This window comes from Scleropages formosus, chromosome 5 (genome assembly GCF_900964775.1).
Source record: "Scleropages formosus chromosome 5, fSclFor1.1, whole genome shotgun sequence".
Lineage (NCBI taxonomy): Eukaryota > Metazoa > Chordata > Actinopteri > Osteoglossiformes > Osteoglossidae > Scleropages > Scleropages formosus.
In genome coordinates this window covers 21,656,028-21,718,171 of record NC_041810.1, presented here as the reverse complement: position 1 = coordinate 21,718,171, position 62,144 = coordinate 21,656,028, and the positions used below count along the sequence as shown (strand labels likewise).

At 43.2% G+C, this 62,144-nt stretch overlaps 3 protein-coding genes and 1 pseudogene across 6 annotated transcripts in view; 2 read left to right on the top strand and 2 right to left on the bottom strand.

Moving 5' to 3' along the window:
• Positions 1–4,069: 4,069 nt before the first annotated feature.
• On the bottom strand, positions 4,070–30,700 carry LOC108942294 (serine/threonine-protein phosphatase 6 regulatory subunit 2-like; annotated as a pseudogene).
• A 197-nt stretch (positions 30,701–30,897) lies between these two features.
• dennd6b (DENN/MADD domain containing 6B) lies at positions 30,898–45,143 on the top strand. Its single transcript, XM_018765518.2, has 21 exons — positions 30,898–30,987; positions 31,789–32,168; positions 32,913–32,951; positions 33,143–33,185; positions 33,749–33,861; positions 34,002–34,082; positions 34,980–35,085; positions 37,019–37,098; positions 37,208–37,270; positions 37,448–37,503; positions 37,881–38,003; positions 39,175–39,270; positions 39,425–39,519; positions 39,787–39,852; positions 40,390–40,454; positions 41,754–41,843; positions 43,134–43,187; positions 43,297–43,406; positions 43,790–43,892; positions 44,809–44,883; positions 44,983–45,143. Exons 2-21 carry the CDS (start codon positions 32,007–32,009, stop codon positions 45,103–45,105), a joined length of 1,743 nt encoding a protein of 580 aa, XP_018621034.1. The 5' UTR covers positions 30,898–30,987; positions 31,789–32,006; the 3' UTR covers positions 45,106–45,143.
• A 2,870-nt stretch (positions 45,144–48,013) lies between these two features.
• LOC108942199 (uncharacterized) lies at positions 48,014–50,254 on the bottom strand. The gene is made up of 8 exons (XM_029252459.1): positions 50,153–50,254; positions 49,933–49,961; positions 49,711–49,839; positions 48,989–49,034; positions 48,830–48,901; positions 48,582–48,735; positions 48,317–48,390; positions 48,014–48,214 (listed from the first exon to the last, which is right to left on the bottom strand). The coding sequence occupies exons 1-8, from the start codon at positions 50,252–50,254 to the stop codon at positions 48,062–48,064; spliced, it is 759 nt and encodes a 252-aa protein (XP_029108292.1). The 3' UTR covers positions 48,014–48,061.
• Positions 50,255–57,549: 7,295 nt separating this feature from the next.
• LOC108942100 (ADP-ribosylation factor 4-like) overlaps positions 57,550–62,144 on the top strand; it is a 5,768-nt gene continuing 1,173 nt past the window's right edge. Inside the window, exons 1-7 of one of the 4 annotated variants that reach the window (XM_018765191.2) lie at positions 57,550–57,801; positions 59,288–59,381; positions 59,488–59,631; positions 59,796–59,876; positions 60,212–60,321; positions 61,196–61,267; positions 61,782–61,907. In XM_018765191.2, coding sequence (XP_018620707.1) covers positions 57,610–57,801; positions 59,288–59,381; positions 59,488–59,631; positions 59,796–59,876; positions 60,212–60,321; positions 61,196–61,267; positions 61,782–61,907 — 819 coding nt within the window. In that variant the 5' untranslated portion in view covers positions 57,550–57,609. Of the gene's footprint in view, positions 59,382–59,487; positions 59,632–59,795; positions 59,877–60,211; positions 60,322–61,195; positions 61,268–61,781; positions 61,908–62,144 lie in introns of all 4 variants that reach the window. The other 3 variants (XM_018765192.2, XM_018765190.2, XM_018765193.2) reach the window with 3 other exon arrangements.

Here is a 62,144-nt window from a genome sequence, read left to right as displayed (position 1 = left end):
GCAAGTGGTGCAGCGCCAACTCGGAGCACCCTCGACCCGGTCCACACGAGATCTGAGGAGACAACTGGCTGCCGATGCCTTTCGAATACATTCATTTTGAGAGGAGAGGAGAGGTAGGAGGAGACAGGAAAAATGACAATGAACACACTGCTTTGATTCACACCCCACGCTAAAGAGACTTCAGGACGAATGTTGTTTGTCTGCGGTGGAGCGATGCCGGAAAAATGTTTGGGAGCCACGGGGGCCCCTGATGTGAACGCGGTTCCGGTGTTGCGGAGCGAGGAACCAACTTGTGAGCGATCTGAATCCCACACAATGGGACCCTGAGAAGTGCTTTGGCATAAGGCTTCAGTTCAAGACAATTATGCAGGAAAACGGGGTAAATACACTCAAACGCTCTGGAGGAACTAAGGAAGACTTTGGCTTTGCACCACAGAGCTGCACTCAAATGACAAAAACAAAAAAGGTCCCAACGGAAAAACGTGTGGCCATTTGAAAAGTGTCCAAATGACGGGGTACCAAGAGTTTTGAAACTATGAGGTCTCCATCAGAGTGCCTACGACGAACAAATTTATGGAGAAGAATAATATTAAAGGAGACACCAGCACTGCAGTTACCGCCCAAGACAGTGGACAGCAGTAGCATGAATGTGCACCAAATGCAAACCGCCACAACCAAACAGTTCCAGCTCCTGCATCCAAATACGGTCCAGCAGTCACATCAATTTTAGACGGCACATCTTTCAACCCATTTCCTCAACATCTGACACCAAACAACCATAAGATATTCACCTTTGGATGGTTTAAAACAACGCAATCGCTACGATTAAAAACACATTATTTGTGTGGCCGAGAGTCCTGACAGAGGTTGCGTGTCTATTTCAGCCCACGTCTGCATACCAGTTTCGTCTCCTTCAATGAACAAGGCATCATTGCTGAAGGAACTTGTTTCACAGGTGACTGATGCTGGGGTAAACAAAAACAGTATTATTGCCTTTCACTGAACATTACATTGCAACCTGCAAAAAAGGGTCCTCTTTTGCCCATAAATCTGGTTTTCATCAAAATATTATTACATTTTAATTTTTACCTATAGTGGAAAGCCACAGCCAAATACAGCTTTCAGTCTCCAAAGATACAGCATGAAGAATGTGCGTGTGTGCGCATGCATGGGTGCAAGACTGTAAAGTACACAGTTCCACAATGCAATACTTTGTATGGGTGTATTGTGTTACCATGGTTGGACGGGGAAGCGATCCCAGTTACTGCTAATGTTGGACATTAGTCCACCACTAAGAGTGCAGTGCCAAACAAAGTATATATGAAGGGTTGGGTCTAAACCCAACCCAACATGTGGGCTCACACTGCAGAGCAGGAAGGTGTTCCAACCATACGGATCCAGTGCCCCGGGTCACTTCTAGCCAACCTTTTCTTTTTAAAGTGTACTCTTGTCAAAGTACGATGCTCCAGTATCTGACTGACTGCAAACAAAATCCAACATTTCGTATTGACCGACAGGGTCTGTGACTTTTCATTCTAACCTCAAGCCCTGTTAAATACATACAAACAGTGTCACCACTTATTGGTAAACAAACCCCTTACTGCTATGTCCACTAGACAGGCAGCACTTCCCCTTGTCATTCCCAAATCTAAGTGCTTTTCACTCCATGAGGAGGCCTGAAACAAAAGCCCTGCAGCTTCTGCCACTTATGTTCATGGAGCTGTAGATTTGTTATAAGCACTTAATGTCAATGTTACATGTAGAATGTGTGACTTTGAAATCCAGTGACAGAAGAGGAAGGCAGCACATCTGAAAAAGACATGGAGGCTCTCAGCATTCCACGACTGTCACAGAGAGTTTTTTTTTTTTTTTTTTTTTTAAAAAAAAACATCCAATTAATTCTTTACTTAGTCACTGGAGGGAAAGAACGCAACACCACCTGCCTTACTGAAGTAAGGGTCAGCAGCTGACTGGAGAACAGGGCAATCACTCAATTGTTCACACCTGCAAAAGCCAGGTGACATTACCTTTACCTATTTTTTTATTTATTTATTTATTAAATTTAACTTGGCGAGTGCCGGGACACAAAAAACACAGACCGTACTGTGCTGTTAAGACACGTTTGCACATCCTTGGAGCACAGTGACAGGAGGGCATCCACTGTTAAGAGCAGTGGTCAACAGAACAGTCCTGCCACTGACGACCAGGTCTCCACATAGCACTTCCGTCACAGTGCTCTGGACCCGGAAACAGCGGTTACACACACACACACACACACACACACACACACACACACACACACACACACACACACACACACACACACACACACACGTGTATATATACAGATCTGCAAAGCAGCAAGAGAAAAACAAACAAGGCCACTCAAGTGCAGAAGACCTAGTGGTGATCGGGACTTCCAGACTGCTCTTCAGGAAATCCTCTTTTCACTGCATTTACATTTTCAATGTCTCACTTTCTGCATGTGGGAAGAAAATACATATTTTAAAAAAAAGACTGAAAATAATTTTTACATTTGGTACTGAATGAAGGAAAAGCTGTACTTTAAAAAAGGAGGGGAATAACGTTTCAACTGTCTCTCACGCAACTCACACACAGGTTAAGACAACATACTCTAAAGGTTTCCTTAAGACCCAAACTCCAAATTGCTCACTCCTGCAAATCAATCTTATGACGAGATGCTTTCAATATAACAATAATAAGTTATATAACAATAATATTATACAATATTAAGTTCTTTGCTATTGAAGCTGCCGTTGAGGCATTAGCCATGTCTGAACAAGCAGAATGCGAAACTGATTAACAGGTTCTAGTGCAGATTGAGGTGGTGCTGATACCGGAAATAAATAGAACCCTTAAAGCAGTTTGACCCAAGAACATACAGACAGACACTGGACTGACATTCAGAAACACTCAACTGACGTATGTTTGTATGTATAATAAATAAATCACATTATGCATCAGTGCCCTGACCCAATATGTTGCAGTAAACCATTTCCTCAAGTCCACAGGGACAAAGGGACTTCATTGTGGGGGTAAATCAGGGTAGTTTAACACATTCTTATAAGGACCACCAACCAGTCTCTGATCCAGTCTATTTCCATTCAAACACCAGTACCGCCAAAACCACACTGACCACCCTGGAAAAAACAAACTGTGGATATTTAAAAAAAAAAAAAAAAGGTTGATATAATCAACCAGGAAACACAGAAAGAATGCAGTGTGTACACACAAAATATTACATACAGTTTTCACACACTCAAACATCACGTGATTCTGAGGTTATTTCAAGAAGTCCAACAACACATATCTGCTCACAGCTCCAGAGGTTCAGACTGCAGTGCTGGGACAAGGTGGAGGGGGGACGGGACACCACAAGGGTAAACTCTGTTGGATGCCCCAGCATTACCGCACACAGATCACCGTTCAACTAGAGGCCATCTTCCCAGGGCCTCCCATGTTGTGGTAAACAGTGATCCATGACGGCACCCTACCAGTACCGCATTGGCTCACGCTCCAATTTCAGGGAAAAAGGGGTGGAGAGAGGTGAGAGGGGGAAAAAAGAAAAAAAAACACACACAACAACTGCAACTGCAGTCAGTTCATGTTCCTGGAATGATGCACATTCCCGGGATCAGTCCACTCGTCGGGGGTAGGGGGGGGACTCATCTCATCTCATCTCAGAGCCCGACAGCAAAGGCAATTTTCTGGGCTGACTGACAGCAGGAGTCAGCAAAGCGGGAGTCTTTCTGGGTCTGTTGCACGGTTTTGTTTGAAAAACTATTCCATGTTTTCGTGTGCTACTTGTCTCTCACACACAGTACTGTTGACCAGGGACGCAAGAACCAAAAGAAACGTACGTGTGTGAGAATGGAGAGAACTGGAGTCAAATCTTCCAGGAAATGAAGAAGACGTTGAATCCTTTGAAACTAATTCCAAGTTCACTGCTACATTAAAACAGTACAATTTCAACATTACCTAAAAAGACATTTCCGATGTATTTATTACTAGTTTTATTTCTTTTCATCCTCACCCATCATCCCACACACACACACACACCACACACACACACACACACAACACCTGACACCCCCCTTAATGGTCCTGATTGGCAGGGTGCAATAGCATCGCAGCATTGTTTAACAAACACAAGAAGTTGCATCGAGGTTTTTGGAGTGAAATGGAAGCGGTACAGAGCAAGTCCGACCTGTCCGACAGCCATCAAGCCGGGCCATTGAGAGTGGCCTCTGGCGAAAAGGGCACCTCCTCGCTGGTTGGGAAGAGCAAAACATTTCATTTACCAAAAGGGGTTGTTAAAGTGTACCTTTATGTGCAAAGTGCAAGCATTGCCGTGAAGACAAACGGAGAGACTCACTTTCTGTCCATCACAGTGCTGTCTGTCACCATGGCGTTGTGTGACTTGCTTGTACCCTCTGTCCTGGGCAAGGAGTCTGAGGCCCTCTGAGGCCCGTCTGTCACAGCCAGCTTGCCTACAGGCAGGGAGTCTGCTTCATTGCTGAGTGGGGGGGTAGAGACACGGGTGTTAGGCCACTCCTCATACAGACTATGAAAACGAGAGCCATTAATCGTTAGCCACATCTCACACGCACAGGAAGGCACGTCTTTCCCAGCCAGCTGTAGTTAGACACTCCGTTAGTGGGACTCGTCCTCTCACCATTGCTGACCGTATTTCAGCTGTTTTGGAAAGTCTAAACTTTCAGTGTTGGTGCACCGGTATGTGAAATGCACAATAAAATACTTTTGACCAAGGAGAGAGTGCACTCATCCCCCATTGTATCCATACCTTGCATCGGCTGGAGCCCGAGCGTTTGGCCTGACACGGCCACACGCACACGCTGACAGGCTGCACTAAGCTGGATGTCCTTGGTGTCGAGTTCCCCAACGTTGTAAATGCAGTGTTTACCTGGACCGACTCAATCCAACCCTGGCACTTCCATCAGCATTGGCAATTGGACATTTTCTTTTCTTTTTTCCCTTTTTTTTTTTAGTAGGTTAACACCTGATATTTTAGTAGGTTAAGAGTTCACTGCCATTCAGTGAGTCTTGTGACTCTGGCACAGCAAGCATACCAGCAGATCCTGAACTACATACCCTGCACCTGCAGGCTTAAACACTCTGAGATCCACAGCGGGAGTGGTGGGCGGCAAGGGGGTCAGATGGGAGAGAGAAACAGCACTGTAAGAACAGCTGAAGAGGGACGTGCCCCACCACTCTGACCGATGAAGAGCACAGTCCATTCCCTCTCCACACGGGACAGTATGGACAGAGACAAGGCAACTGAAACCTCTTAGGGGAATGCGAGCTCTTTCTATTCCAAAAGCGAGTCACGTGGCCATTCGTCACTCACGTCACCATGAGCCACTCTGCTCTCGACTTCCTTTGAGAAAGGTCCGTAAGAGTTAATAAGGTTTAAAAAGAGGGATAGATCAACTCTCTTGTGTTCTACCATACCTTGTGAAGACTTGCTTTCTCGTGTTTGGTGTCCACGGTGAGCTTGACAGTCTCTTTGCCTGTGCCAGTGGTGATGGTCTCTGTGACAACATCACCCTTGTCCTCATCCTCCTCACTGTCAGAGCCCCCTGAGGAGCTACTATCCGAGGCCACAAGGGGGGCCTTCCTGGCTACACACACGTTCCATGCACAAGGAGATGAGCCCTTGGCTATGGGGAGGAGAACAGGACAGAACACACAGGCGCGCACTTAAAATAGGGACATCTGCTTTGTTTCAAGATCAACCAGGTGTAAGCTGGACAACCTTGCAGGCGGCAGGGGCCACAGTCAGCCTCCCTCACAGCTCTTGTCCTGGTTTCTGCTTTGAGCGCTCATCCTGGTCGTTCTCCAAGTCTACAGGGGAGCTACACCTGGGCCCGGACTCTGAGCTGCACAGAAAGGTCACCAATAAAACACCCAAACAGGGAACATAGGCACACAGATGACTCATTTTGAATACCTTTCCACCAAAGGAGGACATTTGGCCTTTCTTTTCTCATTTAACAAGTGTTTAACTGCTAAGGATTTAATAATATTACTAAGTGCTTTACCTTCTGTTTATCATAATATGTACATTTAATACACTGAAAATATTGCAACCAGTGAGAACCAAAGCATTCATATAAAACTATCAAGTAAAACAACTATCAAAACAACTAGTTTTGCACAATTAGGGGCAACATAGCACAGTGGTTTGAGCCACTGCCCTGAAAGTCAAGGACGTCGAGGATCCCTGCTTGCGCCACAGTTCCCTTGAGCAAAGTCCTTACCATGAATTAGTTCAATAAAAACAACTCTTCTGTATTAATGGATAAATTACTGTAAGTAGCTCAGTACATGAACCTATCATTCTAAGATGGGAATAAGAGTCATTCCACTTCCATTTTTTTTGGAGAAATCAGTTAATGTTCCATGGCACCAATCTGAAAGCCCGACCTGTGACTCACCAGCAGAACGGCTGGAAGTCCGTGAACTTGGCCCACCCTTTGTCCTCGGCTCCGGCCAAGTTGTGCTGGGGGGCCGCTGTGTCCCACACGCTAGAGCCAACGTCAATTGCGACATGGGGTGCCTGGGCCCTGGGGTCCACCGGGTCCTCGAAGTTAGCTGTCCAACCTGGGCCTGAGGAATCATGCGCTGCAGTGTTCAGAGGACGACAGTGTATGACCACAACATGCTTTACATACAGGCCAGAGCGACAGTTTAGAAACCGTAAAGCCAAGAGCAACAACTCACTGACTCACTCAACACTAAGAAGCTTGAAACTTTTTAATGGTTCAGGAAGAAGTTCGTATAAGACAAAAGTAGCTTGTCATTATGTGAATGTGTGGGGTCCCTAGCCCAGTATGTCACAAAGTACACCTGTCCCTCACCCTCTGGTGATGGTGTCTCCTGCCCTTCTCCTTGACTCCTGACCCGGCCGTTACCCGCCATGGCAGCAGCCTTCTGGTCCTGCAGTTCCTCCTTGTCAGAAGACAGGCTCCTCTCCTGTGTCCTGTTGTCAACCTCAATCTTGGAGGAGGCTTCAGAAGCACGGGAGACCCCAAACCTGGGCATATTGAGCAAGGGAAAAGAGTAGAGGCAGATGTCAGAACCGTAAAATAGTATGAGGAAAATCTGTGCAGCTGGAAAAAAAAATTGAAAGCATGCAATGGGTGCTGGGAAATGCATTTAACATCAGATCTCTAAGCATGTAAAATAATTACTAACTACATTTCTACTTATGGAGTGACAATGCAGAAATATTTACATTTACTCATTTAGCTGACACTTTTCTCTAAAGTGACTTACAATGTTAAGCCCCTTACACTATTCACTTTTTCATATAGCTAGCTTATTTTACTGTAGAAATTTAGGGTAATTTACTTTCTCAAGGGTAATACAACAGAAGGTGAGGTTCCAATCAGCAATCAAAGGCAGCAGCTCTAAGTACTACATTTCCAGCTGCCCCCCCACTTATCCATTCATCCATCCATCATCAGTAATCACTTGTCCAGATGAGTCCACAGAATATCTCAGAAGCACAGAGTAAACCCCATGGGAGATCGCACTGGAGAAAAATCACACACACACACACACACACACACACACACACACACACACACACACACACACACACACACACACACACACACACGGGGCAGTTTAGAGTCAGCAAAGAACATGAAACAAATCTTTGGACCGTGGGAGAAAATGACACACTCCCAAAGAGAGAGAAACATGCAAACTCAGCCCAAGCTGAGCTGCATTCAACCCACGTCTAAACCCACAGCCCAGAAGCAGTGATGTACCAGAACCAACCACTGTGCCTCCTCAAAAAACCTACAAGTCTACTCAGCTATTTGCTATACTACTGCCTTGTGTGACAAATCGTTTCCTGTACTTAATCACACTCCAGTTTCTGACATTAGAAACCTGCACAGAGCAGTGAAAGACTTCCATAAACTGTGACAGATTTTAGGCTCAGAGACTCTCTGTACAGCGTACCTTGTGCGTGACTTCACTTGTTTTGCATAGTTTATCTCTTTTTCTTCCCAAATATCCTCCTCCTCGTTGTCATCAAATTGCTGTATTCTCTCTTTGCAGCAGGCCTCGAACATGGCTGTGTTGGCCTGCATCCCCACAAATGAGCAAAAATATATATTACATATTGCTGTCAGCTGGAAAACCACTAAGAAATTTTTTCATAGGACAACTTACACTCTCATCGTCGGCATCTAGATTGAAGTTTATCTCTGCAATCCTATCAAATGTGGCACTGTGAAGAAAATCCAAATGTAAGCTCAAAAAAATTCTACTTTCCAGCACTTAGGCACTAGTGCTCAAAGAATATTGCTCCCATGTGACTGTCGAGAAACAACAAATGGTTACTGCATGATGGTAATAATAAATGTAATGGAAAGCCTTTTGCAAAGTAAATACATAAGTTCAGATCTTACTTGATATTGTCATCATGGTCTGAAAACTCTTCATCATTAAATCCAAACTGATCAACAAAATTTGCTGTCATCTGCTGTATCTGATAGTCTGAGAATGCCTGTCAATTAAAAAAAAAAAGGGCGGGGTGGGTGGAGGGTCAGGTTAACAGAAAATAGTTGAATATCAAGTGTACACCGAAGACTCTTTCTTTCTATTAAGCTTGTCCTACCTGCTGGAGTGACAGCTCATTGGGGAAAGGGCTCTCCATGTCATCGTCCTCACTTGAGGAGTGTAGATTGTGCGTGCTCACCTGAAGCAAGTGGTGAGTAGTCAGCCATGGAAGAAGTTGTGTGTATGTGCATGCATGTATATATGGATCGCTCCAGCCCTCTCACCAGGTCCACTGTATTCCTTCGGTTAGTCTCCATCAGGGTCTCATCCACAAAACTCTCCAAACGGCCTCGACAGTCTTCTGGGCAGCTGCTGGAATGCACAGATGAGGGAACATCAGTTCTGAAGGCTCACATCACACTAAAAAAAAGCATCTGTGCTTGTTCCCATCACAGTAATGTTTACATATAACATGGACAACACCCGCCACTTAGTGTCTCAGAGAGGATATAAGGAAAGGGGACACAGCAGGAGGACCTCGGTGGTGCCACAGTTATCCCTTTAATTGTAAGCGCTAACCTGCCGGAAGGGCCACAATTTTCCTGTTGCCACAAGGGAGCTTTCAGAGAGTGACAACCCACCAAATTTGCTCACAAGTCAAAATATGTAATTGCAGTATCAGTAGTTTCCAAGGGGAATAAAAGCAGCACTGGTCTCTTGGACACACACTTGAACTTTGTCAAAATACCTTTTATGAGGTCTATGATCTGTGTCTGTACCGGCCCTTTCTCCATGTTCTGTACAACAACATTGGCGATTCGAGTGAGGTGGCCCATGTAGCCTCTTCTTCATTCCGCCCTCGGGCCCTGTGATGCAGAGAGTGCACGCTGTTAAACGAGTTCTTGGCAATGCAGAAAGAGAAGAGAATACATTTACTAAAATTTATCCATTTGTTTGACGCATTTCTCCAAGCCACTACCCTACCAGCTCCCCCACATATATGTACATGCATACACATTCAGTGGGCCAATGGGGCTTAGAGTCACGATGTTTCCTATAACTGTTTACAAAGTTGCTTACTGTATTTTGTCATTTTCCTCCCAGGCATCCAGTATCCTCTGCACCAGCCGACACTTTTGGAAGAGCTGTGGATGGTGCAGTTTTGAACATGGAACATCTCAGTTAGGGGGGGAGGGCACAAAAAAAAAAAAAAGAAAAAGAAATGGAGACACATAGAAGTGAATAGTCTGCTGCCTACGTGAGTAACCAGGAGGCTGCGGCCAGAGGCATCTGACGGATCCAAGCTGGCCTGCTGGTTTGATGCTCCGCCCCCCCCCTCCTTTTCTGGACTGCTAATGGCCTTCTCTTCCTGACCCGGATGGTTCAAGATGGCCGCCACACACATCTCTACTTGTAAGTGCAAGAAGTTATTCCAGGTGTATTTAAAAAACAAATCCTGCAGGAGTAACAGAGAAAACAAACACATGTGAATAGTAATCAATACATTTAACCACCCAGAATTTTTTTTTTTTTAATTGACATCCCATACTCACAGCTACAAAGACACTTTGAGTCACATGCACACTGACACACACCTAACAGTATAACTGCATTTCTTCATTCTAAATTTGAACAGGAACCCAATCGCACAAGCATAGTGCAACCTATGTCCTGCGACCAAACGCACGCACACGGACTCACAAGCAGCAGGTCGATCGTGTTGAGCTGACACAGCTCCTGACTTATGCTAAGAGTGCAGTTTTGCAGCAGGGATGCGACCAGCCGGGCGATATGGAGGCGGGCATTCCCTAGTGGCTCCTCCAGTACGCCGATCGTTGTCAATATTGCACTTTTCTGTTAAGGAGACAAAAATGCCCAGAAAGTGTACAATCCTTTCATATCCCTGGAGAATACAAGGCCAGTCTGTTAATATGTAAAAGAGAATTAGGGGCGGCACTGTAGCACAGCAAGTAACGCTGCTGTCTCAAAGCACCTGGGTGGTGCGAGAAGATACGGGTTTGATCCCCACTCAGTCTGTGTGAGGTTGCCATGTTCTCTCTGTGTCTGTGTGGGTTAGGGTTAGAGTGTTCCACTGATGTATGATGAGTGACACAGTGTAAGTAGTGTACTAGCAGTGTAAGTCACCTTGGTGAATAAGGTGTGTGGACTGATAACACTACATAGAGTTCATTGGAAGTTGCTTTGGAGAAAAGTGTCTGCTAAATAAATAATGTAATGTAAATGTAACTGTCTAGCCTAACGGAATTTAAAAAATTGGCACAGTGCAGAATATAAACACATCCCACATCCCCCCAGCAGAATACACACTCAGAGACAAGATGTAGACCATAAAGCGATACACGGACAACTACCTTGGGAGGGTCCAAAAGGAGCTGATGGAAGTGCTTCAGGGTGAGCTCAATGCGTGTTAAAAATACTGCTACTAACAGTGCAAGACCTTTCATATCCCTGAGAGCACAGGTCCAACAGCCCCTCAACCCTGTAGGAAGGGGCAGAACAAAGCAAGGGGAATCTGTCAGTTTGACCTTTCAGCATAGTGTTTTTTTTTTTTTTTTTTTAAAAAAGAAAAAAAAAAAAAAAAAAACCCACCTCTTGATCACTAACACGTCTGTGACAAAAATGTAAATTTAAAAAAACATTACCAATCATATATTCTGAACTTGTACCCAATTAAAAACCCAAAGGAATTATTCAAGGCGTTTGAGTTTGAAAATTTCAAAGAGCACTTTCTTCATTCTAGTGCTCCTAGTGTTCAAACAGGATTGCTGACGGTTTTACTGTCACACAGACAAAGATGGCTGGATATTTCTTTTAGAGGGTAATCTCCAGGGAGAAGCTCAAGAGGACACAGCCACTCACCCGGGCCTCCTGGTTTCTAGCAGTGTGAGAAGCACTTGAGTTCCATTGACGATGCAAGCCTCACTTTTTTCACCCTCAAACATATTCCTCAGCAGCTCCTCCAGGCTCTGCTGCCTGCCAGAGATTCAAGAAGCAAATGATGAACAGAGCCAACGGCACTCGATACAATGACCACTGTGGTGATAATGAGATGAGAGCCAAGGCCACTCACGACTCCAGCGTGGTGAGCAAGGGGTCTGGTTCTGGCGTCTCCTGCAGTTGTGTGGCCTGGTCCCGGCCCAGACGTATGACATCACACAAAGTCTGTGATGCGTTGGATTGTCTCTGGAAAGCACAGAGCACGGGCAAACTGCCTTTAGGATCCGTTCATTCAACAAAGCAGTGTACGATGGCACATTTTTACACTTGATTTGTCAACTCAATATACTACAGTAGAAAAAACAAAACGATTTGCTCACTGATAGGATGGAAAATGGGGAAGTTCCAAAGAAGAGCTCAACAGTTTGTATAACACTAACTTACCTCTTCATCTTCTCCTGAGCGAATGAGCTGCACCAGCCTCTGAATGAGCTTCTCCTCATTGAGCCACTGAAGGCAAATGCAAACAAAGTATGTTTTCACTGAATCGCACATTTGCAAAGAAAAACACACATTATCAGATTCATTAAACACCAGACACTATAACAGCTGGAAGCAACCCACTACACATAAAGGTACATAGCAGGCAGTCTGTAGACCATGATGTGCAACCATAAAAACTCACAAGACTCTACTCTTAATATCCATAACAACATTCGAGAGATATTCTACTTCCAGATCAAAAAACTGCTAAAACGGTTCACAAATAGAACACGCTACAAAATCACTGAACCGAACATACTGCACCGAACACGTGTTATCCAGCAAAACATCAAAGGGTGACTAGTTAGACTAACATCCCTCTGACTTTGTTATGAGGAACAGGCAGCAAAGTTATATTTGCAAAATGCAAAAACATTGAGATCATGGAAAAGATCACGTCAGCAGAAAGATGCACTGATACTCCACCACTGCGATATGCATGCAATGCACCACCTCTAAAAAGAGAAGCCTTTAAAGCAATAAAAGGGGAGCTGAAGAGGAACTGAGTGACACCGTGCCGGTAACAAGTCGCTCCTTCCAGGTTACCAGATGCATCAAGCCAGAATGTGAAAACAGAAATACTTCCTCTTACGTCACTACACTCACTGTTTCCTCTTAATGAGGTTCAAGTGACCCATGGATTTGACATTTTGACAAGCCATTTCATGACCGTAGCATGATAATGTTGGTTTACAGACCTCTTTGTTTCTAAGAATTCAATAAGTATATAAACATGCAAATAGGCTGTATATCAGAAGACAGTGCATAATTCAAGGACATGATCTTGTAGTAAACCAGACTGTCAGTTGAGGTCCTAAGAGAAGTCTTGCTGCAGTAACCGAGGTGATTAATCCCAGGTGCTCCGGTAAATAGATATACCTGTAAAAACGGGTGCAGTTTAACACTAAACTGTGCAAATCTTTGTGGATGGAAGGGTGGGCAAACCACTTAAAGTAAATAAAAGCAACACTATAAATACACATTTAAACAGCACTTGGTCAGGACGTACGTTGAGAACCTCCTGCCTCAAGGGGCAGGCTCCACACAGCTGATGAGGCGCAGCAAGAGGTCCATCATAGCCGAGGTGCCGATGTGCTTCAGCACTAGGCTAATAAACTCATCCTTCTTCCTCAGAAAGGCGATGACCTGAAGAAGATGCAAAAAGCTTTGCCTTCAGCGACAGCCAAAAGTACAAAAGAATGAGTATAAATGTTTAATGATCATTGTTATTGACGGATACGCGACAGGCACCCTTGCAAGTGCAGGACTTTTCAATCCATCATCAGTACGGTAAAGCACATTAACTTTTTAGAAAAATCTGACTGTACATATATGTTCACAAACAAGGACAATGGCATTAACATGTTAGAATTTGCATGGGCAAAAAATAATATCCATTTACTATAAGTAGCTGGAGACCACACCTGAGGTAGGGGGGCTTAGCTGATGCATTTGGGTTCACTTATTACATTTACTCATGAAGCCGATATTTTTCTCCAAAGCAACTAGCAATGTTAAGCTTTTACAATTATTTGCCCATTTATACAGCTGGTTAGTTTTTCCTAGAGTAATTTACAGGGGAATCAAACCAGCAACCTTTGAGTCCAAAGTCAGCAGCTACCAGCTGCAGCAAACACATAAACAAATAAATGTAATAAAGTGTACAGTATAACAGGTGCTTTTCCAAAGTAACATACTCCAAACTTAACTATTAACAGACTATTAGCTGGCACCTTTGTCCAAGAAACCACCTTCACACACTTGTGCCATGAATATATCCCAGTTCAGAGTCGTATTATCCTAAAGCCTTTAGAACCCTTAACCCTGAATGTGATGAAATTCAGGGAGTCACTGATAAGGTCAATACTCACAATCACTTCCCGGTCTCCCTCACTGCTGGACTCATACCTGCTCTGTCTTGCGGGCGATGAGGTTGCCGACGGTCTTGCTGAAGAAGCTGGCCAGCAGGGGGTTGAGGGGGGGTTCCTGGTCCAGGAAGTGGTAGAGGGTCTCCAGCAGGGACCCGTCCCCCCCAAGTTTGTCATTAATGTGGCTCACATCTGACGTAAGGAGCTCGCAGGCAATGTTTGGGTACCTGTGTGGGACATGACACATTGGGGTAAAGGCTGTAATCTTTTTAAAACTTGGATTTCTAGCATTTTGGCATTTCTTTTTGAATTGCAAATCTTCACTGGGTTTTAGAAATAAAACCTTTGCGCATCAAATAACACTAGGGCCATCAAACAGATGCTACTGGCAAGCAGTGGAGATGATCTGCCTCTGCACCCCACTCACATGATACTACAGTCACACTCCAAGTCTTTGTTAAACTGCGAGAGAAGGAAAATGGATAAATGTGAAAGAAAGATGCTCTGGGAATTAGGAGGAAACAGCTGAAGAGGGATGTTTTGAAAATGTATTTCGCATTAGACTGCTGAAATTTGTGTTACCAAACTGATATCTCCGGCAAGATTCACAGTTAATTATACCAACACAATATTTCTTAGCTGAGAACTGGTGATGAAGATACCACATTAGCAACCACACTACTATATTCAAGGACTGTGAAAGTATTGAGCTTTGCTGTCAAGGAAATCACTGCACAGGACAGAGAAAACTAGTGATGGAAATCCACATAAGGGTATCACCATAGTGAACAGGAAGGACTGCGGGTTAATACAGAAAACTGCCAGCATCTATTCTTTTTGAGTCATTAGGGGAGAAAATGCATCTGTGCAAAAAACAGGGAGCTTTTAATAAAAAAAATTTAAAAAAGAAAAAAAAAACAGGAGACAGGATAAATAGAGCTTTCTTCAAGGCACAGAGAAGGGAATGATCCATGGCTTGAGATCAATAGCTGACCAATTGTCTGGGAATTTGCTTACATTTTCCACAGGCAAACCAGCCAACAGGTAGAATGGTTCTGATCTAGTGTTCGGTAGACACTAAAATAAGGAAAAATATTTGAGGTAGCAGTTAACCGCATCATCTGCATTTTTGATCCAAACTTATTTTCTCGCTAGAGTAAAAGGAAATCAAAACAGACCAAATATCTTGCTATTCTGGCCAATTTCTTCAAGTATGCCTCCTTTCATGCAATATCCCAATTTCCTCACTTTAATTACAATTTAGAAGAATATTGTAAACCTAGACTTTTTTTTTTGTCTTTGTAATATGTTCCACATTTAGACTGGAACAAAATTCGATGGGACTGGAAAATAGAAAATGCACCTGTTCTATGGACAACCAAGCACAAAAAAATGAATGCAGAGCCCCGTGTCACACTTTGCGAGTTTGCCTATACTTGCATTTGGACACAAGATGTGCGCTCACTGCCTTCAGGACCTTGGTAAAGAAGAAAGGCAATGGTACAGCACAGGTGGCCATATTCTGTGAGTGAAGGACCTGGATAAGTTGAACATGAAGACAAGGTTGGAGTGGAATGGGGCGGGAGGGCTGTTGAGATTGAGCTAGCCTACCAGAAACACAAAATAGGCCTCCTTGCCCTGCTTTCCAACACCCACAAAGTGTCAAGATTCTACAGGGTAAATACAGGTGAACAGTTATATGCTGGAACCTAAATGTATCTGGTAGAAAAATCCCCCATAAAAAACAAACATTCTGCAACTGAAAGTTAAACCAGCAGTTCTCAACTGTGGAAAGGCATTCAGTACTAATTATGGTATTAAGTAGTCATCCCAAAATACATACTGAGCAACTGTGGTCTACACACAAACATAAGCTAAGAATCAATATGCTGAATTACTGGGGTTTGTCCCAAGGGGGGGGATCAAAAGTCACAGGAACACTTCCTTCAAAAAAAATAAATTGCTGATTCTAAAAAAAAAAAAAGGTCTTTTCTCCAAAAATACAATGTAACTCATAAATATAGTGGGCAAAAAAAAAAAAAAAAAAAACATGGCATGAGGGGACAGAATGGACTGACTGGTGGGAGAAGGTAACTGCATTTTCATTTTTGTGAAATTGGATTATGACACATGACCACTGCTGGAGTGTGTGTGGAACAGCTCTCAAGGGGACCTTTGTTGAAACTGCTTCAGGGTGTTCATTCCTTGTTTTGGGGTCTAACAGTACCAGACATGGCCATCTGCCCACGAGAGGCCTGCCTGCCTGTTGGCAGGAAGCACAAATAAGTTAAAATTCAAGCTAAGCATCTGAGTTAGCAGTGTGGTGCTTAGGGCTTGCAGTCCCAACAAACATGCAGCAGTTACACACATACGAAGGATGTACACAAGGGAGGGTCATGAAGATGGGGTGGATAGAGGGATGATGTGGTCATACAGATGGGGTTGTCATGAGGCAGTCGAGCTCCGGGGACACATCATAGCCAAAGAGAAGAGTGATGAAGAACATGTCATCAGGCAGGAGCGGAAGTATTGCAAAAGCCACTGTACAACATGATTTCTTCATGTTTTTTTTGCCTGGAACCTACAGATACGGTCAACATCAAGGTCATTTCTGAAATGTAGATTTAGTCGTCATCTGAAAGATTAAAAATGCTAGATAAGAATGGCCTAGCTGACATCTTTCCACGTATCAGCTTTAGCCAGCTGAACTGCGCCATGCCTCTTGTTCTGCCTCCCTGTCTACTGCGAGAGGGGCGGGGGGGGTGGGGGTGGTGTCGCAATCATCTTGACATCTGACCCGTGTTTACCACTGGAAAGGGCACGTGTCCAGAGGCTAGGGGGAGAAATAGTGAGACTGTGGTGCAAGTTGCAGGCACCTTTCTGGTAGCCAGAAGCAGTGCCTTAACTGTGCCCTGGAAGGCCAGTGAGCACCAGTGAAAGATTGTGTACAAACTTACCAGTGATCATGGAAGCCCACAAGATCCCAGTTTTTAATACATGAGGTGTCACTCTAATGTACAAAGCTCATAAGAAGGCTGTCCCTTTCTGTGAGCATATGTCTTAGCTCCCCCACTGTAGACTTCACTCCAGGGTTTCCCCCAGAAATACAGCAGTAAGTCATCAACTGGGAGGGGTGCAGTAAAAACAAGGCTTATATAACTGCAGTTTTAAATTCCAGTGACTTTACTTCATTTATGTTTTTTCTTTTTTTTTTTTTTTTGTAAATGCACACCAAGTGCCTATTGCTTTTTAAAAGTAAAGTATGCCTCGCAGCATAACACTTAGACCTTCAAACCTGAATCTCCTACCCGCCATCCCTCAGTCTTTCTCCAACCCCCACCCGGGCTCACTTGAAGCGGCTCTTCTCCTCGACGTTGTGTGGCGGCTCCTGCGTGATGAGGCTGACCAGCTCCTGCATGCAGTGGTCCTGGGTTAGGAAGAGGAGTAGCCGGCGATTCTGGGCCTTGCACTCCTGCAGCACATCATCCTCATCCATCAATTCGCGCAGCGTTACATCCTCCTTGTCCAGGAGCTTGTCCACGTTGGACGTAGTGTGCAAGTCAAACTTCCAGAACATGGCACCGGGTCAGACAGACCTGGGGGGGGTTCAGAAGTTAATCCCTCTTTGGCTATAACCTCATCTAACTCTGTGTTTCTTTCTCCACAGTGCAAAGCAAATGCACAGCTGGTCACAGTGCAACACACATCTCATCATCAGGCCACATCACGTATAAATGACTATTAACGTGTACAAGTAACAGTCCAGAACCTTCCATCAAATAACAGAAAAACCATATTTGGCTGGAAACAATGCAAGTTAAAAGGAGAGAATTAAAAATAATGAACTGCAAAAGGCAGTTCCACCATTCTGCAAACAAAACAAAACTCAGATCTTCAAACTAGCCCTGCAGTAGGTCTGGCAGTTCCTTATTCAGGCCCTTCACTTGTGAAACACACTGCGGCACTGCCAAAGATTCTCTCGAATACAGTGATTAACACTCAACTGAGGGAAGATTACTGCTAATCTCATACTTCTTAAAAGGCGTCTTTGATGTCTTGGCTGACCGGTAAAGTGCAGTTCTCTCACTCAAGCACAGATGAGCACAGTACTACACAAGGTTCTGATCCTGAGGGTCAAAGACCACCAGGTATACAATAAGATGAACAAACACCTTTCATACCTTAAAATGCATCTTGAGAATCTTCATGGTAATATGGTGTGCAATACCTAAGAGGCTGAGGTCAATACAGTACGTTCCCTTCCCAATTTAGAAACTATCAAGTAACAAACTTTTCACCAACACATTTTTTAGAAGAAGATTTCAGTAGTTTTATTAAAAGAGAGCTAACATACCAACTCAAATCACGTGCCAAAGCATTATCCAAAGCACCAACAGATACTGATCACTGACAGTCCCGCCACAATTTTTCAAGAGTGGATGTGTAAAATAAGCAAGCAGAAGGTAGAGAGACCATGAATGATTCTGCCTTCAATCAATCTACTGATGAGCTGTGAGCCCCAAACCTCTAAGTAATACCTCTATACAAAGCTGATGCAGTTTCTATGCTTCAAGGTAAACGCACAACTTACACTGTTCTTTAATTTCTCAAATCATGCTAATATTTATTTTTACACTTGTAGTGGGCGAATTCCGTGTGATGTGCACAGTAAATGGATGGACAAGGAGCGAGCACCTGCACTGTGGCCTGGTTTTTTCAATGAGCTTTCTTATTTACATCATGTCGTAAATAGTCCTGCCAGAGGAGTCATAACGTGCAGGCCTGTGCACACGCTGTCCTGTCTCAGCATAGAGGTAGAGGCAACTGCTGTACTGCTCCGTTCCCTTTCGAAAACCCACTGTTTCCTCCCACCCCACAGAGCTGTCTGGGTTGCTGACATTTACATTTTTCATTTAGTGGACACTTTTCTCCAAAGTGACGTACAATTCAGAACTAAAAACTGCATTTCACCAACAGAGAAATAGAGAGAGCAACAGACAGTGCAGCTTTCAAAGTAGTCGCTTAGTTCAACACAACTTTTTTCCCAGTGCACATTACACAAGTAGCTGCATATATAATTGATGAGCAGCTCATGGCCCACTTCATGACACATTTGAATTATGAACCAACTCTCGGTCCTGCTAAAGTTCACGAGGACTTAATGCAATAATATAATGAAATAAACCTTTCAGCTTTGTTACTGTGTAACTGGACCACGTGGTATGGTCTTAAGGCCAAGTTCAGTATTAATGAGTAATTGAAACACCAAACTCAACTAGAACTATCACCAAGAAAAAACACGCTCGGATTTTTAAATTGTTTAAATTTACATTTATTCGTTTAGCTAACGCTTTTCTCCAAAGCGACTTACAACATTAATCTTATCTACAATTATTTATCCATTTATACAGCTTGGTAATTCTACTTGAGTAATTTAGGGCAAGCATTTGCTCAAGGGTACTACAGCCAGAGGTGAGATTTGAATCTGCAACACTTGGGTCCAAAGGGAGTAGCTCTAACCACTACGCTACCAGCTGTCCCTAATTTCCACAAAATGTCTACTAGTATTATTTCCTGTAGCTGCACTATTTCCACAGATTACATCACCAACGCTGACTCTGAACTCTGACAGCAGTCTGTATTTCTGAACTGCAGGAAGAAGAGGCACACACAGCCTGGCACATGCAATGTAAGACCTTAAGTAACAGCAATGTAGGGACAGTGACATGAAAGAAACAAAACCCCAGGAGTCACAAGTGTCCCTCTAAGCTCTCTTGCCTGGAATGTCAGGCTCTGCAGTGTACGCTCAGCTCAAGAAGGGGATAAAGAACAGCACTGCTGGTTGGATCACCTCAACAACACTGTTCACCCAGTTCTCTCTCACAGGCCTTTTTCAGTCTGAATGACATCCAGAAGGAAAGCTTACAAGAGCCCTTAAAAAAGTTTCTGCATGCATTTTAATCTAAGAAGCATTTATGTTTACATCAATTCATTTACCTTATGCTTTTCACCAAAGTGACGTACATCTTGCAGACAAAAATAACTAACAACGTTAAGATACCTACAATGATTTACCCATTTACAGATAGTTAATTTTACTAGAACAAATTAAGGTAAATACCCTGCTCAATGGTACTACAGCTGGAGGTGGGACTTCAGCCTGCGACCTTTGGGTCCAAAGTCAGCAGCTCAAACCACTTTACTACCAGCTGCCGCAACTATGCCAAGCTAGTTTTCATGTAAATGTGCCCACTTATTGTCAAAAACAAATAAAAAAGAAATACCTTTCGATAAAACGTGTGTATCCTTAATTAAACGCCGTCCACAGGGTGACCAACATTTGTCTTGTATATTGTGGAGAGAGCAATGGAGCGATTCATTGATCAGCACGGACTTTCTGCCGTCAGAGAACAAGCATCAAGGGGTGCTCCTCAAACCTGGTGGGGTGACAGAGCATGGTTAGTCTGTATGTCAGAAATACAGCACAATACACAAAGCATAATACACAAAGCATGTACAGAAGCCACACTGAGTATGATCAGAGATCAGTTAGTACCAGCTGTCCCATTATCTCTAGATAATATGCCACTAGAAGGATTCAAGTATTCTTCATGGTATTCATCCTTGTGCTGTGTGCAGTAGCAAGACCTCAGGCTGAAATTCACTGCTTTATAGAGGAATTTAAGAGCTTCCTATGGAGCTGATGATGCATGTTCATTTAGCATGCTATGCTGGCTCATATGATGATTGCTTTATCCACTGCTCCATGTTGCCCTGTGCTTTCCTATTGAGAAACACATGAGCTGTGTTGCTAATGGGGAAGTAAAACAGTGAAACGCTATATAAAGAAAACACCTGTAGTGTACATCTATGCATGTATTGTTTGTACAAGTTCAAAATCACAGGAAAATCAGTTTTTATAAACAATATTCTGATTTTGTCCAAATTATGGAAAAAAATGTCCATGTTTTACAAATTTAAACAAAGAAAACATATGAGTGTACTGTTATAAATCAGAGCTGTCTCAACATGCAAATAAATGGCAAATGTTTGCTACCAAAATATTAAATCATTTGAATTTATTAATATTTATGTCCAACTGAAGTTCTACATACCGTACAGCATTAGAAACCATGTAAAATACTGAAAAATTTAGCTAGACTTTCTGTCTAAATCTCAGGCACCATTGGTCTCTACAACAAAGCCATCTAATCATTCATTTTCAATAATCTCTTGTCCATTGCAGGGTTGAGGCTGTCCAGAATCTGTCGTAGAAACAAACATCTAATGATGTACCAGGAGCACAAGGAGGAAACCCACATGAACACTGCACTCAGACTGAGCCAGATTCAAACCCACAGGCTGAGGGCTGTGAGGCACAATCATCTGTACCACTCTGCCGTTCGAAATTTGTTTATGAGCTTTAATTGTTATTATGCATATTAATGGTTTCTGCATCTTTGAAAATTTGCTTTTTGCACAATGTTTGATTGCATTTTTTTTTTTTTTATATTTCATGCATGTGTGATTATGTATTATGCATGCATTATTATGTAACTGGAAACCCTAAGATTCTCTTACAAAAACCAAATTTAGATGACAATGCAACTGGAAGAAGCTTTGAACATGAACAAGTTTTAAAAAGGTGTTCATGTTTTCACACAAAAAACAAAAAAAGACTATTGGAAACTGTAAGTGGGTCTGCAACAGCAAAATGGGGGCCTCTTTGAGCAGCCCACAGAGGAAGAGGCGAGGAAGATGGGCTTCTCACTCAAAGACACAGGGAGTCCTGCTCGTTCAGCCTGCAGCAGCAAAATTAAGCAGCACAGCATAAAAGATAAACTGTGGATGAACCAGGAGGAACCATGACGGCTGACGTACCAACGCACGCTGCAGCCTGTCAGGTCTGTGCTCACATAGATTCTTTGCTTCAGTTCCTCTACCAGCGCCATTCTGCATGAGGAAGTTTCCCAGCAGTGAGCCGCACCTGTGAAGCACGACTCTTCGAACGATTCAAAGAAATCCCCGCATTTTCCCATGAAGCCATGCGATGCAAACGTGACTGTTTCTGCTACCACCCACCTCTATGCAAAGTCTTTCTAGGCCCAGGCATTAAAGCCTTCAGTGTAAAACATGACACTGTGTGCGCACATATATGTGTGCCATTTCTTTCCCCTTTGGTTCCTAACTTCTCCCGCTGTGACAGCTGGGCTACAGGTCACATGGATCTCCACTACGCTTCACTTTTGCACAGGTGCTAACATGAGAAAACCAGAGTGTTCTAACTCCTCTAGGGTCAAGTTTTTTAACTAACACATAACACAATGTCATACACCTAACAGAATCAATAAGACATGCAAAAGAGCATATATTCTCATTCCACACAGTCCCTCAAAGGCCGATCAGACCAATACAATGAGACATATTAGCGAGAAGGTTATCCCAGCATCCCTATTCCCTACTCACATTCTGACGAAATTAACATCCTAATGGAGGACAATGTGAAAAACATTTTAAGATTAACCCCAAATGATAATGCAGATGTACAACAAACTAGGCTAAACAGCGACAACAAACCACAGGCATGCTCAACCTTTCATAAGTGCATGTGTGTTTGTGTATTAAAAAAAAAACCTTCAGGCTCAAAGAAGCAAACCTGCAGCGCACTGCTCAAAGGGCATTCCAGTCTGTGGCTAATAACTTATTGTGAGGTAAACAAAATCATATCAAAATCAAATGTCAACACCAAATCTGTTTCTCTGGTTTCTAATTTCAAAACACCACAATATTAGTGCTGTGTAACATCTACTGAGTACGCTGCCTGGTATTATGTGTTTGGTGGTCTAGCTCCATACCACTGTGATCTTGCTCTGGACAATAAATTATTGACAATGAATGTACAGATAGATAACTTTTCTATAACTTCACATCATGCTCATTATAAACATATGTCTTAGGAGACTAAATTAAAACAATGGTTTTATCTAGACCAACCTGGTGTGTGGAACAAACACCTAATCAATGCTGATTATTGATTGATTCATCCCATAAACATTCTCAAACATTTGCCACCTCATTAGCTGGGGATGCAAACAAGTCACGTTAGATTTGCTACAATGAGAAATTTGAGAGAACAGATTGGTGCAAGAAAATTTATTTACTTTGAAGTTTTTCTCCAAAGCACCTTCCAGTGTTTAGCTACTTAGTGATTTACCCATTTATACAGGTAGATAATTTATTCCATAATTGGGGCAATTTCCTTGATCAAGGGTACTACAGCAAAGAGTGAGACAAACCTGGATTCCTAGGGTGGACCTATAACCACTACACTACCTGCTGCCCTAGTATACAATTATTTATGGGGCAGGGGAAAAAAAATAAATAATTGGAAAAATGTGACTTCTGATAACTCATAGCGTGTCCATTTGTAACAGGAGGAATGTGTGTACATGCAAACGTGAACAGAAAGTCAATTAAGTGCAACCTCAATCGACACAGTAATTAAGTGAGGACTCATTCCACACAGTCCCTCAAAGGCCAATGAGACATCTTAGCAAGGAGGTTATCCCAGCATCCCTATTCCCTACTCACATTCTGACAAAAATTAACATCCTAATGGAGTCACAGATGAAGTGACAAAGTGAACACCATTTTAAGATTAACCCCAAGTGATAATGTGGATGTAAAACAAGCTAGGCTTAACAACAAAAAAAACCACAGGCATGCTCAGCCTAATGAGAGATGAAGAGGTATAGTGTAAATGGATGCAGAGCGACGAGGAACTAATCGCCACCTCTGCCTGCTCCGACGCTTCTCACAGCATTAATGAGCTGCGACAGGATTCCTCAATTCAAAAACAGCATACAACAACTGTTTAATCCTCGCGTTGGATGCAGTCAAGCCTCTGGAACAGTTTGTTTTACAAGGAAGGATATGTCAAACACATAAGCCATACAGTTTCCAAAAAACCATGCCATTTTGAGAAAGAAGAGGGGAAAAAAAAAAGGAAAAGAAGTCTCAGGGAGTACAAACCAGTAGCAAAAGATGAACTTGATCCTCAGTGGTAAAAGCAACTGCAGACAGCAACTCTTGCAAGAGAAAAAGGCCTTTTACATTCACCGGACAGCCACAGTATCACAACGTACAAAACATGTAGTGTAACAAGTAAGGATATAGACCAGTAACAAACGGTGCCAGTTCAAATTCCAGGGGCTCCCTGCTGTAGTACCTTTCAGCATTAAGTTGCATGAATGAGTAAAACGAGTTGTTCTGGATGCAACTGTTGCCAAAGCAACAACATCAACATAATGTAACAACATCAAGACAACAGAACAGTGGTGTTTATTCTATGGTCCTGGTGAAAAACTGCAGTACCTGCTTTAAAAAGTGCAGTTGATTAAAAAAAAAAAAAACCTGAAGTGAAGATGCCATTTCAAATGTTTTCTGTGATTCATAAAAGGAGAAAGGATTTAACTTGTTTATTAATATTTTTCACCGTTTCCACAAGCAGTTGTGACAATTTGAGTTATCAATCTGAATAAAGCCACTTGTACTAGAACACTTGTTCTTGGATGTTACTTTGGAAAAAACATACACTACATGAATAAATGTAGTTTTGTCAAAGGTGCAAATGTGCTAAATAAGGGGAACAAATATTTGTTTTCTATCTACATACACAAAACAGGTAACACTTTGAAAGACAAGTTTCAAAGATCTGAGTTGAACAGAAACAGTGGGTAACCTGGACAACGCTTAGGAACCATGACAGCAGAAAACAGGCCAAACCTTAGCTAATCACTAAAAACTTAAATATTTTATCAGTTATTGCTGAATGAACATGAGCCTTCAACCACTTTTTCATTCTACAAAAAAATAGGAGTATTACCTGACTTACATTAGCAATTTCAATGTGAAATTACGTACTATAATTACTTTCTGGGTTTGGTGAAGTGTAAAGGAAAAAAGAACGAGGGCTTTGAGGAGAACATGAGCAGTGCCACTTGGATCACCAACACCCTATAGTTAAAATTAAAAAGATTACACTAGGTCCTCAACTGATGAACGTAACTAGGAGTGGTAGCCTGTTCGTGACATTTTGTTGACCGACTACTGCCCAATTCATCCTTTAAACAAGTGCAACATTCCTTAGCCCTCTGGTAGCTTCAGTTTGCCATTTTATCTATAGAGTTAATAAAAGTGTAACGAAGGCATACCTCTATTCACTGTGCAGATTCTGTAAAAGTCTTGGCTACAGCTATAATGGAAAAAAAAATGTTGCAAGATTAACACACTGCTCCTGAAAGCAATCCAAAGTGACTGAAAACACGTTTTTTTCAGCACTGAGTGTTCATTGATGTATCTCATAAACATGCAATGCTCCTCATGCTGCTGCTGATCACCGACAACAGACACAAGTGATAAACAGCGAACGAGCGTAAGAGCATCCAGTCTCACTTTCCTACTCTTGGTGCATTTCTGATTGACAGTAGCAGCTTGGTGCAGGTACACAGGTTGTATCTGTCCCACAACAAACATTTTGAAAATATACATGTGAAGAAAATATAATCCAAAATTACTGAAAACATTCAAATCTTTCAAAATGTGTAACTTCAGTGTTCATAACACGACACTGAGCATACAGTTTAGAATTTGCTTAAAATTTTCACACCTGTGCTTGCCTAAGCTTTTTTTATGCCACAGATTGACTGTTACCTCTTCAAGGACTTTCAGTCCTTGAGCAGCAATGCAACATTGTATATAAAGATATATATATATACACACACACACACACACACACACACACACACTATATACATATATATATACATATATATTTTGCTCAACATATGTAGTTTTGCACAGCAAATGCAGGAGTTTTAATAACTCGCAGTGCAAAATTCAACTGCATAAAAAAAGCAACAAAGAGATCCATCAGCTCCTGCTGCACCTCCCTGCCACCCACGCTGATCCGTACCCAACGTTTGACCCATACAGCTGCACAGCAGTTTCCCCTGGCTGTTGACACCCCAAGTTCTCCATCCCCTCCTTGGCACAGACACATGATGGGAGCAGCACACTTCAATGTGCATATGGCAAACTTCCATTATCTCTGGCTCTATGTCTTGCAGGAACAGGGACTGGTTGGCAAGCAAATCCTGTTGAAATGCTTCCGTTCTCTCTTTCTCAGAAGGAGGAGGCAATTACACTATTCCTTCAATTTCATCTCCTACTGCCCTCAGCTCCAACTTACAAAAGAAACTCAGGTTCATAACCCTCTCATAAGCGATACAGAACGAGATAGGACTGTGACTTTGCCTTCCGTACAGCCCCTGACGACAATGGAGAGATCTGACCCTAACTGCTGCCTCTGGTACATGAGAGATTTGAAGTAGGTGGTGACTGGATCTATCATTCATGGGTCAGATCCCATGTGTGGGTGGAAAAAATTTTAAACGACAGTTTAATTGTTCCTTAGCAAAGGTGGTTTCTTATGGAGGAAACTGCATCAAGATGTTGCTGTTCTTTATTGATGACAAGAACAGACACTGCATGAAATACTGAAAGTCCACCAGTTTACATTTCTTCAGACAAAAGTCTCAGCACTCACCAAAAAGGCTTGCTTCATATTTCCCCACACAAAATTTTCCATGTTACAAAGTCATAGTGAACAGCGTTGTTCTTCTAGACTGAATATGAACCTTAAAGACTAGCTAAAGAGGTATTACACACAAACTCTCCTCTAAAAAGACCCATCTTGCATTTTACCTCATTTCTCCTCCCTCGAGGTATGACGTTTGCTTGTTTGCTCAAAGTCGATGTCTAACAAAGATCTGTAAATAATACAGTGACAGCATAAGAGGTTAAGATCAAGCAGCCAATAACTGTGTAAAAGCTGCTGTGACATGAAGAAGCTCATTGCCAGGAGAGCCCAGCTGGCTGCAAATAATCACATGTACAGCACAAACCAGACAATGTACGCTGAACTGATGGAGTGGACATTCGCCTGGTCAGCGGCCACCTAAGATCACTCATCTGCCACATAACCTCGTGTCACACAGCACATCACTCCTGTTGTGCCATTGCATTAGACTGCACACTAACAGCCAAGCAACAAGAGCCACTGCCAGAAGACACTGGTTCCTCAGCTTATTATCAATAACAGATTGCAACTGTGATGCAGAGGGCAAATGGTCTCCCACTGGGACTCAAGCTCCCTTAGAAATACATGAAAAAATTGTATACCGAAGCATGTCTTAGGGGCTAAATAGCAATATCAGAGCCAAATTTGAAACAGATCAGTCAACCGTAAATTGCATCACTAAGGTATGGCAGCTTGCAGTATACTGATTAAAAGAGTAACATGTAACCTGAACACTGCTGGTTCAAATCCCATGAGATACCCTCTGCACAATCATTGAACAAGGTGCTTATCCTGAACAGAACCAATAAAATGCCCCACAAAATATCCAGCTGTATTAACACACACACACACACACACTTTCTGAACCGCTCGTCCCATACGGGGTCGCGGGGAACCGGAGCCTACCCGGCAACACAGGGCGTGGGGCCAGAGGGGGAGGGGACACACCCAGGACGGGACGCCAGTCCGTCGCAAGGTACCCCAAGCGGGACTCGAACCCCAGACCCACCGGAGAGTAGGACCAGGTCCAACCCACTGTGCCACCGTGCCCCCAGATTTTTAAATTTTGAGTTCTTATAGGTGGAGGCACGGTGGCACAGTGGGTTTGGCCAGGTCCTCTCTGGTGGGTCTGGGGTTCGAGTCCTGCTTGGGGTACCTTGCGATGGACTGACGTCCCGTCCTGGGTGTGTCCCCTCCCGCTCCAGCCTTACACCCTGTGCTGCTGGATTAGGCTCGGGTTCGCCATGACCTTTCTTGGGACAAGCAGTTTCAACCTGTGTGTGTGTGTGTGTGTGTGTGTGTGTTAGAGTTTTGATACGCAAACATGTCAGTTAAGGAACAAAAAACAAAAATAGGGTAAAATAACTATCTAGTAAAAATGAACTCATATCTTATCCTGCTAGATTGCCCGGCAGAACATCACACACATTGTGCCAGAGTGTCACACAAAACAATTCCATAGAAATTCGGCTCCTGCACCCAGGCACCTGGTGGAAGGGGTGTGAGCACAAAGGTCCCCATGATGCCTCATGAGAAAATGCTGAACTGCCTACTTCAGAAAGAGAACATTCATTCTCCAAGGCCACTCAATCACTGGAGCATTTTTTGGGTGCTTTCGTACAATTTTCTGCTGTCTTCCTCTAATAGCTTTAATTTTCAACAAGAACTTTTATGGAAATAAGGGGGACAGGGATGCCTCAGCAGCCAAGGAATTTTGATTCATTTAAAGGTCACCCCCACACACCCCAATCCACAAGAAGTAGATGTACGATCCTTTATTGACACTACTTATGATGTTAAGTAAAACTGTTCCTAGAACTTCTTAACTATCAAAAGTTGAATAATCAGGCTTTACAAGTACATTTCTAAATACAGTTCATGGCACAGAAGCAATTCAAAGTGCTTTCTCCATGAACATGAAAAAGGTATGCTTAAAATTAGATGAAAATGCAACTGGGAGGAAAACAAAACCGTTATCAACTTCTCAAGAAGCAACTGGCAGAGGAAATTAAATTGCTTCCTTTCTTTTTTAGGCTCCAGCCTGGAACACGCAAAAAAGAGCCATCTGGCACAGATTTAAACAGGCCTCCCTTGCTGCATCATACATCATCTAAAAAAATTTAAAAATGAGTATTTCACAGCCACAGCTGAAAGTTAAAACAAGAGACATGAATTCTGATTAACATGGATGTGACATGGTTTTCAAAATATAAAGACATGAACACGCTGCTGTTATGTTGTGCATGTTAAAACCAGTGCATAACAATGACTGCTTTCCACCACAAACTTTTCTTTAAAAAAGATTAATAAAAATAACACTCTCACGAAACAACTTAATACCTAATATGGCAAACATCAGCCAAGTATAAATCAGCAGGTTCGCATTTTAAATTTTCAACTGCTTGGCATGTGGAAGAGATTTTAGCTTTGAAAAAAGTTGTGAGAAGAGTTCAAAACTCCCTACCCCCAACTCAGCAGCGACTATGAATCACTTGTCACAAGAGTAGTAGGAACATCACTTTGCAGAGGAAAAAAAAAAAATCCTGCAAAATGAATAAATCTATGTATGAGCACAGGGCAAATACAGCCGCAGATGAGGTAATGCAACCATCGATTCCCAAGCGTTTCTTAGTAACGGATGGCTGTGGGTAGATGGGTGCATGAAGAGATGGACGGACAGATGGATGGATGGATGGATGGATGGACGGACGGACGGGGGATGCACGGGTAGTGACAGCAAAATGGTAGCTGCATCAAACACCCAAGTTGTTCTTCGACAGTCTGATGTTTGTGTTAAAGCTCTTGATCTGTTGCCGAATGTACTTTGTGTAACTGAAAGAATGAAAATGTAACGTAAACGTAGTAGAAACTCACTTTGAACAAGAAGGAGTGTCTGCCGAACACATCATGTAGATGTAAAATGACTGGATGCACACAGACAGACCAAATACTAGTATTTACCGCTCATCTGTTGCCCCTATACAAAAATCCTTGTGACTTGTCTCGTCTCACGGACTTGCCTGCAAAGCAGTGTTTACAGACAGACACTGAACGCATTCCCATGTCTTGAATTCCAAAGCACCACAAGTTCAAATTCAATATAAAAAGCGGGGAGAAGGGGGGGGTTGTCAAACACGCGCCCGGGAGCATGCGCGGGACCTCCGAGCTCGTTCACACTCGGCCTCAACTTTTTTGTGTGGCTCGTATGCACGCGGCACGTGACCGGCGCGCGCCCTCTCCAAACGTTGCGGAAGCGTTGCCGCAACGTTGAAGTTGCGGTTTAGCTGCGAGCTGTTTGACTGTTATCGGATAGCCTATCCACCACAAACTTTTCTTGGGGGAAAAAAAAAAAGTAAAACAAAAAATAAAAAAATAAAACAAAACGCTGTATACTCCGCGTCCCTCCTGCTCGGTTAGATGAAAGTAAACGAGTGAGGCTCGGGATGTCCGCCCTGCAGCTGGTAAACCGAAGTGGGGTGGAGTGGACAGCTAGTTTACACGTTAACCAGCTGGTTATCCGGTGGCAAAAAAGGCTGAAGTGACATAGACTATATATAGTCGTCAATGCTCTGTTTTGAGGACTGTTTTCCTAGTACAAGCGGGGTGTTTTGGAGAGCCGGAGGGACTCTGTTGATCGATTATGCGTCCCATTATTAATGACTAATTCAACTGAGGCTGTGTGTGTGTGTGTGTGTTCTGTTGCGGGAGCCGCGCAGCCCAGGTGCTTTCGCCAATTAATTCACACGACGCAACCGACATTTCCGCACGCTGGCGGCACAAACTGCGATAAAATGGTGTAAAAGACGCTAAAAGACTCGTCTGTCTCACAAGTGAAGAGACGTGTTTCCCGTGCGAAACACACTGGCCTGGTGTGTCTTTCAGGAACTTACCTTGAGATGAAACGCCATGTACCGAAGAGTAAACAGCGCGAACACTACCCTCAGCAGCAGCGCCATTTAACGACACGCATCTGGGTCAGATAATACTCCACACACAGCCGCTGCTCTGGCCCTTCTTCCGCTCGTTATCTTCGCAAGGGGGAAAGGTCTAACATCCAAGCCGCAGTCCTTTGCACGGACTCAAGACGGGCAAAAAAATTCTGTCATATTTTCGAGTCAAAATGGCGGACATTGTCGCGGGCGCGCGCAATCCGGCGACAAAATCGCTGACATTAGCGGGAGCGCGCGCGCTCGACATCTCACGGGACTCTCGGTGCTCGATTTGTTTCCCCTCTCAGTCCTTGAAAAGAAGAATATCTGTTAAAAATACATTTTAAAAAATAACTTAATCTGTAAGCTTTACTAAGTAATTTAGCAACATAACAACACAGAAGAGATTGGTGTTGCACTGTGAGGCCTTTAAACATTTAACACAGGACTGGGTCTTCATGACTCACACGCTGGATACGTCACAGACAAAGTAAGACTACGAGTCAATCAATCATGCATTTGTGTATCAACTAATAATATGAACTCGGGTTTTTCAGCCTTCAAGTAACAAACATGCTTCACTTCATGTAATTACTGTAATCTTCCCATCGCCGATATGTCTCTGCAGTAAATCCGACATAATTTCAAATCAAACGTCCTCATTTCGAGTGTTTTCTCGCTAGATGTTTCTCAGCGACTTACTCTGAACAGCGGTGTTCTGATAGATCGGTGAAAGGTCCAAGTCATGTACTGTACTAATACAGTGAAATGCACGTGCAGTGTATTTTCAAGCGCCATATGATATGGCATGTAATATGATACATACAGGGAGTGTACAATTCATGGAGATTAAGAGAAAGGTCGCGAATGACGGCTCACCCCGTGTAAATCTTTGGGATTACCGTAACCATGTTACCATAATAACAGTGGATGTAATAAATATGATAATGAGGGTGCGCTGTAAATTGCTCGTGGAAAGAACCGAACAAACAGCACAAATAAACAAGTGTTACTGCTGTTACCCCGTTTTCACACGCTGTGTCACCGGCGAGCCTCGACAACGCTTTTGTGTGGGGTCACTCAGCTCAGGTCGCGCGCGAAAATCCTTTTTTCAAAAAAAAAAAAAAAAAAAAACTGTATGTTATATATTTTCGCATTTTCAACTGGTGGGGTCGCTCGCCTTAAGCCGAGACGCGTAAGTCAACGGCGTGTAACAGTATGTGCGGAAGCGGAGGAACAAATAACACACATGATTGATATAATATGTGTGTGTGTGTGTGTCAAATAATAGAGAGCCCAGCTCAAGCTGTCATATTGCGTGCGTGCGCGCGCGCGCGCCTGCCCGCCCACCCGCGTGTGCAGCGAAGTCCTCCACACAGCGGGTCGCTGTTCGCTCCTGTTTCGCCTCGCTGTCTGGCCGCTCCAGCGTCACCAGGCGGGACGGCGAGGAGCTGAAGAGCCGCGGAGATGAGCGTGATGACGCCTGCGATGACGGCTTGCTGAGCCGCGATGGACCCGCTGGAACACGCCGAGGCGCCACATCGTCGCACGCGGGAGAAGGGCGCCGAGAACTTGAAGCCGGGCTGCTGGCCGCCGTGGAGCCGCTTCTCCTCCTGGCTCGAGTGTGTGTGCGTGGTCACCTTCGACCTGGAGCTCGGACAGGCCATTGAGGTACATCATGATCAACATCGTCATCATAATCATCAGCGATGAAGCGGGATCTCTGCGTTTACCGTCCGACACGACAACCGATCGATGGTGTAACTCAAACATAAAACGTCTCGTGGTGTCATTCATTGTGCTCTGTGTGTGTGTGGAAACTGGAGCGATCGTTTCTCTGCAGCGCCCTTCCCCACAGCTGCTGCTGCCAGGTGTGTCTCCGGCACCTGCGCCCCCTGGTTTTACACGTACCCGTACCTTTAGGTTCGGTATGGTAAACCATGTACGCCGGTACGGTACTGAACAGCGGACTGGGAACTCACTCAGTAGAATTCGGGTCGCCAAATAAAACCCAATAGAAAATGCTGCCACAATCCTCTAAAAGAGTCAATATGAATATTTCAAACTATACCACTGACCGAATATGAATATTAGCGCGTTTATTAAGTACACTACAGTGTATCATTATCTATCACTCTTACGGTTACAAACGGTGTATAAAAACATGCAGTTATGTACGAAATCGTGACATGTTTACCGCGTTTCACTCCTCGTACACTAGCGTGTGGCTGAGATGCCGAGGGAGGGGGCTTAGTGGGGTTCGTGTGTTTTCTTTTTTCCCCCGCAAGAAAGGGAAATAATGTGGCGGATCTCGCGCGCGCCCACGTGGCACTCGCGCCTCGTGCGACAGCGCCGCAGTTTCACCGGTCATTTCGGTAAAGTCACCGTTCTGTCTCCTTTTCTTTCTTTTCTTAGCTTGTCTACCCCCAAGATGTGAAACTTACGGAAAAGGAGGTAATGCTGACATAGTGATAATAATTGCTGCTCCTTTCATTATTATTATTAATTGTTAATATTATATAATATCTTGAGCTTATGTTGCTGTTTTTTTTTCCATGGACCATTTTATTTCATGTCTCTGGCATCTCTTTGTCTCTCTTGCCTATAAAATACACACAACCATTTTTATTTTTCCCCCACTGTAGAGAACAAGTATTTGCTACATGTCATTTCCAGATTCTTACTCAGGTAAGTGTGTCAAAGAGTAAAATATCCTTTATGCTTGTGGATATTATTACAAGTGTACAGAATGAAGAAAATATGGGTCGTTCAGCCTGGTGTAATGTACATCATCAGCCGAGTGGCACAGCACACCGTAAACACAGCTCACACACACAATGTATATGGACACATTACAAATACAAATTCTACATGTACAGACATGATAATAAACAAAAATCCTACAGGGGAATATCAGCCATTGACCTCGGTAAGGTACTTTTTTTTTTTTTTTGAGGTGAAATATAGCGTGTGTTCCTTAGGATCAGGTGCACAGAAAGTAAGTTAATATTATGTAGTATAAATAAGTGTCACTGTAATGTGATTTTAAAAAAAAAAAAATAAAAACAAGAAGACTAATGAAAACAGAGCCTTTTTGTTGAACCTTTACCTTTGTCTTAAGATCCGCATTTTAATGTGGGTCCAAACAGTGCGCTTCTGGGGCTGTTATGAACCACTCCATGCTTGGACATCTGGAGCGGGGGGGGGGTGTGGCTGAGAAGTGGTGGAAAGTTCATCATCGTCTTCCTCAGGGTGCCTGGGAGACACGCAGTTCAGCTTCAGGCTCCGCCAGTCCGTGGGCCAGAAGGGCTCGCGGTTCGGACCGGAGGACACCTACAACAGGGACGCGCCTGTCACCTTGCAGGTATCCATGGCCACTCGAGTCCGAACTCAGATGTGATGCGTCATCTAAGGAGGAGACCCTTGGAGCATAACAACAGTGATATCTGGGGCAGAACTTCTGCTCATTTATGCTTCATTTTTGTCTTCCCATCATTTGTCCAGAGGGAGGTGGCACATTACTACGGGTTCGTGTACTTCAGGCAAGTGAAGGACGTCTCTGTGAAAAGGGGCTACTTTCAAAAGGTAAGAGAATGAAGGAAACGAACACGTCCCATCAAACAGTCACCACTGAAGCTACTGCGTGGAGAAGAGGCTCGCCGATAAGGGCACGTTTCTCTGACTGGTGCAAATATGTCAAGTGCACATTTCAGGATCCCAGCGGTTGTTTGGTTACTCTGGAGCTTTTGCTGGAATCTTACATTTACATGTATTCATTTAATAGATGCTTTTCTCCAAAGCGACTTACATCTCATAGAAAACGCAATGTGTGCATTACATTAGCAGGAAGAGAGACATAGTTGCACGTGTGATTTTTAAGTACAGTTTGTTTGTTTGTTTCTTTCCACCATGTGAATCAATGTTCATCACACGAGTAGCTGCATAAAACTCAAGAATATTGAGGATTCTTGATCATATTCCTACTGAATTTTTTTTTTTAGAGATAGCTGTGTAAAGGTTTATCTGGGGATGATCTTGAAATTATAGTGCATGAACATTTACACCTTACATGAATCTAACAGATTATGGGCAAAGTGAGTCTGGAAAAAGTGAGTTTTAAGACAGTTTTAATATGTAGACAGAAATTCAGCAGTTCTGAGTGAGGGGTGGAGGTCGTTCCACCATAACGGAGCCAGAACCAAGAACCTCTGTGCTTTACTTTTTGTGCGTGGGACCACCAAGCAGGCAGATGTGGAAGAGCGTAGCAGTCTGGTTGGGGTGTAGCGGATGATCGAGTCTTGTAGATAGTTGGGAGCAGTTCCACTGATGTATTTGTAGCCCATAACCAAGAGTCTTAAATTTGATCTTCAAAAGCAAACATTATAATGTAATACTCTTTATCTGTAGAAAAGAGTCTGAGTGCTTGTGCATATTACTCACTTTCTCTCACGTTTGTGTTCCTCCTCCTCTGTTTGTCTGCAGTCCTTGGTCCTGGTGTCCAGGCTGCCTTATGTCAACCTCTTCCACTCCTTGCTGCAGCTCATAGCGCCCGAGTACTTTGAGAAGTTGGAGCCTTGCCTCGAGGCAGGTGAGGCAGAATATTTACTGTTCTAATTATTGCTCTTTGACTGCAGCCCATTGTGCGTTCTTCATTCGGTGTATTTAATTACAACGGGTTCGAGTAACAGCAAACTACGTGACAGTGTATAAATAGCCAGTGCTGCTTGAAAGTGTATCAAGCTCTCGTGTCCCTTAATTTTAACACAAAATGGTTATTTATTTAATGAGAATCGGTGTTTTTCGTGTGACGTAATAGGTGTGTAATGAACTGGTCATTACACGCCTATAATGTCACATGAGAAACACTGAATCTTTAGAGGCTTTAGAGGAACTCGTGTGTAGTAGAAACACACAAGTAGCGCAAGTGTAAAGACAAATGAAGCCCAAGTTGTATTGATTACAAGTAGAAGTTAGGGGGGTAAATTATAGTCCTTTATTCATTTTATGCATGTATTTTAAGATTTAAAATTTAGATTTAAGTTTAATATTTTATTCAAGATCATTCCTATGGGGTTCATGCACATTACAAGCAGCACTGTGTCATTTGGGTGAAGCACGCTTACGGTTCACCTGACTGGGCTGTAACACCTTTCAGCGTCGTTGTGCGGCGGCGCAGGTAATTTTAACAGGAAACATCTGAACGCCTTCGTTTTCTAGGTCAGGACCCAGTATGAGTTTGTCCCATTTAATTCCCTTTATTTCCACTGTGCTGAAGCAGTAAAGCTATTTTGGGTCCCTTTGAATGGCTTCTTCTCAAATAAACAGTCTGCTCAGCTGTCACAGGAGGCGCTGGTGACTGAACTGGCGATGATGAGGATATTGATGAATACAATAGCGCATCATCTGTGTGTTGGTACTGGGCCTGTCAGCGCATCTAGATGCCATTGGACATGTCTGATGCGACAGTGATGCAGATATAAGCTATAATTTGCTTGTGAAGCTCTGCTGAGACCTGCACCCAGGCTTTGCTGGAAGGAATTCTAGAAAGTTCTAATCCAGCCTGTCGGTGCATTTTCACTGAGCGGAGCACTTTGTAGCACCAGTTGTGTCGCAAGCCTGGTGTTTATTACCATAATTGTAAAAGCGGAGCAAAGGAGCGTGTATGAGGAGGAGTTCTTTAGTCTGTCAAGACACCCTTTTAAACTTTGATCCATTTAAAACATTTTTAGTAACAAAAATGCTAAAATTATTTTGCGTAGCAGTAGGCACAGGATGTTAGAATAAGAAATTAGAGGCACTAAGTAGCATAAAACTTAATTCATCTTACCCTTTCCCCAAAGCGACTTACACTGTTCAGGTACTTAGTTATTTACTCCTTTATACAGTTGGGTAACTTTACTGGAGCAATATTGGGTAAGTGCCTTGCTCAAGGGTACTACAGCTGGAGGTGGGATTCGAATCTGCAACCTTTGGGTCAGCAGCTCTATCCACTACGCTACCAGCTGTTTATAAGTACTACACCTCTTCTGAGTGCTCTCCAGTTGTTTAATTCTCAACGGGGAGATCAGAGTGGGCAGGGAAGGAAGCCGGAGGAAGCGGGTTTTGTTGGAGGTCCATAACTGTAAACAGTCGGTTGCTAGGCAACCGCGCCTGCGTGCTGCGAGAGGATGCGGGTTCGAGCCCCTCCGTGTGGAGTTTGCATGTTCTCTCTGTGGGTTTCCTCCGGGTGCTCTGGTTTCCTCCCACAGTCCAAAGACATGCTATTCAGGGTCCTCCATAGTGTGTGAGTGACAGAGAGAGAGTGTTCCACTGATGTATAGATGAGTGACCCATTGTAAGTAGTAGTGTATCTAGCAGTGTAAGTCACCTTGGTGAATGAGGTGTGTGGGCTGATAACACTACATAATATCCATTGGAAGTCGCTTTGGAGAAAAGCGTCTGCTAAATAAATAAACATAAATGTAATGTAGGCACCTGTTTACTGGAGAGTGTCAGTGGTTTACCGCTGCCTTGTGCCACAGTGTGCAATGAGATTGACCAGTGGCCCAGTCCAGTGCCAGGGATGACCCTCAACCTGCCAGTGATGGGCGTCGTGATGCAGGTACCTCCCTCCCTCCCTACCTTCCTTGCTGAAGGACGTGTCCCTCAGCACATCTTCGTAGCATTGTCACATATGCGACACGTATATTGGGCACGTCTCTCTTCTGCAGGTCCGGATCCCAACAACAAACGACAAATTGGGAGGAAGCCCCCTGCGGCAGTCCCAGAAGGAGGTCTGTAGCAGTCCTTGTGCGGAGACCTCGCACACTTCTCAACTCAAGTTAGAAACACTATATTTGACACAACAGAAAAAATAAGAGAATTTTAGTAACGGTGAAGAATACTGCAGTGGTGCGATGTTCTTGAAACAGAAGTGTGTGTCACAAAGTGTGTTTTGTTCTGGTGTTTAGAATCTGCTGCCAGCTCCCATGGTCCTTCCAACCATCCACGAGTTGGACTTGTTTAGGTAAGGGGAGCTCCGCTGGACTTCAGCCCAAGGGGCTGTGTTGATTCCTGGATGGCATTGTGCCAGTAGCTCCAGCTCACGTGATCTTGGCCTCCTGCTCAACATTCTTGGGTCACAGATGTCACATCTATAAAAATTGGGTCGGTTGTCCAGATGGTTGACTCAGTAGGACATGGAGACTGCTGGATGAAACAATGCTGGTGTGTTGAGTGTAGAATCTGAACCTATTTGGTGCGTAACGTTGGGTGCTTCTTTGTCAGTGTCTCAGCTACTCTTGTCTGATGTCAAAAATAAGAATGAATGAAAAGAGTTATTTTTAAGTCTGTCACTGACTGCTTTCACTTTGGATGCCAGATGACCTCTGATCTGTCTTGCAGGTGCTTTCAGTCTCTCCTGATCCACATCCAGATGCTGTGGGAGCTCATGTTGCTAGGAGAGCCTGTGGTTATTATGGCCCCTTCTCCGACGGTCTCCTCGGAAACGGTCCTGGCCCTCGTCAGGTACCCGCGACAGCGTGTTTACGCAGTAACCTTTCCTAGAGGGCTGCGGTTCCATCGGTGTCCGTTTGGATATGGGCCGTGTCTCCTAAAGTATAGAGGATGTGCTAAATGAAGAACTGCAGTGTTCAGATGGTTTGAAAAAAACTGGTTTCCACAGCTGGAAAAACAGCATTGAAATATTGGATTACACATTTAAAGTTCATTAAAATATATATATCAATCACAAACCTGGATTGTTCCAGGAAAAAACAACAGCAGCAGCAGCATCTGGCAGCCTTTATACTCAATATGTTCTAATAACACAAGGTTTGAATTAGATCATACGTACATTAATGGGGAAATCCCAAATCTGGCTTTTCTTCCTGATTTGTTCAAATAAGAATACATAAAACGATCCAAACCTTTGTAAAGATTGGAATAGAAATACACTGAAAAGAGAAGAAAAAAAAACCCAAATGGATGTGAAATAGCCCAGATAAGGACTACACTACACACCCAAACACTAACATCACTGGAAAAAAGTGAGTTAATATGTGTGTCTTGGGTTTAGCTAATGAAAAGGAATAAAAATATCAGTAAAGGAACTGGCAGAGGAAAAGGAGCGGCATGGAAGGTCTTCAGTGAGATCGAAAGCACAATAACAAACCAGGAAGCAGACGTCGAAACAAGATCTGATGTGCACAACAGCCACATCCTCCCTCTCGTTACCTCCGGCTGTGAAGCGTGGAACAGGACGTGAACTTGGAGGAAAGTCTCTCATCAGAACCCAGAGATCAGCAGAAAGAAGAGTTTGTAACATGAACAGGATGGAGCGTGCGAGACACTCGGAAATGAGGAGAAAAAGGGATCAGAGATGCTGCGGAAATGCTGTACCACAGTAAAAAGAGACAGGAAGGTCACGTAGTGAAGATGAAGGGTGACGGATGGATTGTCAGGGTCACTAATTGGTATCTCGGGGACCTGAGAAGGACTAATGACTTATTGAGATGGGCAGTTGTGGCAGTGCTGTGGGTCCATCAAGGGAATCGTGGGAGTATTGAAAGGACAGAAGGGCCTTCTTTTTTATTACCCATGCTTTACCATATTCTCCTCCTTCAGTTCTCAAATCTTAGAGATGGCTGTAGATCAGGATGTCGGTGTTTGACCGACTGTCCTCTGCTTGTTTCTCCAGCTCCATCTCTCCCCTGAAATACTGCTGTGACTTCCGCCCTTACTTCACCATCCACGACAGCGAGTTCAAGGAGTACACGACGCGGACGCAAGCTCCGTGAGTGACCCCGTCGACGACGTCCCCTTGAGCTGCTCCTCAGCCTCCGCTGCCACTGCAGCCCTTTTCAGCACCTTGTGTCTGGTTCAAAGCCCTTGCTGATGCTCGGTTCTGGGATCGAGACCCTCACCCTCCACATCATGCTGTGTTTCAGGCCCAACGTGATCCTGGGGGTGACCAATCCCTTTTTCATCAAGACCTTCCAGTACTGGCCCCACGTCATCCGCCTTGGGGAGCTTAAAATGTCCGGTACTGCAACACAGTCTTTCACGTCCTAAACACTAAATCCTATTGCTTCGTTTTCCCCTGAGCAGAGCAGTAAAGTCTTCTGCCATCCATCAGTAAGATGCTTCAACTGTTTTGTTGGGGAAGAATTAATTTGATGAGTTGGATTTGCAGTGTCTTGCGACAGGACGTGATCCTTTTCCTTATTGTCATTGTTTTTCCGTTGGTATTGCTCATCTTGACGTTGCTTTGCAGTCTCACTGTCTCACGTTCTCTGTCGTCCCATGAAAGGCGATTTGCCGAAGCAGCTGAAGGTGAAGAAGCTGGCAAAGCTGAAGACATTAGATACCAAGTCAGGTAAAGTGTTCCTTGGTATATGACTTTTAATAACCTGTGGGCGGCACTGTGGTGCAGCGGGTTCGAGTGAGAACTACGTTTCAGTAATCTCGAACGGTATTATTATCATCATTATTATTACAATATTTACATTTATTTGTTTAGCAGATAATTTTCTCCTCCGCAAATTACAATGATTATGATTACAGCGATTATAAATAGCTGACACTGTTATCCAAGCTCACTTACAGTATGAGATATTACACTAAACTCCCTACGGTCATTCGACTATGAATATGACTAACCTTTTATGAATCTGACACCAATGTCCAAGGTGACTTGCGGTGTTAGAAAATCAGTTTCACAATAATTATAGACCAGGGTATTTGTCAGTGCAGGGAAAGTAGCTTGATCAAGTGGGAGTGGGATTCATACTGGGGTGCCTTTGCAATAAAGCAGCCCTGAGCAAGACCCTGCCTGCTGCTCCTCCACATTATAGTGTGCAGTAATAAAGAGGGCTCTCATTTTTTGTTTTCATAGTTTTTCTTTTTATCCCAGGTGTTTACACTGCATATAAGACATTTCTTCACAAAGATAAAGCCCTCATTAAAAGACTTTTAAAGGTAAGCAGAATTATTTTGTGTAGACATTACTCCTCAGCTCTCTTTCCAGGGGTCTCCAGTCGTGTCTGCAAACCCTTTCCTTCTGCACGTTTATATTTACGTTTATTTACGTGTAGTCATTTAGCCGTCTACGCTTCTCTCTAATGTCACGTACAACTCACGGTCAGCAAAAGTGCATACCATTGTAAACCATTTGAAAAGCTGTACAGTGCAGCCTCAAAGAATGTGAACCCCTGGTGTCCCTTGGTTTTACCACAAAATGGTTATTTAATGAGAATCGGAATGTTGCTTTAGAGGGAATCGTGTGTAGTAGAAACACACAAGTAGTGCAGGTGCAAAAATAAGTGAACCCCAAGTTGCACTGGTTACACCAAGAAGGTAAATAGAATCAGGTGTATAAATCATAGTCATTTATTCATTTTATAAGTTTATTTCAAGATTTAACATTTAGATTTTATGAGATTAATATTTTATTCAAGAATAAGGCAGGTCTGTAGTCAACTGTCTGTTTCTTTGTTCTGATGTGTTTCTTTGCCTTATGCCTGTATTCAAGCACTCTCTGTCACTGGGTGAGAAGAGCACTCTATAAAATACATTGAATTTACATGCATTCATTCAGCTGATGCTTTTCTCCAAAGTGACTTACAATGTTAAGGTCACAATTATTACAGCACACACAGTAGCTGACACTGCTTGTCCTAAGCAGGGTCTTACACACACACATTTTCTGAACCACTTGTCCCATACGGGGTCGCTGGGGAGCCGGAGCCTAACCCAGCAACACAGGGCGCAGGGCTGGAGGGGGAAGGGACACACCCAGGACGGGACGCCAGTCCATCGCAAGGCACCCCAAGCAGGACTCGAGCCCCAGACCTGCCAGAAAGTGGGACCCAGTCAAACCCGCTGTGCCACCGCACCCCCTACAATTATTACAAGCTTACAGTTATTTATCCACTTATACAGCTGGGTAATTTTAGTGGAGCAATTCAGGGTAAGTACCTTGTGCAAGGGTACTACAACCGGGGGGGGGATCGAACCTGTGAGCTGTGGGTCCAAAGGTAGCTGTCCTCCTATTGAATTGTATAGAATAATGACCATTCCCATGGGGTTCACATACTTTCAGGCCACACTGTACACACTGGCTCCAGGAGGACTAGGATGGAGGACCCCTGTGCTTTTTCCCATTCATAAACCGATTTGCATTTTTACACTTGGTACGCTCGGCTTTGCTGGAAAGGCGCATTCTGTGTTTGTGCTGGACAGTGCTGCCCCCACTCACTCCCTGTTCCCTTCTGGCAGGGCATCCAGAGGAAGCGGCCATCCGAGGCACAGTGCGCCATCCTCCGGAGACACCTGCTTGAGCTCACACAGAGCTTTATCATCCCGCTGGTGAGGAGGACACATTGTCACGCTGCCCCGCAGTAACGTTTCCACTGTATGTCTTTTCACTGTAGGCACTCAAACAGCAGTGGGTGAAATGTGGTAACCAAGCGTCTTTAAATGTAGATTTTGAAACTAAGGATAAACCCTATAACTTATGACTGACCCACACTTAATGCAGCAAAACTTCATTTGGCATAATTAAAAATCACAAAAACGGCAAAGTGTAGTTTGTAAATTCAAATTCACTTTTACCACGAAATTACTGTCAATAAAAGTTTAATAATATAGTTCAGTTTATTCACATGTTAGATTCTGTAAAAAGCAGAGATAAAACTACAGAATAATAAATAAAGATCTTAGATGTTCCATTTTCATCAGCTGTTCCTTCACTGCAGGGTCGAGGTGGTCCAGAGCCAATCCTGTAAACATAAGCTGTGAGACAGGGAACAAGGTAGAGAGTTTATTAACTTGAAGCGTTGAAATTAAATCTACTTTAAAATAATGAAACTTAAAAAAATTACTTCCACCACCTTGTATTCGGTGCCGACGGCCAAACAACTGACCGTGAAAACATGCCATGTTTGTCAGCATCTGGCCACTTTCAGTTTGCTTTATTATCTACACAGTCGGTAAAAGTGTAATAATGGAGAGACACATCAATTTATTTGCTCGGTTGTTTCTGCAAACATCTGAGAAATAGCAATATAAAATGAGCGGTAAGACATTTGTTTCATGTTATTGGCAACATTAAAACTAAAACTAATTGAAAGTGACAAAATGAAAGTACATTTCCCCTACAAACTCCTGTTCAGGGCCGAGTGTTGACTGATGGGTGTGATAAACGTGCAACGTTGCTCGTCTTGTTACCGATCACTGACACTCAGGAAGACGCGAGATGGGCTGTAAATACTGTGGAAGTGAGCTGAACGAATCCGTCCCTTCGTTCCTATTCAACTGGGGTGCGTTTTACCGGTGGACTCGTTTGCTGCGCAACAAACGGTGATTTTAGGAAACGTACGAGTGAAGGAAATACTATTAAAAATAAATAGGAAAATATTAATACCTCTGAGAATTCATAACTCATGCATTCACAGGTGGATCGCTAGCAAGCTATAAGCGCAATCAGTCTTTGGGGGACTCGGTGACAAGTAGACGGCACGTTTAAATCTCACCAGTGACACACATCTGCTGTTTGTCTTCAGGAAGGAGCACTTTACTAGAATGATCTGTATGATACTGTTAATTTGATGCGTATTTGGAGCAAAGCTCATCCCTTTGTGTTCAATGTTCTCGCAGGAGCGATATTTGGCCAGCCTGATGCCCCTGCAGAAATCTGTCACTCCATGGAAGGTGGGTCCAGCACTGGGTGAAAAGTCTGCAGGAGGACATTACTGTGGAGAAGCACTATGGTAAACCACTTCGGGTCCCGTTTGAGTCTGGAGATGTGCTTGTGTTCCAGACCCCTCCTCAGATCCGACCCTTTAGCCAAGAGGAGTTCATGGGGACCCTGGAGCATGCGGGACCTCAGCTCACCTCTGTGCTCAAGGGCGACTGGATGGGCTTGTACAGGTGCAACACCTATATTTACATTAACTTATTTAGCTGATGCTTTTCTCCAGAACAACTTACAGTGTTTTGTTATCTGCAATTATTTACCCATTTATACAGCTGGGTCATTTTACTGGAGCAATTTAGGGTAAGTACCCTAGGCTCCAAAGGCAGCAGCTCTAACCGCTATACTACCAGCTCACAAATAACCTGTACAGGTTGCTGGTTTAAGTCCCTTGAGCAATTAACCCTAAACATTGTAAGCTTCTTTGGAGAAAAGTGTCAGATAAATGAATAAATATTGTATTTTCATGAACCTTCTACAAAAAGTTATTTCCAGAAAAGATCAACGACATGGAAGGAGGAGGAAAAGACCTTTTCTTAGAAAAGTATCTGTTTCCCAGACGATTCTTCAGGTCCCCAAATTTCGACGGCTGGTATCGTCTCCGGCACAAAGAGATGACCCAGAAGCTTGAGCTGCTCCACCTGGAGGTGATCTGTGAGGCGGTGAGTCCTGGCAGATCCCCCACCTTGCGCAATGCGCTCCACCCGACGGCTCAGGCAGGGCTTAATGACATCATCTGCTCAAGTTCTCATTGTCAGACAGGTGACATATTTTTGACTCTTTGTGTATGGACAGGTGGACAATACATTAAGGTAACATATGACAAAATTAAACGCAACAAGATGAGCACCATCATAATAAGGAAACCAGTAGGCGTCACACAAATCAAGACATCGCATAAATTCTGGCTGACAAAAGGGAAGAAGCTATCATGAGTTACAATAAGTGTCTTTGTTTTGAGCAGTCGGGTCAAACTCATGTAGTAAAAAAATTAGGAAAAATAAATGAAAAGAAAAAGCAAAGCAAATTAAAAGGAAAAATGTATTAAAATATTTAAGATTAGTGCGGGGTGCGGTGGCGCAGTGGGTTGAACCACAGTCCTGCTCTCTGGTGGGTCTGGGGTTCGAATCCCGCTTGGGGTGCCTTGTGACGGACTGGCGTCCCGTCCTGGGTGTGTCCCCTCCCCCTCCGGCCTTACGCCCTGTGTTGCCGGGTAGGCTCCGGTTCCCCGTGACCCTGTATGGGATGAGCGGTTCTGAAAATGTGTGTGTGTGTGTGTGTGTGTATCTTCCTGAACGAAATGTTTCCTGGCCTGGAAGACAGTGAAATGCTTGTATTGAGTTCCTGAGTATTAAAGGTTGTTCAAACCTAGAAATGTGTTTTTTTAGTCTTTTTGATACCATTAAAAAGAGATGGACATGTGCAAAATTTAATGGGATAGATTAAGAAAAAAAAGTCTCCATCCTGTGCACAAGCAAACACAAGAAATGAATGTGAATCCCTGGCAGAGACTAAAGCAGCGCTCCATTTTTACCTTTTACCTTTACTCACTCTGTTTTCCCGCCTGTCTTCCTGCAGGACCTGCAGCTGTGGCTTAAAGACAAGTCCGAGGTGGAGATCGTGGACCTGGTGCTGAAGCTGCGAGAGAAGCTGGTTGGTGATCACCTGCACCCCCACCTTCTGGCCCTCCCAAGTAGCGTTCACATGTGTGATGCCTGTCCCTCCCGCAACCCCCCATCGTGTCCACTGCAGACCAAGGCTTGCCGGCAGCAGCTCCCCGTGAAGGACGAGGTGCTGGAGAAGCTGGAGTGCCGCATCCAGATGGTCATTGGCTCCCTGCCAGAGGACCTGCAGACAGTGCTGCTCCGTCACTGACTGCTCCAGCATCACCCCACACACACACACACACACACACACACACACAGACAGAGCATAGTCCATCCTTACTGTCCTCTCTAACTCCCACACACACGCCCTGTATCTCACTCCTACTGTCTTTCCTTTCGTCATTATCGCACTACTTACTGATTATGTGTCACTCAATTTCTTTGGTTTTTCTTTCACATGTCTTTGGCATAAGAGCACATAGTTCCCAAAAATGCAGAGGATTTCGGCTGTATTGAAAAGCTGAATAGGAGAGAGGAGCAGAACCCGTAACTATCTCTGCACGTGACCCTTATTTCAGCAGAGCCAGTGGGTGGAGGATTCATACCTTTAACTGAGATTATGCCTTCGCTGAAACACTAGTTCACCCGCAACGTACAATACCTCAGTGCGTCCTGTTTACCGAATGTTTTGCCTCATACATTTAGACCTCAGAACTCTCGATGCAGTCAGGTGTCCACTAAAAATGATAGACATAGTTTGGTGTCACACTAGGTAGGTGCAGCAATAAAGTGGAACAGATTTAATATAGCTCTGCTCTGCAGTTAACCGTGTTTTACAATGCATCCTCCTGATATAGTATAGTTGTGTTATTGGATTGTTGCTTCAGTGCAGTGGGGTGAAGTGTTTAAATTTTGATATGAATCTGCCTTATGGGGTAAATATGAACGTAGTACTGCTTTTTTATGTTGTTTCACACAGAGTACGAATGTGAGTTCATCTGAAAACTGGAATTTACTTTCACCGTCCTCATGTGCACAGTTCAGCACCACATGAAATGATTTGTTTGCGTTACTTGAGCTGTTTATTCCACGTGACTTTATTTGTGGCACTTTACTGGGGGACGTCATATGGCTGCATGGAGTAAAACTCCACTTAATGGCATGATATCTCTGTAGAAATCCATATTTGCAGCTGTGTCCTTTTTTCAAAGCACAAGGTGCTGTTACATCTGTAGGCTTGACAGACCAAGACAGATTTCCATGCTGTCGCTTTGTGTACTTCAATATCAAGGTGCATTTTACCTGCTATTACGGTTTCCATAATGTCTTAAGCTGGTCGGTTATGAGAGAAATCCATTGTGCGTTCTTATAGTGCTGGCCATGGTACACGGAGAGGCATTACTGTTTGTTCCAGTAATGACTGGCCATCCTCATTCAAACGAGGACGATTATGCTAGGCGGTAGGTAGTAATGTAGGATTGTTCTAGAGCCACTCGAGTGCTCAACGGGACCCCTGCAGCTGAAGAGCGGTGACCACCTAAAGCCGCACTTTTCAAACCCTGGAAATCAGGCTTGTCCAGATCCTGAGTTAGAAGATGCAATGGACAGTGGACGCACCTTGAGATGGCCAGGGGCTGCTGACCGCTGACTCTCTGCGGAGGGTGTCAACCAATGGAAAACATGGTCCCTGAACGGAGGATTCAGAAACGAGCAGGAGTAGTAACGCTTGTTAGACCTAGAAAGCACTGCTCTGAGATCAGATCAACTTCACTTTACTGCAACAAGTAGCTCAACTGAGCCAAACTGCAAAACTGATCCAGAATCAGTGATGTAGCTTCTACCTGTCAGGATGCCACAAAGCAGCTACTTTCACGTAGACACCTTCAAGAGTGTATGTGTCAAATGACTTGTGTACAGTTTATTGGTTCATTCTGTTGGTTTTGTTGCTGAAATTAGCAGTTGGTGCATCTTGGAGAAGCACTGCTGACACCAACAAATGTGAAGAAATTGCTAATAAAAGTGAAAAGCAACTGATGCTGATTTGAAAAAGTCTTTTTTTTTCTTTTTTTCCACCTGCTCAGAACTCCAAGGTGAACGCAAACTGAGTTCTTATCTTACTTTTTATGAACATAATGCATGTAAGAATGTCTAAAATGCATTTTGAGTAATTTAGTTAGTTAATAAGCTGAAGGCTTTATTAAAAGCAATTTATTTTACCCATAGAGGACCAGTTCAGGTTACATGTCTTGAACCAAACCTCTTCTACAAAGATGTGGTTGACACAAGTGTCCAAATTTCTCCCAGAAAAAGAAACAGTAGAGGCGGGATTTGAACCTGCAACCTTCAGGTCCACTACAGTACCAGCTGTGATGTATTAATCCCACCCAAAACAAAGAAATTATGAGTTGGTTAATAATGATCCTATGAAGGCAGGCTCTGGTTTAGTTACAGATAGCAATAAATATTTTACATATACATGTACAGTGTGTATATATATATATATATATATATATATATATATATATTTATAATATATACATACACACACACATTTATTCATTTAGTTGATGCTTTCTCCAAAGCAACTTTCAATGTTAAGGTTACCATTATCACCAGATTACAATTATTTACCCATTTATAAAGCTGGGTCATTTTACTGGAGCAATTTAGGGTAAATGTCTTGCTCAAGGGTACTACAGCTGGAGGTGAGGATCAAACCTGCAACCTTTTGATCCAAAAACAGCAGCTCTAACCACTGTGCTACTGGCCGTCCCAGCCGTTGCATACATATTAAATATATTACTGTACACCTAATCAGTGCAGTGTTTTAATTGTTCATCATATCAGAGCAGATGTGTTCTGCCAGGCCTAGGAAGTGCAGGTTTGCACTCAGCTGCATGTCAGAACCAAGGTGTGTTCGGGAGAGATGACTGCCTCCGGCTGAATGTTAGAGGAGGCAGTTGTGAAAAATGTGGTAACATACGATAGAAGTGAAACTGTAAACTGCTAAATGCAAAAATGCAATAAATATCCTTCATGACATGACCAGTGCAAAAAATTCTGGGTAATGATGGCGAAGCCAGTTAAACATCCTTCATGAGGGAGCTGGCAATTCTGCTAAATTTCCTTCCCGTTTCTCAATGACCCGGAACCTTGCTGCAGTACCAGTGCCTGCCAGTCTCAGTCAGCGGAGGTGGGACTCCCCACCCACCCCCGTTCCCGGTTCAACGGACTCTGGAGAGTGAATCGTCAAAGAAGGCTTCGGGGACCCTGGCCAGAAGGGGAACACCCTCACCCAGGACGGCCTCTCGGAAGTTGCGCCGCAGCCAAGCGTAAACGATGCTGTCCAGGAAGCCCTGGAGTGACACCGTGAGGGCCTGGAGGAGAAGAACTCACGTTCAGAGCCCAGGCGACCGCATCACCATTTCCAATTCATTCTCTGCACAGCAGGCTTGGCACCGGGCCCAAACAGAACTTACCTGTAAAACGTAAAGGGGGAAAAGCCTTTCTTGAGGGACCGTCTCCACGAATGACAGTCCTAAAAGTAGGAGAGCTGCAGGGCAGAACACACACAGGGCACTGTGAGCGATCCAGAAACAACCCAAACCACGCAAAACGGACCAGAACTGCAGAGTCGGACGGCACGCCATTCCAGGGCGTCTTCGGTGAGGCCTTGTCCATTGTACCGCAGTACTACAACTCAGACACTTGTAGATGGTGCGTCGGGAAAAGTGCGTCTCGAACCTGGCGACCAGCAGAGCACGATGACCAGCACCATGGAGCGAGCCGTGAAACGCACGCCCCTGAGATGCTTCCTGCTGAAGCCGTCGCCCTCCACTGGGAACAAGGCCCTCTCCTCGTACGTCAGGAGCCAATCGCTCACCCTGCAGTACATGACCTGTGGAAAGACGGAGGAACGCGGTAACTTGGGATGTCGGACGTTTGGGGAAAATCAGATTCGATGCTCGGAGACGTTTATTAGCTTAACTTACGAGGCAGCAAATTATGACCAGCACGGCACTGGCCAGCAGAAGCCATCTGAGAAACACGTCGTGTTGGCTATCCTGTTAATGAAAACCATAGAGCACTTTATTCTTACTGACAAGCCATACACGGGTAAGTTTAGCCCCGTTGTTCTCCTACATACTCACCACATGTGAACAGCCGTCATTCCTTATGTGCAGCAGTAAGATGCAGCTGTAGCAGAGGTAAGACAACACACGTTCACCTGAGAGTGCATGACAATATATTCTATAAAACGTTTTATGGTAACACTGGTAACATGAGGCCCAAAAGCAGAAATCTGGGGTCAATAAGATAAACTAACTCATCATTTATTCATTTCGGGAGGGGGGGGCGGGGACGGGGGACGGGGGACGGGACTTAAACCAGCAACCTTCACTTTACCTGCTGCCTCATTTCCATGCCTGTAAAGAATAATAACCATCCCTATGGGGTTCACATACTTCCAAGCAGCACTGTACATGCAGGTACACAATACATCACAGCTGGTAGTGTAGTGTTAGAGCTGCTGCTCCTGGACCTGAAGGTTACAGGTTCAAATCCCACTTCAATATTTATTCATTTTCATCCAATGAAAATTTAGTTCTTTGCATGTATTTGCGTATATAAAAGTTCAGGTGAAATGCTCAGAAGCACTAGAGCAGGACCAAGGATTCGAACCTCGATCCTCCTAGGCGACAGCTCTAACCACTACACTACCTGCTGGCCATATCATGCACTGTCTTTATTCTACACCATCATTTCATGGACTGTGAAAGAACAGAATGCTTTTCATGTGATCCTCAATCCTGACTCCATCAAGCAACCTCCTTCACATCCTTCAAGTTCATGTCATGAGACACCAACTGACCTGGTGCAGAACTTTGTGTGGTCGCTCACACTCTCATTTACCGTGGCGTCACTGGGAGCCGGGAATAAATCCGCCTGCGTCAAGCTCTCCGTAAACACGTATCCAAAGTACCCCGCGATGGGCACACACCTGACAGGTGCACAACACAGAAAACAGAGTCATTATGGTGCCGCTTTACCATAAGTGAGGTAATTATTAAAGAAAAGTGAGAAAGGGGCTTACCACACCACGATGTATAAAGGTGAACATCCCTTCATTGCAGATGAAGAAATAGACAAATGATTTTGTTATTATATGGCAAATCTGAGTGGTCCAGCTACCGTGAATTACCATGACTAATGTACTATGCAAATCAAGTAGTTATCGTTGTCTAAGCCTCAGCATACCGATATCAACTGAGTGCGGCGATTCAAGAAGAGCTTCAGGGTGGACCTGCTCTCACCTTGGTCCAGCAATTCCAGGTGAATTGTTTTTCTACAGCACCCCTATGAGTTACCCCCCAGTCTTGGCTTTGGCTGGACCGCTCCTTCCAGACTTCAACCATCTGTCTTGACTCACAGCCATAGATGATTATGAGAAGAAATGAGATGAAGAAAAACGTCTGTGAAAGAAAGAATTATACAATGCAGGTGTACATTAGTTCATTCCGCACTTTGTGACACACACGTCCCCGACCATCGCTCCTCCCTCCGGGACTCTGTACTTGTTCTCGTCTCTCATCTCTTTTCATTGAGATTAATTAAGGTTTCATTAAGATTCAGATGCGAACCCACCAGGGACAGCGGGAGTCCTCTCTCACACACTAACACTCTGTTGAGGAGCTGACTGAGGGGCACAAGATTGACGGCGCTGGTGCAGAGCAGCACTGCTGCCGCCAAGAAGTTGGCCGTCGCGAGTTGGAGCAGCGGTTGCACCTGCAGCAATGCACATGTGGACAGACATTAAAAAAGCAGCAGGAGAAACTTAACGCTACATTTAACTTCTATGCATAATATCCACGTCAGAGGCCAAGACAACCTGTGTGTGTCTGTACTATTATTTTACAGCCTCAGCTCTGAACACCTTCACTGAAATAGTTACAGTAAGTGGAAACACCTCGCTCAATTAACTCATGTTTCTTTATAGGGCGCTCTGCTCAACAAGGTGACTTTTGTGGTATCAGCTGTAAAACCGCAGTTAAATGTGTCCTAATAGCTGCAGACCAGAACCATGAAGCCCTTATGAAAATTATAACGGTATCCCACGACTATGCACAATGTTGCCAGTGAGGAATTTTTTTTCCCAGTTTAGAGATTTTTTTTTTTTAAAAAAGTGCTCTTCACAGTACACTGTGTAACTTGTGGAAAAGGTCTGAAGCACTCTCTTTACCCAAACGCCAAAAGTGTGTAGTTAGACATTATTGGAATGTACGTATGTTACAAAAGACCACAGTTATTCCTCACGGGTCTAGGAATAAAGAAAGTAAAAGCAGGGGAATCCTCATTGTCAGACCTACCTGTTCATTTAGGATCCGTCTTTTTGTAAAGGACACAACAAGGACAGATAAACTTCCAATTACACTGTAACAGAGGGGACAGAGAGGTCCGCACCGTTACCTTTATCTCAGCATAGTACAGTAAGGAATGATATAGGTTATATTACTATTATTATTATTATTCTCATTATTTTATACGGTGTATTCACAAGGAGATTCTCAAAGATCTTCACCAAAAAATATCAATAAATAAATGAAAACACACACAAACAACTGGAGCAATTTAGAGTCATCAATTCACAACTAATTATTCATCATTCAATATTAACATATATTTGGACTGTGGGGGGAAACCAGAGCACCCAAAGGAAACTCACAAAAAGAAAGAGTGAACATGCAAAACACACATAGACTGAGCATAAGATACCATGACATTTAGCTGACACTTTTCACCAAAGCAACTTACAATGTTAAGGTTACAATTATAAGCATCTACCCATTTATACAGTTGGAAAATTTCACTGGAGCAATTTAGGGTAAGTACCTTGCTCAAGGGTACTACAGCCAGAGGTGGAGAACAAACCTCCTACTTTTGGATCCAAAGGCAGTAATGGTAACCACTATGCTAGCAGCTGTCCCATGATGGCAACAGAATAAAACAACAAGAAGAAAACAGATAAAAACAGTAAGATAAATAATGCAATGGAAAGGAGAAAGGGCAGAGAAAATGGGAGCATGCAAATGTGTTAAGTGATTTTGAACGTGTGGGTCTAAAGCTTGGATTTAAAGCTATCCACAATTTCTCTGATTCTCTGGCTTAATGAATGCACATTTGAGAATAATACAATGTTTTCCGGGACTTCCAAAGAACAATCAGTTTACTGGCAAATTTTTAATATGCCATCAGTACAAATGTATCTCAAGAACCCTGAACTGTCCTGTTAAAATAATTATATTTCAGTCATCAATTCATTAAGATGGACCACTTGTTCAAAATAAATGGATAATCAGCATTCATGCGTTTATTTTCATAAATATTTTGTGATGTTATTTTTATTGTTTTGTCCAAATGATAAATATTAGGCTTGATATTTGTTTATATGTAAGCGCAAACTGGTTTGATCGGAATAGAAAGGAGCTGTCCATAGTGCTGAACAATGAGTAAGGGGTTTCTGCAACAGCAGCATGTCTTACACAACTGCTTCACAGTGAGGTCTTCATAATATTGATAATAATAAAATAATAAGAAAAATTTAATTTTGGATGGGTGGATCTATTATTTTATCATTATCAAGGATGAAATACTGTGGTGCAGTTAATAACCACAAGATCAGCCTAGGACTGGATCAAACACAGCCATTGACAAAAAGATTGTTAAACAAGCTAAGAACAGTACAGTCCAAAGACACAACGGTTAAGAACGCAGTGAAATGTTAATAGAAAAAAATCAGAGACATCAGATGTCTGATGATGCTGACAGCACACCTGTTTTTGAGGTGGAAGCCCATTTCACAGCTTTGCAGCAAGAAGAGAGAAGGAGTCAAGCTGGAGCGGAAGCTCTACAAAGCCAGCTACACAAGCTCCGTGTCAGACTGAGAGGCCTTCGTCTCCATCCAGGACAGGAATGGCAGTATTTTTTTAAAAAAAAAAAAAAAAAAAACCTGGGATTCACTATAATCGAGATGTCACCCAGCTGGTTTGACCTGTACGTTATGTAACTCTAAAATTCAGAGTGACGCACACACACGTTACTGTGCACCTTGCCATACTGATTCCACTGGCGAAAATATACGAGGGGGAAAACCATCTTAAAATCCCTGCTAATATTAATGTAGCAAGTTGTCAAAGAAAGTTAGAAATGAAACATTTTACATGCAAATCTCATCAACACAGAAAGTACAAACAGGTAAAGTCTTACCTCAGTGACAGCGAAGACACATACACTAGAGAAAGTGCGTATATCTGAAAGAAACCATGTGAAACGCTCAGCCCAAGCGCAATGTCAGAAAACACCGAAACACTTCACATCAAACACGTGATGTGAAAGAGTGTATTTCATAAAATCATAGCCAGAAACTGTACTGTTTAGGGACCTTGGCTGTACCCGTCACTGTATTTGATCAGGTTCATTACACTGGAATTATTTGTCCTTATGAACCATCTCTTTACAGACTATACAGAACAGTGAAGAATGACTCTCAAACTGGGTAACTCTAAGCAGCTGTTCATTTTGCTGTATCCGAAATATATGTTTGAACTGCTCAAAAACAGGGAGCAACACATGACAGACATGTCATCAGTTTACCTGGTCGCTCTGCAGTTCTGTTCGGAGATCTGGAACCTCCGGGACGCTCATTGCCGAGGTGTTATACTGCGTGTGAGCCACAAACGGAGGACATGCGACAGGAGTTGAGCTGGGGTCGTGAGGTCGGGTGAGGTCGGTGAGGTCGGGTGAGGTCAGGTGAGCTGTGCAGGCGCGGAGAAATGCGTCGCGATCCCGGCTGCGCGCTCACGGCTCGCTGTACCTGTACCTGAACACCGTCACGTGCTGGACCCCGTGTCCAGGTAATCACGCACCTGTCACTGTGTCGTGTCCGGGAACGTGAGCGGGTAGTGAGACACGCGAATCACGTGATACTGCTGCAATACCCATAACGAACGATTTATAAATGAGTAAATCGGTGTAAAAGTTGATCGTCTAACACAATAGGTCACATTGGACTGGACAAACTGATGTGATGACAGTAAGAAAGAAAATCGAGCAGTGCCCTGATCTGTAGCTACTTAAGGTGCTTTCCTTTACAGATTTCTTCCCCCCCCCATGACACAACGGATGCGCCAAGTTACAAAAATAAAACAAAACTGCAGACCCAAGATAAAGATTTAGTGGCGATTTCGTCCTTATTACACATAAGTTGAGTGGAGCGCAAAACGTACCGATTTTAAGGTTTAATTTACATTTAAATTTATTCATTTAGCTGACGCTGTGTGTTTTGTCCAAAGCGACGTACATCTCAGTAAAAGTACAATTTATGCATTCTGGCTGCAGACATGAAAGTCTCAAGCAAACCTAGTTAGTTACCTACTTAGTACCACTGGAACAGACGAACTTTACCATGGTATGTGGAGAAAGAGCAGCGGATGATCCCCGGCATCACTTCGCATGATGTGGAAAGAAAGAAACTAGGTTTACTTAAGAATCATGTTTGCAACTATCTATGTCTCTCGCTCTCCTAATGCACAAATTGTATTTTCTCTGAGATGTTCGTCACTTTGGAGAAAAGTGTCTGCTAAATTAATAAATGTAAACAGTTCATCACCTACTGATATAATGATGCAGCGCTATCCCCCCCCCTCCCCAACAAAACACATTTTTTTTTTTTTACTGTTTACAGTAAAATGTAACGGTGTCGAATAGAAAATATACTATCAAGAAACCTGAAGGTAAAATGTGAATTTCACAGATAAAGATGTTTTCCTTTTGTTTAAGAGAAACGACATGATTAATCAAGATGTGATTTTTTTAAAAAAAAAGTTAATCATGTGTATAATTTTCGTTAATCATGTCATAGTCACAAACAAAAATGGCCACATGCTAACCCTAATATTACCCTTTTCGACTTTACAACATAGAGAGTAAGAAAGCAAGACGCGGCAGCGCCGAGTTGTTTTGAGTTGTAGAAATTGTGTGGAATATGCTTGCGAACCCTGACAGAAGATGTCCAACAGTTTACAGCTATTTACAGAATTATTCTCAGCACCGTCAAAATAATGACGTCATGAGGGAAGGCCAAATAATTAAAAACCGGTAGTAACAAATCGCAGTTGCACAGAACTGACAGAATAAGACTGAGTTCTAAGGGTTTCGTAACATGATTCTGTTCTAAAAAAAAAATTACTGCCAACACTGTCGCTTTACTCGTTCTCTACTGTCTTACGAGTTATTGGAAAGCGTTTTAAGTGATAAAATATCAAATTATCAGTTTGCATTGTGTTAAAATAATATAAACATACTAACAGGTCTGTGGATGATGCAGTCAACATGGGACTGGACTACAACCTGCAACATCTGGAGGGCAAAGACTAAAATTCAAATCCGCTGCTTTATTTCCCTGTATTCTCTGTTTTGTTTTTTACTTCTCTATTTTTCTTAATTATTTATTTATTTATTTTTAATCTATTTTTATTTATTTTTTATTCTTCTTATGACATACTTTTAATACTGCACTTTCTGGAGCTGCACTCAAGATTTTTCACTCTTCTCTACATGTTATGTTGATGATGATGTGACAATAAAGCTTGTATTGTGTATTGTATTATTGTATTGTAACCAGGGACTTATGTGAGGATCCTGTTCATGGACTTCAGCTCAGCCTTCAACACCATCATCCCACACCTCCTCCTGTCCAAATTAACCCAACTCTCTGTGTCCACCTCCATCTGTCGGTGGATCACCAACTTCCTGACAGACAGGCAGCAGCTAGTGAGGCTGGGAAAATTCTCATCCAATACTCGCACAATCAGTACTGGCGCTCCCCAGGGATGTGTGCTCTCCCCACTGCTCTTCTCCCTGTACACCAACGACTGCACCGCAAAAGACCCTCTCTGTCAAGCTCCTGAAGTTTGCAGACGACACCACGCTCATTGGCCTCATCCGGGATGAGGACGAGTCTGCTTACAGACAGGAGGTCCAAGAGCTGGCTGTCTGGTGCAGTCATAACAACCTGGAGCTGAACATGCTCAAAACAGTGGAGATGATTGTGGACTTTATGAGAAACACCTCAGCATTATCCCCACTCACCATCATGAACAGCACTGTTGCAACAGTGGAGTCATTCTCACAGGACTTGAAGTGGGAGCTCCACATAGACTCCATTGTGAAGAAGGCCCAGCAGAGGTTGTATTTCCTTCGCCAGCTGAGGAAGTTCAAACTGCCACAGGAGCTACTGAGGCAATTCTACTCTGCAGTCATCGAGTCTGTCCTTTGCACCTCTATAACTGTCTGGTTCTGCTCAGATACAAAATCAGGCCTCAGAAGATTACAGCGGATAGTCCGGACGGCTGGAGGAATCATCGGCAGACACCCCCCCCCCCCCAACCTCTCCCTCTCCAATAATTGTACTCATCCAGGGTGAGAAAAAGGGCTGGCAAAATCATCCTAGACCCTTTGCACCCAGGACACTTTTACTGTCTGGCCAGTACTACAGGGCACTGAGCACCAGGACAGCCAGGCACATGAAAAGTTTCTTTCCTCAGGCTATCTACCTCATGAACAGCTAAATGCCCCCTACTAGGGAGTAAACTGGTGCAAGAAACAACGCTATTTATATTTATTTTTCACATCCTATCTCTTATTTACTTCCCTTGCATTGTATTTAACATACCTGTACAAACATATAATGTCCAGTGTCCATTTTGTATATTGTGTACTTCATACTCTATATATTTATCTTTTCTTAGCCCACTCTACTTTTTATTATCTGTGTCTTGTCACTGTCATTCTGTCTGTGCTGTAGAAGTTTCTGTCACCAAGACAAATCCTTGTATGTGTAAACATACTTGGCAATAAAGCTCATTCATTCATTCATTCCTAAAAACGGCTAAGACAACAAAACCCTAAGCATGGCCTTTTATTCTTCCAAATCCAAAAAACAGCTCAAGTTGCCAAAAGATTGATAAATATTAAGTAAAAAATAACTCATCTCTCGATTGTGTAGGGGAAAAAAAACTAATAAAGTTTAATTTTTAATAATTATAATACATTTATTTTTGTAAGATTATCACACCCCCCCGCTTAAGCATTTTAAATTGCTAAAATGCAACACATGATTATGTCAGTTAAGTTAATAATATACAGCAGCAGTATGATCTCCTTCGGATTGACTTAAACGAACAGACTCCATATGAATCCATATGAAAAGCATAAACACGCGTTTTAAAGTCACAAACTTAGATTTATAGTTGCAACTTACTGAAGACCCAAAATATTACACAAAAATAGATTCGTCAGTCGTGCGCGACAGCTTCATAACTCCGCCTACATCTCCAGCAGCGACAAAAGCGCTTGTGCAGTCGGCGCTGCGTGGACGCGTGTGACGATCCTCTTAGTGTATTTCCGGTTGTCTTCAAGTGTGTCAATAAAGTTCTATTCTATAAAATCATATTTTCTTCAAGTCACTGTAGTGTAGATTTTGTGAATATTTAAATGTCACATTAATAATATGGTTTTAATAAAGTTTAATATTGTTTTCGTAAGCTAACGTAAGAAATATTATGGTGACAATCATTCCTTATGTCGGATCATTGCATACACTGTCCGAGGAAACGGGCTGTCAATAAAGTTGCATAAAGCAGCTGTGACGTAATTTGCTCCGCGTTGAATCGAACGTGGATCTAGGTGACATCGCTGAGGCAGGTTTGCAGACATGCCTCTTCCTTTTCAGAACGCTTATATATTGTCAGAGTTTCGCTTGCTGGTTTATAGTTGTTCGCGTTTTCAAGCTCTAACGTCAAGTTTTTGGAGGAAGCAGGCTTCTTTTCTTCAGGCAAGATGGGCCTCCAGATTTCTTCGTTATTGTCTCGGTTTTTTGGAAAGCAGCAGGTCAGAATACTTATGGGTGAGTGTGCCTGATCGACGCCGGTGGTGTGGGTGGTAACAGGTTCAGCTTAGGTACGACTGCAAGGTTTACACCTTCGCTCAGCCAAAAAACATTGCTCGTTCATGAACTGTTCTGATAAACAGCTCACACAGACTCAGTCAGCATCCTCCTGATTCCTTCATAATGATCAAAACATGGTCTGCACCCGTTGGAGTAAGTCAACTACAAAGTATTTTTACTAAGGTAAATCAGGTGGAAGTAAACTTTAGACACCTTTATTGAAGGGTTACACCAGGCTCCTGGCACCACAGTACTATCTACCAGCAGAATATAATAGAGCAGAGTAACCCAACCTGACGGGTCCATTTGAAACCAAATGTGGCAAGTTAGAAGTCAACAGAATGTACACAACCCGACAAAAGGTAAGCCAGGGTAGCAAATTCCTGTCATCATTATTGGAACGTAAGATGTCTTTTTTTGGTTTGTTATGAGTTGTTTAACTTTTTTTTTTTTTATTATTATTAGAAAAAAGAGACATGCTCATGCATTCTTGGTGTTGGATCATTGTCAGGGGCTTGGAGTGTCTATGGCTGTACCTGATGTGTCATTTTCTTCTTCAATGGGCTACACAACACTTATAGAAAGTATTTGATAACCGTAACAATGGACATGTAGGCATTCAAGATACACAGGAAAAGATGTTATACCACGTGTGTATTTTTCAACAGCTGCACACAAGGACCCAGTCCACCACCACCCTAAAACCATGGAGAACACCCAGCATAGCCAACATACATCTTCACGCCCCAAAACCAAGATGCTTAACTAACCTAACCCACCCATCAAACTGAAACTAATCCCACTAACAAAATCCAAACCAAACTTAACACAAAACCAAATTAAGCCTAACCCAACAAACCAGCCATCCAGCCAACCCACTAACACTAGCCAACCACACTCAAATCCAAACCTACAGACCCCAGCACAACCACCAACAGAAACCAACCAAGCCTATTCCCGCCAACAAACCACACAGATCAGGTCTAACACAACCCGAGAACCATCCACCATCATCAAAACCAAACCAGCAAGCCAACCCAAACAAACCATATCTGATCCACCACCAAACCAAAGCTAACCACCAACACAAGAAACACCAACCAACCCTAACAAAGCCAAATCAACACACCAAGCCTAACTCGCCAACCAAACCAAGCCACACTATCCGGGCACCAACGTGAGTATTTCATTGAAGTTATCAACTAGGCACCTCCCTTCATCGGTGTTTTGTTGAATTAGGCCCATGACACCTCCAGAAGGCTCAAAAGTGCAATCCAGCATCCCAGACACACCCTTCACCCTCAACTACTACCACCACCCCCGTAACACTTCCAGGAATCTTAAAAAACCTGAATGCCTCCCACAGCAAACCGTGCGGAACCGACCCGTATGCATTCGCTATATCCAAGAACACCACCCGGAGATCTTTTCTCCTTCTTGGCAGACTGAATCTCATGCCAGATCATACTGGTGTGCTCCGAGCATCCTGGAAGCACTGCCTTCCGCACGGCGGTATCAGTCGGCCTGTTGGCTTTCAAGTATGCTACTAACCTCTTTGCCACAACACTAAGGAAAATCTTCCCTTCAACATTCAAAAGGTTGATAGGCCTAAACTGACCTACCCCAACGGCATCCTTTTCTTAGGGATAAAAATTCCACCTGCTCTCCGCCATGACTTGGGAATTACCCCTTCCTTCCATACAACAGCCATGCTACCCCGTTTGGGCCAGGAGCAGAAGAGGCCATTGCCTGCCACGCTACATCTCGCACCTCTCCTTGTTTACTCGGGTCAGAAAAAGTGGTTGAGTTTGTCTTAATAAGAAAAGAAAGTGGAAGGTTTTGCTGCGATTTATTCCATGTCACATTTTATGGCCTTAATTTGATGATATTCACTACATCGTGGTACATTTGTGACATTTGATTGTATTGTTCTTTGTTTTCATGTTTCGCAGTTGGTTTGGATGCTGCTGGTAAAACCACTATCTTGTATAAGTTGAAGCTTGGGGAGATTGTAACCACTATTCCAACCATTGGTAAGATTCTTACTTTTTTGGATTTTTGTAGTGTTAACATTATGAAAACATTAACTTCTAATGTGTAACCAATGAAGTACTTTTACAGGCTCCTGATTTTCTAGAAATTGAGTGGAATACTCTCCCTGTGCTATACTGTTATTACCTTTCTCTTGGTATACATTTGATTATGAACTGATTGGTATTCATTCATCAGTGGGTGATTTTTGTCTTGCCAAAAGTGACTGTGTTCTTTGAATAAAAGAGAGCAGATAGGATTCATGTTTTCCAAAGTGTAATAGTTAAATGAATGTAAGTTTTAAAAATGTACTTGTAGCTGCTTTCTTCTTTGACAGGTTTTAATGTGGAAACTGTGGAATACAAGAATATCTGCTTCACTGTGTGGGATGTGGGTGGCCAGGACCGAATTCGTGTACTGTGGAGACACTACTTCCAGAATACACAGGTACATATCCAGTTGTGTGCATGTGTGTTTCCTTGAGCCTTGATTGCTTTCAGATATTTTTATTCGAGATGCCCAAAACTGTTTTTTTCAAAAAAATCTAGTAAAGGTGTTGTCATTACAAAAAGTTATTTATATTATTCTGCGATATGTACATCGTTTTGGAGAAAAGGCTGCTAAATAAATTCAGTTCAGTTTATTTTTATAGAGTGCTCTTTTCATGCAGGGACACAGAATAAGTGAAGTAAATGTATAGTAAATATGTGTTTGTTTCGTTTCATTTTAATTGACCAGATCACTAATCAAGTTGTTCTGTATTAAAAGCTCAATTTTGTATACCCCCATCAAGCTGGACCCAGCTTGTCAATAAGCAGACTTTATGCATAGCTTTTGTTCTTTTTAGTAAGAAGTATATATTTTCTGCTCCCTTTAGTAGAAGGTCACAGGTTCAAATCCCAGATTGCTCCAGTATATTTATGTACATTAAGTCTTATCTGATGCTTTTCTCCAAGACAACTTACAATGTTAATCTACCTACAATTATTTACCCATTATACAGCTGGGTATTTTTTTACTGCAGCAATTTTAGGGTAAGTACCTTGCTCAAGGATACTACAGCCAGAAATGAGATTCAAACCTGCAACCTTTGGGTCAGAAGGCAGCAGCTCTGACAATTACACTACCAGCTGCCCCCAGTAAAAATATCCAGCTGTATACATGGGTAAATAATTGTAAGTAGCATGGAAAAAAGCATCAGTTAAATGAATAAATGTAAATGTGCATGGAACATTCAACTGAGACTTAAGTCAGCTTTTTAAATGAACTTTTCAAATAATAATTTGTGTATTACATGCTGGTATGTAATTTTGCTGTGCAGGGCCTTATCTTTGTGGTGGACAGCAGTGACAGAGAACGAATAACGGAGTCAGCTGAAGTGCTGTCCAGTTTGGTGTGTATTTTATGTGTTTTTGGATGTTAGCAATTGGCCCAGTTGACACCGGGTATAGTAGCTGTGTACAGTAGGACAGAATTTTCCCAAAAACACTTTTGTTATCTGGGTTTTATCTACACCTGTGGCCTTGGCATGCTTTTTTGTAGACATGGAAAATATTCTTGTACTGATCAGATGAAGTGGAGGGGTGCAGTGGCCCAGTGGGTTGGACCGGGTCCTGCTCTCCAGTGGGTCTGGGGTTCGAATCCCGCTTGAGGTGCCTTGCAACGGACTGGTGTCCTGTCCTGGGTGTGTCCACTCCAGCCTTACGCCCTGTGTTGCTGGGTTAGGCTCTGGTTCCCCACGACCCCGTATGGGACAAGCAGTTCAGAAGATGTGTGTGTGATCAGATGAAGTAAAATAAATAGGCTATTATTTAAGTGCTTTTGTAGTATTTTGCTCTACCAGAGACCTGCACCTGTTGGGATTCTGAACCGCTGTGTTTTTTTCATACCTGTTGCTTCTTCTACAGTTGCAGGAGATTGAGCTGCAGAATGCTGTGCTGCTGGTCTTCGCCAACAAGCAAGACCTGCCTAATGCAATGTCGGTTCATGACCTCACTGACAAATTGAGCCCACATGTGCAACGTGGCACAACTGTAAGCCTCCCACCTTTAGTCATCCTTCTGTAAAAGCAAATTTTACAAATCTAAATGGTGGTAATAGTTTAGTCCTATTAAACCAGTAGCAAGTGACAGTCTGGGGTACATAACCTAACCTTAATTGTAAAGTGTTAGAATTACATTATTGGCTAAGTTACAAAATGCATATGGAGATAAAGATGGAAGCCAGAACTGCTGTATACCTCACTGAGTTTTCCAGAAGTGATAGCTTCT

Bases quoted from the DNA above. Each gene is read 5' to 3' on its own strand.
- LOC108942199 (XM_029252459.1), bottom strand. From the start codon at position 50,254: ATGGTTGAAGTCTGGAAGGAGCGGTCCAGCCAAAGCCAAGACTGGGGG. The intron at 49,035-49,710 runs GTCAGTTGGTGT...CCTCTGCTACAG, and splicing joins CACACAAAGTTCTGCACCAG to CTGCATCTTACTGCTGCACA. The intron at 48,215-48,316 runs GTAAGTTCTGTT...CTTCTCCTCCAG, and splicing joins TCCCCCTTTACGTTTTACAG to GCCCTCACGGTGTCACTCCA.
- dennd6b (XM_018765518.2), top strand. From the start codon at position 32,007: ATGGACCCGCTGGAACACGCCGAGGCGCCACATCGTCGCACGCGGGAG. The intron at 37,099-37,207 runs GTACCTCCCTCC...TCTCTTCTGCAG, and splicing joins TGATGGGCGTCGTGATGCAG to GTCCGGATCCCAACAACAAA. The intron at 38,004-39,174 runs GTACCCGCGACA...TTGTTTCTCCAG, and splicing joins ACGGTCCTGGCCCTCGTCAG to CTCCATCTCTCCCCTGAAAT.